We start from the raw sequence: 52506 nt of genomic DNA, 5'->3' as shown, positions 1-52506 counted from the left end.
GCATCTTCACACCACCTCTCACACCGACTCTCAGTCAACTTTCCCCTATGAGTGTGGTAGGAACTCACAGACACAGAAGCCTGTAATGATGGGGCCACCTGTCTCTGTATGCTGGACAACAAAACAGTTGGAGTTGCTCGTGCTTGTCAGGTGATGATCCTCTCTACTGGTGGTCTGTCGAGGGCGTCCTGAGCCGGGTCATCTTGTGTGCCCTCACACATCCAATAGTCCCAACACCTACTAACAGTCTGCTCAGAACAGCCCCAGTGGCGGCAATTCAGCGCTACGACCGTCCAGCTTCTCACATTCCAATAATGCGCCCCGCTCAAACTGGCTGACATCTCTTTGATTGCATTAAAAGAGCCATGTATAGTAGGCAACAAGCGGAAAAAGAAGTACATTACACACAAAGAGCCAATGAAAGACTTTTTAAAGGCCAAAGGTGGAACCACTATTAGGGCCTCCAGTGACAAGACCATTCATCTAATCACACCCCAACTCTTATCATTTGTATATCTGCCTGAGATGTTACTGCATGCCGAGTTTTGCAAGAAAGCAACCACTTCTTTTAGGGATGTGATTTTTTTTTAGACAAAAAGCGTATTAAAACAATATATTTGGGTGATACTCCACTAAGATAAGCAGAAGTAGTAAGACTTAGGTTTTGTTATAGAGGGAAAGGCAATAGAGGTGACGATTTAGGCTGGCTTCAGATGGGCGGATTCTTATTGCCGCGTCTTCTCGGAGGATTCGCAGCAAAATACATGCATTGAAAGGCACGTGAAATCAATATTGCGCTCACGGATGCGAATTGTGTATTCCACGAGTGAAGGAAATAAGCGCACCATGCTGCATTTTTCTGTGGATTCTGCACAGATGCCTGTCCAACCCGCAGCCAATATGCAATTACATTGCGTATGGGCTACGGGTACCCGCATCATCGCTAAGCAACACGTGGGAAATACAAACATTAAAAGAAAAAAACTATACTGCACATGACCAACGGCGAGACACTGCAGTCATCCGCTATACAGAAAAATCCAGGTACACAGGGTGACCGTCATCCGCTGTGGGCCTTCCATATGAAACCGATCTTAGGAACTTTTCACATGGGACGGAATTATATATGGATTTTGTCAATTAGTGGGAATTTTGTTGTGTTTTTATTAGTGGAATGCGTTTATTTGTAAAATTAGATTACTTGCATGTTAGAAATCCGCAACAACAATTCCACATGACATCCTACATTCAGAAGAAAGCTGAAATAAACGAATGAAAGGTTTCTCCCTATCCCTGGGCAGGTGTGCCCCCCAGACTTCTGATGTCCTATGTGTGTGTCAGATGGGTGATGCCTGACACTGCTCCCTATGTCAGAACGGTGGCTGATTCTCTATTCCCCTGGTTTGAAGACACTTGGACTACCTATGGTATTCCATCTGTATGCATGTGAGCTCTGGGTGGGGCTCCTGTTATATGCTGTATGCATAACCTGGTATGTTGGTGTGAACAGTGACGTGTGTGATATGTCTGTGAAGGTGGCCAGACATGTGCTTTATGTGCAGTCCTGTTCTGTGTACAGTGTGTGAACAGTGTCGTGTCCTGTGGGTTTAGTGCATCTCTCCAGGTCCCTATTTAGGGAAAACCAGGTCCTAGATTAAGACAGTGGGGCTGGCCTTATCAGGACGATTACCCTGCTTTTAGGCAAGGGTGCCCCACTTTCCCTGATTAGAATGAGAGGAGTCCTTCAATCATTGCCTAGAGAGGTGCAAGTGGTAAGTGCAAATGCTGTGAGTGTTTGCGGTTTTAAAAGGACACAATCCGGCGCCCGTTCGGAGACGTGGTGCTTTAGTGCGCTGAGCGAACGTAACATCTGGAGTCAGTCTGATTGGAGTGAAATCTATCTATATACTGGGGATCTCTCTACATTGAAAGGGGTAAAATCTGCTGTGACAATCCAGATCAGAAATTGACATCCTACGGATTTATAAGTCCCTGTCAATTTTCGTGTGGATTTTCCATCTACAAATCCGCATAAAAAATCTGCAGCTTCTCTGCCATGAGTGCAGCTGTCCTAGGGGAACAGGAGAAAAAATAAATAAGAAGAAGAAATACATCTTGTATCTTATACATGAATAACATGTGACATCTTTACCTTCTGTCTTGATATTCTTGTTTGTTGTTGAAAGGGGAAAACTCTACCCATTGACTTGTAGCACTTGTCTTCTACGCATGCAGGACCCTGATTACACGATCTGTCAGACTGTCTGCCATGTAGAGCCACAGTTTTGCATACTAACTGGATAAGCCATAAAAGTCTAATCAGCCGCGGCCGACGACCGGGACCCCAAAGACCGGACCAAATATTGAGAACTATCTGGATTCAGCATCTGGGATGTGAAATTCTAAATGCTGTGGAGAGCTATCAGTGCATCCTCCTAGTCCAGTGCATGATGGACATGACCTAGCCCACCAAACCCCATCGACTTGTGATGCAGTCCTGGTATCTGGAGTTTTACTGGTAAGAATGTATTCTACTACTTTCCCCACAAACTATGATGGAATCTGCAACAGAGGTGCTAACACAGATGTTAATAGAGCCCTATATGAACGTCAGAATAGTCCTAATGTTGGCATCTAGAGTAGTTCCTTGTGGAGATGCTGCAGAGAATTCCTTCCTGCCACAGATGCCCCCTGAGTTCCTGCTACAAGGATGCCACCATATAATGCCACAGATGCCACAGAGTTCCTGCTACAAGGATGCCACCATATAATGCCACAGATGCCCCCTGAGTTCCTGCTACAAGGATGCCACCATATAATGTCACAGATGCCCGCCGAAATTCCTGCTATAAAGATGTCACCATATAATGCCACACATACCCTCTGAGTTCCTGCTACAAATGTAGTTGCCCAGAGTTAATGGGACCCCTCCATAAGTCTAAATGCATTTGTCTTGTGCCTACGTGTTGTCAGTGTTTTATATGTTGCATGAATATGGTTCGTATTGCACCTCTGCAGCACTGAGTGGGTTAACTTCTGGGTTATGTCTGAAAAATGTACCATGTTGTATGTCATGTGATTGTGCTTCGTATATATGTTTGTGCAAGGTGTCTGGAAAGTGTTCTGCTTCTGACTTGCGCCACACACACAGACACCATTTGCTTTGTGTGGTCCAGAATGGAAAAGGGTGAAAGGTATCCACCAGCCTGCCCTGGGCCTGCTTTGCCCAGGAGATGCCAGTTTTACCCGTAAATGCTGTGAGAGAGAGAGAGGAGCCGCCATGCATCATAGAGTGAGTCCCAGTGGGAATGAATGGGATGGAGCCGCTCCTATGTGACTGATGCACATCAGTACTTTAGTTCCAGAAAACCCCTGTCTTTCAAATGTGAGTGCTGACCGGTAGAGAGCTGGAGCGAGTGAAGGAGATTGGCCGGCAACGAAACCCCGCAGATAACGTGGACTGTGGACTCATATGTGATCCTATGAATCCTCCCTATCACACCACTTTGTGTTTTTGTAGCATTTTTCCTGCTGGCGTGTATATTTCTGTTGAACCGTTATGTTCAAGTAAAGGAGCACTGTTGACTGTTCCCGGCTTTGCTTTAACCGTTTCTCTGTATGTGGACTACTTAGTTTTCTACCATCTGGATTCAGCACAGAGGACGGAACAGTGGCGTCACGAGTGACAAAGGAACCTTCAGGTAATCCACATCTTGGGTTGCCCCCATGAAACTCCCCTAGCAGTAACTTGGACGGGTCATGTGCTACCCCCATGGAGTAGATGGTAGAGCCCCATGACAAGGCCGCAATTTACCCTGCTATCTCCTTAGCTGTGGGCCCGCTCCTCGGACGCTGCACAAAGATGCCACCATATACACTAATAGCACAGGTGCCCCCAGAGTTCCTGCTACAAAGATGCCACCATTAAATGCCACAGGTGCCCCCAGAGTTCCTGTCATAAAGATGCCACAATATAATGCCACAGATACCCCCTGAGTTCCTGCTATAAAGATGCCACAATATAATGCCACAGATACCCCCTGAGTTCCTGCTACAAAGATGCTACCATATAATGCCATAGGTGCCCTCAGGGTTCCTGCTATAAAGATGCCACCATATAACGCCACAGATGCCCCCTGAGTTCCTCTTACAGAGATGCCACCATATAGTGCCAGTGTGCCACCTCCTACCTCCAGGGTTTCTCCGTGTTTGATAGGCAGCGCTTGTAACGGCACAACTGCCATAGTAGCTGACATTGGCTCAAACATTGGTTACTTTGAGGCCCATGTCACACAAGCGCATTTGCACGTGTATTCGCACACTCAATACACAGAAAACGGAACCCATTGACTTCAATGGATTCGTTCACATGAGCGTATTTTCTGTGCACATTTCAATCCCGCAAAACAAAAACAACCCAGCATGCACTATGTTCCTGAGCACTTGCACAGGAAAGGAAGACATCTTGAACTCAATAAACAAATTGCTTGTTTCAAAGGCTGAGAGCATCAGTGCGTGCGCAAAAATGTGGCGCAAATACGCATACGCTGATGAGACAAACACAATATCGGCAAAACGCCGCCGTTCTCTTGCGCAGGTTACTGCCTCTGACTGCCGTTTTTAACGCACCCCATCATTGTGATGGGTGATGAGGTGAGTTAATCGTGGTAAAATAGAGCAGACAGCACTCGAAAATCGCAGCGCCAGAAAGCACCGCGTTCGAGCGCATATCTGCGAGGCCCCATTGAAATCAATAAGAGTGTTTGACGGTAAAAAACGGATGCGTGAGAGTAGCATAAGGGTGCGTTCACATGTTGCGTAAACGCTGCAGAAGAACCGCAGCGGGACCTTTACTATTAAAGTGAAAGCGATTAAAGCTAATTCTGTTCACATGTAGAGAAAAAAAACGCTGCAGATCTGCTGCCGTAAGGCCGCGTTCAAGATGGCGGATTGGCTGTTTTTTTTTTTGTACGGAAAATCTCCAGCATTTATAGTATCAGCAAAGCGGATGAGATTTTGAAACCCGCACAAACCCAGGCGAAAATTGACATGCGTGCAGAATTTAAATCCGCAGCCTGTTAATTTTATCGCCGTTTACGCTGCCGAAACCACGTCTTCTCAATGAGGGGGTAAATTCCGAAACCAGAATTCGCGTTAAAAACCGCATTAAAATTCCCACCAAATGTTGCGGGTTTTGATGCAGACTTTCAGCTGCAGGACGTCGGCCCCGGGTTAACACGGCCCAACGGTACCGTAACGCTAACCTGTGGTTTTGCTGTGGAGATTCTGCAGTTTAAGGCCTCTCTCACACAGGCGCTTTTTACCACGATTAACGCGGCGTTTTAAATGTCTCGTTAATCGCGGTATAACGCGCCATTGAAATCAATGGCGTCTTGCAGACATGCGCTGAACGGAGCTTTCCAGCGCCATTTTAGAGCAGAGCCTGTTCTATATTTGTGGGAGCTGCGGCCAAAAGCCAAAGTAAAATAGCGGCAAAGCACTGTTTGAAATCACAGCGCTTTGGCGCGTTCATGTGAGAGCGGCCTAATAGCAGCATTTGCGCAACATTTGAACACACCCTAAAGGGGTTTTCTGGGACTAAAGTACTGATGTTCATCGGTCACATAAGAGCGGCTCCGTCCCTTTCATGCCCATTGGGACTCACAATAAACTAGTTTGAAGCACAGCTATAGCAGTTGCCTATAGCAACCAATCAGAACGCTCCTTTCATCTCACAACCAGTCTTAGAAAAATTCAACCTGCGATCTGATTGGCTGCGAGAACATGCGCTTCGCTTTATTACTACTATTTCACGTCTCCCAGTGTGCTCGGCTCAGTGCTCCCTCTAGTGGCCACAGCGAGAACTACAACAACAATGAAATCACTCCCTGTTGTGTCGAATCTGCCGACGAGTAAGTAGTGGTGGCGAATGTGCAGCTGTGTGCCGGGGGCTGAGTGCTTGACCTTCACTGTAGACTCTGCCCAGTTGTGCAGCCGTTGGCCATGGCTGCAGTGGTGGCAGCCTGGCCTCTGCAGCCCCCAGTGCTCCCTGCTCAGTAGTCAGGCTGCAGCCTTCCCTGTCCTCCCGGGGGATGTGCTGCCCCTCCATAGACATGTATATGAAGCCAACAGTAGGAGCAGTGAGGGGTGCAGACACAGGTGAATCAGGGGTGCAGCCCCCCCCCTCCCCCAATGGGGGAACTTATAACTCACTCATAACTCCTTCTTCCTTGGATTCAGTGATATCCGATTATGGAAAAGCTGGGTGCCCAGCGATGAGCGCCATTCCAGGGGGTGCCCCAATTCCTGCCTCCAAGGGGTTACAGCTGGCTGCTCTGTGGTTCTGGACTCTGGGAAAGCTGGGTGATGACATGTTTTGTGCTCTTGTTCGTTACAGACAGCAATAAACTGCACCCCCATGACGCCATTTGCTCCGTAGAAGTCAATGGGGGTTGCATCAATGTCCCGGGCGCGAATAAACATGCCCTGCGGGAAAAAGAAGTACAGGAATATACACTGATACACGCGCAAAAAACCCTACATTGCGCCGAGGCGCGTGCAATTGCGCAGATTCTTAGATGAAGCCGGCCTTGGCGTATGTCCACATGGGACTGAATGTACAATGGAATCTCTGCAGCGGATCCGCGGTGCAAAATCTGTTTTCTTTTGGTGTGCAGCAAACTCCCCTCATTTGAAGAGGTGGAATCCTCTGCAGCTTATTGACACGCTGCGAATTTAAATTCCGCAAAGCCATTCCCGCACGGATTTTGTACAGATTTTCTCCACATGAGAACGAGATTTTGACAATCTCATTCGCGTTGTAGCTATTGTAAGGGCTGATTCACCCAACTGTATGCGTAAAACGCCGCATGAGTCACGTGGTCTTTTACTGGACTCATGAGCTGGTGGAGAGCATGGCAGCGTGTGCACTGCGCATGACAAGCGTATTTCACGCACGCGGTCATGCGCAGTGTGACATTTTTTTTCATTTTTATCTCCCCTCTCTGTCTCATAGTGCGGATGTGTATGTACCGCCGCCCGTATGCGATATATTGCGCATAATAACGTTGCAAAAGAATACGGTGGCCATACAAATGTATGGGGCTCGCGCTGCATACGAAGGCAATAAATAGAAATAGAGCATGCGCCATTTACTCCTCTCGTGTATTGATACGCAGTCTCCACAGTCCATTGTCTTTCATTGACCCTATTCATCACGCGTCCGTGCAACGCACGTTCGATACCTGGTGATATGCGGTGAAAACGCTCCTTAGCGCATGAGACCTTCAGAGTAGTAAGAGTCCCTTTAATGCGACAGAACTGAAGTATCTGTCCCTGGAATAAACCTTCCAAATCCGCTGAACCCAGCGAGTAAAGGTACCCCTGAATGTGGTAAATTGGCGTGTGCCTCATTGGCGTTTTCGTGCCTTCCTTTGGATCAACAAGGGGGGCTAAACAGACCGAACTGGATGGACATTTAAATGTCTGTTTCAGCCTTGCATACTACGTTACCCTTATGTGGGACGACTGTCGCTTCTATACGTTCACACAGGCGTGATAGTTGTTCAATGAAAGGAGCCGGAGTGCGCCAAAGACCTCTTCCGGCCGCCCACCTCTATTCACAGTGAACAGGCAGTCTTTCATAGTTGAACAACTGCCTGTTTATACTGAGCGAGAAGTCGCTTGTGAGTCGCTTAGTTCCAGTGAGCTAAACCAAAGTGCCTACTGAGCGATCTCCCGCTGTGTCGGTGGCTGCGTGTATTTGATGACTGTTGTCGAAAATCGCAGTTTCAAGTGATTATTGGAACGATAATTAGGTCCCTTAAGGGTCACCGTGGATAATAATGTGCACGTCTCAGCGATGCTATAGCAAAACCATGGAGGGAAAAAAATAGAATTTACCGTCATGTCAGGTAAAGACCTGCAATCACCCAGCTTTCCCAGATCTGTGAACGCCTTATTGGGTTGCTGTCCATTACCCGCCTCCAGGATTTGGGGTGCTAACCCCTCCAAACATTTTCATAGCAGACATTTTAGTTGTCCTTGAGCTTGCCCACGATCAGATATCTCAGATAAGCTGAGATCTCCAAAATGGTGAAGAATCTAAACATAAATGCTAATAGAAAGTTGTAGAACTTCCCATGATACAACGATTAAGACCCGCCTGTCTCTAACTGTGATTGTTTCTCCAGATACACAGAATTACTGGAAAAGGTTAAAATGGGAGGAGGTGAGAATGCGATTCTACGACACACACAGAGGAACAGAAAGCTGCTGGTGCGGGAAAGACTGAAGAGGCTTCTGGATGATGAGACCTTCTTAGAACTGTCTCCATTTGCAGGACTTGGTCTGCCGTATGGTGATGTCCCAGCAGCCGGGTGCCTTTCTGGTGAGAACCTAATAGATGAAACAAGTACACTCTCTTACCAAAAGTAAGTAGATACCTGAGCAAGAATCACAAGTAGTATTTATTTTCATATGTTAATACTTAGTGGGGCTCCTTTGGCCCTAATGACATTGGATACTCTCCGTGGCATATTTTCTACTAACGTTAGCTGGTATTTCCCTCCATTCATCCTGCAAACATCTGACGAGTTCTCTCAAAGAAGATGCTGTCCATATTTCCTGACCCGATGTTTCGGATGTTTAGTAGGTTCGGGTCAGACTCTGCGGGCCAGTCGAATCGTGGAACATCCATATCCTCAAATCAACGTAAAGCAGAGTTGAAATTGTGACAAGGCGCGTTGTCTTGTTGGAAGTATGGCCGACCATTCCCAGAGTATTACCACATTGTCAGCAGCACATTGTCTACAATGTCAGGGTCACCTCCATGTTTGTGGTTCTTGTCACTACAACCAATGGACCGAGACCATGCAATGCAAAACATCCCCAGACTATAATGGAACCTCTAGCAGACTTAAAGCAACCCTCCAAGACTGAAGAAACAAAGATGGCCGCACTGCCTCTCTGACTACCTGATGCACACTGTCCATTAGTACGCATTGGTAGTCTAACACCCTACATACCGCTCCGGCTGACCTGCACTGCTCACATGGACAGCACTGGTCAATCAAAGCAGTTGTAGTGTCTTACACACTGTGCATTAGTATACATCATTAGTCTATCAGGTAGACAGAAAAGTGGTTCACCCATCTTTGTTTGTCCAAGCCCCGAGGATCGCTGTAGCTGTTGGCACAACACACTCGGGCAAAAAGCCTTCATCAGGCTCCTCCACACCCAGGTATGTCCATCTGATGTGAAGATGGAGTAGCGTGATTTGTTACCCCATAGGACGCTCTTCCATTGCCTGGCTGTCCAATGACGATGTTACTTGCACCATTATAGGCGAGCTGATGCATGTTATTAGAGAGAACTCGCCAGACATTTGCAGGATGAATGGAAGGAAATACCAGCTGAAGTGTATCGGATGTTAGTAGCAGTATGCTATGGAAAGTATCTCATGTCATTAGAACAAAAGCAACAACAACAAGAATTAACCTATAGATTTAGATACTGCTTGTGATTTCTGCTCCGGTGTGCAGTTACTTCTGGTAGGAGAGTCTATGGCTATGAATAATGTGCAATGACTTCTCCCAGTACACAGAAATTCTCCCATCGTTCTCTTCTTTTTAGTTTATAAAAAGTCTTCTTTGTTTCCTGTGTAACTCTGTTTCTAGGAAAGTTAAAGAAGGACCAATATGGCTGCTGTTACGGCTCCTGCACGGGTTCTCGCCAGCTATCAACATCAATCACTCTTGCATTTCTAGAGTATTCCAATTTGATGGTCATGTGATGGATTTTTTTCCCTTAATTTGGTGAAACTGTATAATGTGGTGCATGTAAGAAGTGCTGCGCCCAGTGAACATCCCCCAGTTTGCCATGTATGTTCATTCTCCTGTGCTGATTGGCCAAGAGGGATCACATGTTTATCTTTCAGACATTTATGATGCTTTCAAACTTAATTGCACATCTTCCTTCTGTCACTCAGCTGGAAGGCATTGATTAGCATATAGCCTGGGCCTTTGGATATCTCTTTGTGAATTGGGTTGTCCCACAAAATTAATCAGCTGTTACCCCCAAACTAGCTGATTGGTGGGGGTCCAACTGTTGGTACCCTTACCAGTCATGAATGACTACAACAGTGGTTGCATGTGTGCACTTCCACTCTATTCATTTCAGTAGGACTGCTGGAAATAGTCAAGCTCAAGTGCTTGCCTATATCTGGCAGTCTCATGAAAATTAATGGAGCGGTGGTGCATGTGCGTGACAGCACCTTTTAATCTCACTCTATTGATTGACTCGGGTCCGCTGCTCAGGACCCCAGTTGTTCGGGCGCCTGCTGATAGCATTGTGATACAAAGGGTCGGAGCAGAAGCTGCTGCTCCAATCCCTGTGTAGTGGCTGCAGCTTGTAACTGCAGGCTTAGCTCTCATTAAACTCAATGGCAGCTTCTGCTCTGACCCCTATGTATTGCAGCGCTGACAACTGGTGCCCAATCAGCTGGTGTCCTGAGCGACAGCCCCTAACCGATCAACTAGTGATGACCTAATTTCAAGATAGGTTATCAAAAGTATTTTCCTGGAAAGCCCCCTTAAACAAGGCATCTAATAGAATCTGTTTCTACTATAACAGATTGGGCCTGCTATCGCAATGTGCTGTACATTTACAACACTGATGTTCTTGCCAGCGGGTGTGAGCTTTATATATCAGCTGACACATTGTTGCAATTGTATAGTCCAAGATAACTTTGATCTGTGCCTTTTACCCCCTCAGATGCTGCTGTCAGTAGCAGTACCAGTATCTAACTGGTTAACCGGATGGTTGGGGCTCCATATATAATCTCATCAGCGCCCCTTGTGATCACCGGCAGCTGATGGATTTCCATGACAAATAAGCAAGGTTTATAAAATGCCCTCAGGTCTGCCTTTCATGTATGCGGTTCAGTGATTCTGATGGGCACCATGTAATGTTTTATTACCCCTTCAACACTGAATGATGTCACTCTGGCTGTTACCCTATGATACCAACTGACTGCAGTGGTCCAGGTAGTGCACCCCCCCCCCCCCATGATCCACATATGGGACTGGGACATGTTATCTATATATATAAAATTGAATGTATGTCTGTCTGCGTGCGTGTCTGTCTGTCTGCGTGTCTGTCTGTTTGTCCTTTATGCGCTACTACACCATTCATCCGATCGCCATGAAACTTTGGGAAGTTGTTGAGTACACTCCTGGGAAGATTATAGGCATAGTACAACTATCCTACGATAAATGGCGCGCGCGCGCGCGTCGTCGAAAGTTACGACCCCCCCCACGTAGATCGAATAAGTAAGCCACCTGCTATTGTGATGTCATCACTGATGTCATCAACATCGGACGCCCTTGAACATGCCCCAACATGTTCTATAAAGCTGCATTGTGTTGTCATTAAGGCTCTATTATGACACGTACAGCTTGGAACCACTAGAGCACGCCAGCCAATTACCATTGGAGTTGGAAGTGGGTAAACAAGTACTAGGATATCTTCCTAAGAAGCCACAGCAGCCGGATAAATTGTATGTTCCACCCAACGGCTATTTTATTCAGCCCGCAAGGGGGAAGCAGCGGCCTACAAAATCTCATTCAGGTAGGTAGGTTCAGTTCTTGGAGGTTGGGGAATGCTTATGGGCAAGGCCTTATGTCTCATCCCAACTCGATTATTCAATTCTAAGCGCAAAAGAATTAGCGTCCAAATTTTATGTACGGAATTTAATTCTCTCACTTCCCAATGTCATAGAAACTTGAAATTTGGCATGAGCATTGATTATGTCATAAATGGGAAAAGCTAATGGGTCCCAACTTGATTATTCAATTCAAAGCGCCAAAGAATTAGCGTTCAAATTTTACGTACGGAATCTAATTCTCTCATTTCCTGATGTCATAGATAGATAGATAGATAGATAGACTGTATGCAATAACCCTGATAGATAGATAGATAGATAGACAGACTGTATGCAATGACACGTACAGCTTGGAACCATAAATACTAGAGCACGCCAGCCATTTACAGTCAGTCTCCATTGGAGTTGGAAGCGCACAAGTTATTCAGCCCGCAAGGGGGAAGCAGCGGCCTACAAAATCTAATTCTCTCATTTCCTGATGTCATAGATAAATAGATAGACTGTATGCAATAACCCTGATAGATAGATAGATAGACTGTATGCAATAACCCTGATAGATAGATAGATAGACCTTGAAACCATAAATACTAGAGCACGCCAGCCATTTACAGTCAGTCTCCATTGGAGTTGGAAGCGCACAAGTTATTCAGCCCGCAAGGGGGAAGCAGCGGCCTACAAAATCTAATTCTCTCATTTCCTGATGTCATAGATAAATAGATAGACTGTATGCAATAACCCTGATAGATAGATAGATAGACTGTATGCAATAACCCTGATAGATAGATAGATAGATAGACCTTGAAACCATAAATACTAGAGCACGCCAGCCATTTACAGTCAGTCTCCATTGGAGTTGGAAGTGGGCAAACATGTACTAGGCTATCTTCCCAAGAAGCCACAGCAGCCGGATAAATTGGATGTTCCACCCAACGGCTATTTTATTCAGCCTGCAAGGGGGAAGCAGCGGCCTAAAAAACCTCAGTGGTCGCTGCTGCCGTCATCTAGATATATAAAAACGAAGTATGTATGTATGTCTGTCTTCGCAGCAACGCGCGACGGGTACGCTAGTTTGTAATAAAAATTAGATCTCTGTTGCAGAGAATTATCCAAATTTGCACGTTAGGTAAGTTGTGTCTTTATTATGTTCTCTGTGTCTTTAAGGTATTGGGAAGATTTGTGGGATTTGGTGCATGTTTATAGCAAATGACACCACCGTAAAAGGGGGAACCGCTTATCCCATATCGGTAAAGAAGCAGCTGCGAGCTCAGGAGATTGCCATACAGAACCACCTGCCCACGGTGTACTTGGTGGATAGCGGAGGCGCCTTTCTTCCTCTTCAGGTATCACGTCCCGCCTCATCATTTCCCTGTAGTTATAGAAGAACATCCAGGTGAGCGAGGCTGATATAGAGTATAATACGCCAATCCATCTTTTCCACTAGTCTGGCACTGCCTCCTAATCCATAGCAGATCATCAGCGGAGGTCATACGGATCTGTAGTCTTAAAAGCATATTATAGTTTTATGTAAGTAAGTTTTAACCCCTTGAGTGGCACGCCCGGAAAATTTCCGGGACGAGCTCCACTGCTCATAGCAACATAGCCCGGAAATCTTCCGGGCTATGTATCACTATGGGAGCTGCAGAGCACAATGCCACAAGCTGTGACAGTGTGCTCTGCCTGCACAGACCCACAGAGAACAAAGCAAGGGCTTTGAAAAACCAGCAGAAGATATTGCCGATATGTCGGCAATCTCCTGCTTTGTTTACAGGTCAGAAGCAAGCCGATGGTTTCTGTGGCAGGGAGAGCTTGGTGTTTGGCTGTCAGAGGACAGCTAGGTACTAGCTCTTACAGCAGAGATCAGAAAAAACCTCCGATCTCTGCTGTTAACCCTTTACATGCTGCAGTCTGTGACTGCAGCATGTAAAGGGCTGTCACCATCGGACCCCCGGAATGTGATCAGGGGTCCTGATGGGTCCCTGTGGAAGTCCCCTAAAGGGACAAAAAAAAAATAAAAAAGTTAAAAAATTATAAAAAAAATGATAAAAACACTTGTCTCCCTTTACTTTGTAAATAAATCAAAAATACAATCACACGTGGTATCCATGCGTCGTAATGACCCAGAGAAGGAAGTTAATCCATTATTTAACCCCTTAATGACATGGCCCCTTTTTTTCTTTTTTCCCCATTTCTTTTTTTCCTCCCCCCTGTTTAAAAAATCACAACTTGTCCCGCAAAAAACAAGCCCTCATATGGCTGTGTGAATGGAAAAATGAAAAAGTTATGGCTCTTGAGACGCAACTGCAAAATTAGTTGAAATTCAATGATTAGACCATTTTAAAAAACCTGCCCTGGTGGGCACGACAGGGTGGTAGGAAACCCGCCACTCAAGGGGTTAAAGGGGTTGTTATGGGAACACTCTGATCCCTCTAACTTCACTGCCTGTTCCAAATTGGTCATTGTAACTGAGACTGACGCAATGCTTGTGTCAAAACCAGTACACTTCTGATTTATTAAGAGCATCATGGCACATATATACTCCCAATGACGTAGCAATAGAGATACATGTCCTTAAAGTTATAAGAACTCATGATAGGCTTATTTCCCCCAGTCGTCTCCACGACAGCACCAATTGAGATTGCCTCCTCCTGATAGGACAGGAACAAACTGAGAGGTTAAAAGCTCCCCCCCTTCCCCACTTTCCTCAGTGTCTTCCTGTCCTGCCAGGAGGCAGGATCTCTGAGAGGAGCTGGTGGAGAAGCCAGCCAGGATTACTTACAGGCGGATCGGAAGGCAGTGGCTCACCCTGTCCTCCCTTCCCAGCCAGACGACTCCCGGGACGCCACATGGGGTGGTAACCCCCGGGCCAGGTTCCTCCCGCGGCGGCCCATGGGGGGTACAAAGCGGGAGCCTCAGTCCCCCTCGTCCTCCCTGCAGAAGTTACAGCGCGGCGCTCCAGGAAGCCCTCCGACGGCGGGGCGCCGCGTCACGTGTCCAGCGCGATGACGTCATCGCATCTGCATCAGGAGCGGAGGGGGCGGGGCTTAGCGCAGGAGCGCAAAAATTAAAAAAAAAAAAAAAAATAGGAACCTGAGAGAAGCCAGAACAAACCAGCACTACAGGTCGCAGGGTGTCTGCAGCACTGGTATAGTAATGAGTGCTCCAGCCCCAGAGACAGCTGAAACCTCAGCCTCAGCGGCCGTAAGTAGCCAGTGCGGCAAAAAATACAATGCAATTATCCAGTGTATTGTGTATGGAAAATTGCATATTTACCCGCAAAAAATACAATGCAGATATCCAGTGTATTGTGTATGGAAAATTGCATATGTACCCGCAAAAATACAATGCAATATCCAGTGTATTGTGTATGGAAAATTGCATATGTACCCGCAAAAATACAATGCAAATATCCAGTGTATTGTGTATGGAAAATTGCATATTTACCCACAAGAAAATGCTTTATTTGTCAGGGGGATATAAAAAGACATCACCCCCAGAACAAAACTCAGAAAATGCGCGGATTGCGGGATAAAACTGCCAGCTACGTACCAGAGGCCTCTATGCAAGGCATGCGTAGCTAGGCTAGTTAAAGGGGTGGTCTCGCGAAACCAAGTGGGGTTATACACTTCTGTATGGCCATATTAATGCACTTTGTAATGTACATCGTGCATTAAATATGAGCCATACAGAAGTTATTCCACTTACCTGCTCCGTTGCTAGCGTCCTCGTCTCCATGGTTCCGTCTAAATTAGCTGGCAGCTTGCTTTTTTAGACGCGCTTGCGCAGTCCGGTCTTCTCCATTCAGCACGAGCCGCTTCAGTGTGCTCCCCGCTACAGCTCTTCTGCGCATGCGCAGACGAGCTGTCACTGCTCGGGAGCGCGCTGCAGCGGCCATTCTGTACCTTCCTCTGTTAGAGGAAGGTGCAGAAACTGGAGCTGCCCAGCGGAGAAGCCCAGCCCAGCCCAGCAGCCCCGAGAAGCCTCCCAGGTAAGTGATTTGTGGGGGGGGGGGGGCTGCCGCTGCGCCGGGGGGGGCTGTCGCTGCACCGGGGGGGGCTGTCGCTGCGCCGGGGGGGGCTGCCGCTGCGCCGGGGGGGCTGTCGTTGCGCCGGGGGGGGGGGGGCTGCCGCTGTGATGGGGGAACTAGCGCTAGGCCGGGGGGGCTGTCGCTGCGATGGGGGGGCTGTCGCTAGGCCGGGGGGGGCTGTCGCTGCGATGGGGGGGCTGTCGCTAGGCCGGGGGGGGCTGTCGCTGCGATGGGGGGGCTGTCGCTAGGCCGGGGGGGGCTGCCGCTAGGCCGGGGGGGGCTGCCGCTAGGCCGGGGGAACTAGCGCTGGGCTCCGGAACCTAGCGCTGGGCTCCGGGGCCTTCACCTGGGCTGAGGGTCTAGCGCTGGGGAGCCGGGGGCTAGCGCCTTACCTGCTGCCTGGCGGTGGGCGTCTGGTCGGCGGCTGCGGGGCGTCTGGTCGGCGGCTGCGATGCGTCCGGTTGCCATGGAGACACAGCTGGCGGCGTCTCGGGAGCGCGCACGTCGGGCTGCAGCGAGCGACGGGGAAAGAGCCGGCGGCTATCTTGAGGAAACTTTTATAAGTTGCTAAAACGCTGGAACGGTAAGTACGAACCAGCTAGAAATGTCATTTACAGGGGGGCTTAGTAATGTGTACTTAATGGGGGGGACTGGGCAAAAAAAAAATTTAACTGCTTCCTCGAGACATCTCCTTTAAAGAGGAATCAGGAGGACGTTAGGAAGCTGGTGAAAGAAGAGGTAGATCAGCCCTAACGTCACAGCTGGCGCCGCCAGCGAAACGCCAGAAAAGGGCGTATGTTCCTGACGAGCCTTCCGACTCAGAGAGTTCCATCGGTCGGAGCAAGAGGAACAGGCGGCCGAGGAGTCCTCAGATTAGGAGGACTACAAAAAATACTTATTCCATCAGGACGACTTAATGGAATTGATTAAGTCAGTCAGGGCTACACTAAAAATGGAAGAGCCCAGAGAACCACGTACCCTACAAGATGAGATATTTGGGGGACTAGGGGAGAGGCGCAAGCATACCTTCCCTGCCCACAAGAATATCACCAAAATAATCCAAAAAGAGTGGAGGACGCTGCACAGTTAAAAGATCCCATGGATCGCAAAGCTGAGGGCCTCCTAAAGAAATCATGGGAGGCAGCGGCAAACAGACTTAGGCCAGGGATCGCAGCCACTTGTGTGGCGCGAACTCTGGGGGTACGGCTAGAACAGCTACAGCTACACCTAACCAATAAGATGCCGAGGGAACAGATCCTAAATTCCCTTCCGATCCTGCGTATGGCAACAAATTTCCTAGCGGACGCCGCGGCCGAAACTGTCAAACTCTCGGCGACAGCTACAGCCCGGTCTAACTCAGCCAGAAGAGTGTTATGGCTGAAATCGTGGTCAAAAATAAGCTATGCACCCCAAAAACCCCGGAAGAAAAGCCACAGAGAGGGAAGACCTTCTTCCGGGCCCCAAGGCAACAGCCAGAGACCTACCGAGGCAGGGACAAGACAGGCCGCTGGAGTTACCCCAAGGGGGGCAGAGGAAGGAATATCCTCTTTTACCCCCACCAGGGGGAGCCAAATCAGAGACCCTGACGCCATCCCCGTAGGGGCAAGGCTGGAGGGCTTTGTGGATCAAGGGGCCACGATTTCCGAAGGATAGAACTGGTGTCCCTCCCCAGAAGAAAATTCATTATCACGGGAGGCTCCAAACAGTTACACCTACTAAGGCAACCCGTTGGGGACCTGCAACAACTAAATGCAATATCCCCCGTACCGCAAAACAAGGAGACCCAGGGCCATTATTCCAGGCTCTTCCTAGCAGGGAAACCCTGTGGGAAACAGCGGATGATAGTGAACCTGAAACCTCTGAACACCTGCATCAGATACAGAAAATTCAAGATGGGGTCCATCTCCTCAACGATAAGGTTGATTCCCAAAGGAGCCTACAGGGCATCCATCGATTTAAAGGATGCTTATTTCCACGTACCGATCCACGAGGGGTCCCGGAAATACCTAAGGCTCGCAGTGGATATGGGCAAAGGAATAGAGCACCATCAATGCAGACGCCTGCCCTTCGGGATCTCCTCAGCACCCAGAATCTTCACCAAAATTATGGTGGAGGTAGCCGCCTACCTGAGGAAGAAGTCGGTCCAAATAATAGCAGAGTCCAGAGCCTGAGGATAGTGCTAGAACTTCCCCAATCCTTGGGACGGATCATAAACTGAGAAAAACCCAGCCTAGATCCCGACAAACAGAAAACGTTTCTGGGTATAACGCTCGACTCAGAATCGCAATGCTCCTGCCTAACCGAGGAGAGAATGCAAAAAATCCGACTGCTAGTCAAAACCTTTTTACGGAGACCATTATGCACAATTCGGGAAGCCAGGTCTCTCCTGGGAAGCTTGATTCCAGACATTCCAGGAGTGGCATGGGCCCAGGCTCACACCAGAGCCCTGCAAGCCTCAGTCCTATCCACGTGGGACAAAAAGCGGTCCTCTCTAGGGACAAGAATGTACATTCCAAGCGCGGCGAAAACATGCCTGCGTTGGTGGGCATCCCCAGAGAACCCGCGGAGAGGGGTTCATTGGCTACAAAACCCAGCCACTCGCATCACAACGGATGCAAGCGCCTGGGGATGGGGAGCGCACGTGGGGAACCAGTTCTTTCAGTGCCCATGACCTCAAAGAACAAAAGAACAGTCCTCAAATCACAGGGCGATCACGGCAACCCACTTGAAGGGGACGCTAAACCAAAAGCGGCCTTTCTCAGCAGGAGGCAAATAGACCCAGGAGAACGGTCTCTCTACCTGAAAGCATTCAGAATCCTGATCAATCAGTGGGGGACCCCACAATTGGACCTGTTCGCAACCAGGGAAAAATGCCAAAGTAAGCAATTTCTTCTCCCTCCGGCCAGGAGATCGTCCGACAGCAGTAGACGCCCTAGGCCAAGACTGGGGAGAAGGGCTGGTGTACGCCTTCCCCCCTATACCGTTAATCCCCAGAGTCTTACAATATTTCAGAACCCAGGTATGCACACTAATCCTGGTGACCCCCTTCTGGGCCAAAAGAAGCTGGTTCGGTCTTGTAGCAACTGAGCGTCCAGGACCCAGTCATCTTCCCTACCTGGACAGGTCTTCTATCGCAGGGCCCACTGAGCCATCTGAGCCTAGACAGGCTCCACTTAACAGCATGGCTCTTGAGGTATCCTCACCAAAAGAGAAGGGATTCTCAGAGAGAGGAGTAGAAACATTAATGTCCAGCAGAAAAAAGACTACCCACCTTATCTACCAGAAAGTTGGAGAAGGGTCTCCTCATGGAGACAGGGAAGGGATCGCGGGGATTCTATCCCGGACATCCCTCTAATCTTGGAGTTCTTGCAGAGGGGCCTAGAGACGGGCCTCTCTCCAAGCACCCTGAAGTTCCAGGTCACAGCCCTTAGCGCCAGATGTGACACAAAGTTCTCAGACAACAGATGGGTCAACAGGTTCCTAGCAGCAGCAACTAGATTACGGCCTGGGCCCATAAATCTTTTTCCAGACTGGAACCTTAACTGGGCCCTAGGGGCCATGACAACGGTACCATTCGAGCCGATCGAAGCACTACCCATAAAAATGCTTACTATTAAGACCATTTTCTTAGTAGCCATCACCTCCGCAAGACGGGCTAGCGAGCTGTAGGCCTTGTCCATTCGCCACCCGTTCCTGAAAATCTCGGCCACCGAATTAGTACTTAAAACGGACCCGGCGTTTATGCCAAAAGTAGGATCACATTTTCATAGGTCCCAGGACATAATAATCCCCTCAAATTTTAGTAAACCTAAAAACGAGGAAGAAAAAAACACTCAACTGCCTGGACGTTAGGAGAGCAGTCCTAGGCTACATAGAGGCGATAAGCCACTGGAAGCGGGACGACAACCTGTTCATCCAGTTCAGTGGCCCAAATAAAGGGAGCAAAACCGCAAAAAGCTCCATAGCCAGGTGGATCCACCTGGCCATCAGAGTCCTATAAGGCCCTCGGGAAGGAAATCCCCTTAGCTCTTAAAGCCCATTCTACAAGGGCAGTAGCATCCTCATGGGCCAAACATAGCTCAGCTTCGGTCGAGCAGATATGCAAAGCCGCAGCCTGGAAGAAACCCCACATGTTTGTTAAACACTATAGGGTAAAAGTGCAGCAGGACGAGGACAGGGCCTTCGGCCGCAAAGTCCTCTCGGCAGCAATCCCACCCTAGGGAAACTTTAGTTGGTACGTCTCAATTGGTGCTGTCGTGGAGACGACTGGGGGAAAAAATGGATTATACCTACCTGATAATCAGGTTTCCAGTAGTCTCCATGACAGCACCCGTACCTTCCCTCCCTAAATTGATAGAAAAGAAACTATATAATATAAAGAATTATATAATTTTATTTAAAAAAAAATTTAAGTTGAGCTCCTACCCCAGCAATTCGTTAGAATCCACTGAGGAAAGTGGGGAAGGGGGGAGCTTTTAACCTCTCAGTTTGTTCCTGTCCTATCAGGAGGAGGCAATCTCAATTGGTGCTGTCGTGGAGACTACTGGAAACCTGATTATCAGGTAGGTATAATCCATTTTTTTCTAATGATTAACATATGTTAACGCCTTAAGGTGTGTATAACTAATAAAATATATACTTGCTGTCTTCCGTCCTCAGGCTCAGCTGTTCCCCGACAAGAAGCACGGTGGGAAGACCTTCTATAATGAAGCTATAATGTCCGCTCTAAAGATCCCTCAGGTACGAGCAGCACATCATGTACAGATCCTCATAATGTCCCTAACATTAGGGGAGATCAGGGACCACCAATCCCTTTCAAATTCTATATAATCACTAAATCGCGTGCATCTAAATCTCTATATAACTGGTCTTTCTTTATACCATTCTCCTATGATGTGGGATGTGCTGCAGGTGGCTGTGGTGTGTGGCTCCTGTACAGCAGGGGGCGCTTACATCCCAACAATGACAGAAGAGGCAATTATCGTAGACCGGATTGGGACTATATTCTTAGCTGGACCCCCACTACTTAAAGCTGCTACTGGAGAAGATGTCACTGCAGAAGACCTGGGGGGAGCAAGGATGCATTCCAGGTAAAAACGCTTTATACTTTGTGCGACTCCCTTCATACTGAATGTTGCTATCTTTCTGATGCATGGCTCACTAATATAAATGGCGACTGTGAGTGTGGCTGCTCTATAACCCTATAAACAGAAGAGGGTGATGTTGGAATACCGATGGCCATTAGTTCCCATGTCTTAAGTATTGCGTCTCCCATCTCTGCCCAGAGTCAGCGGTTGTGTTGATCATTTTGCGCCCACCGAGCCTGAAGCGTACAGCCGCGTCCGTATGATTTATTTCCACCTTAAATTTTGACCCAGAACCGGAGGGCGCAGCACAGTTTGAGGATCCTCTATACAACACTGAAGACTTAGTGGGACTGGCGCCTCGAGATTACAGGCACACTCTGGATGTTAAACTGGTGAGTAATAAGATGGATAACCCTGGGGTCATGGGCCCTAAAAAGATGATTTTTTTTGTGTTTACCGCAAAAGCAGGGGGGGTAGTATTATAGTAGTTATATTCTTGTACATAGGGGGCAGTATTATAGTAGTTATATTCTTGTACATAGGAGGCAGTATTATAGTAGTTATATTCTTGTACATAGGAGGCAGTATTATAGTGGTTCTATTCTTGTACGTAGGGGGCAGTATTATAGTGGTTCTATTCTTGTACGTAGGGGGCAGTGTTATAGTGGTTCTATTCTTGTACATAGGGGGCAGTATTATAGTAGTTATATTCTTGTACATAGGGGGCAGTATTATAGTAGTTATATTCTTGTACATAGGGGGCAGTATTATAGTAGTTATATTCATGTACATAGGAGGCAGTATTTCAGTAGTTATATTCTTGTACATAGGAGCAGTATTATAGTAGTTATATTCTTGTACATAGGCGGCAGTATTATAGTAGTTCTATTCTTGTACGTAGGGGGCAGTATTATAGTAGTTATATTCTTGTACATAGGAGGCAGTATTATAGTAGTTCTATTCTTGTACGTAGGGGGCAGTATTATAGTAGTTATATTCTTGTACATAAGGGGCAGTATTATAGTAGTTATATTCTTGTACATAGGGGGCAGTATTATAGTGGTCCTATTCTTGTACATAGGGGGCAGTATTATAGTGGTTCTATTCTTGTACATAGGGGGCAGTATTATAGTGGTTCTATTCTTGTATATAGGAGCAGTATTATAGTAGTTATATTCTTGTACATAGGGGGCAGTATTATAGTGGTTCTATTCTTGTACATAGTGGGCAGTATTATAGTAGTTATATTCTTGTACATAGGGGGCAGTATTATAGTGGTTCTATTCTTGTACATAGGGGGCAGTATTATAGTAGTTATATTCTTGTACATAGGGGGCAGTATTATAGTGGTTCTATTCTTGTACATAGGGGGCAGTATTATAGTGGTTCTATTCTTGTATATAGGAGCAGTATTATAGTAGTTATATTCTTGTACGTAGGGGGCAGTGTTATAGTGGTTCTATTCTTGTACGTAGGGGCAGTATTATAGTAGTTCTATTCTTGTACGTAGGGGGCAGTATTATAGTAGTTCTATTCTTGTACATAGGGGGCAGTATTATAGTGGTTCTATTCTTGTACGTAGGGGGCAGTATTATAGTGGTTCTATTCTTGTACGTAGGGGGCAGTGTTATAGTGGTTCTATTCTTGTACGTAGGGGCTGGATGCAATATTTCTTTTGTTAATACCTTATTGTTTTCAGGTTTGCAATATATGGGTTCTGCACAGTTTGTTTTCACTTTCAGTAACTTGGTAGGAATTGTGGCTAGTAATGGAGACCTGACCCATGATGCCTCTCTGAAAGGAAGCCATTTTGTACAGCTCTGCAACCAGCGCAATATTCCTCTACTGTTTCTCCAGAACACAACTTCTCAGAGTCTCTTACCTCCAAGTGTGTCAAAGGTGAGGTCTTAGTTGGACATGTGGTAAAAACCCACTCTTTATATTCCTCAGAACATTTTCCTATTAAATCTATAACTCTTTTGTTTTACAGGCAGAACAGCTTACAAACAGATTAAAAGCTCAGGCCTCCATGATTGCTGCTGTAGCTTGTGCCACGGTTCCCAAAATTACGGTTGTGATTGGGGGTTCCTTTGGTGGAGAGAGATTTGCCATGGTATGAAAAACTACAGGGCATTATTTCTATCTTTACATTTAAATGAACTCTGTCACCACCGGATGGGAACATAAACTGTTATGGTGCTGTTTGGTGAGGTGACAGGGAGCCGAGGGATGTATTATTTTATTGAATGGTCAGCTGCACCCCTCAAAGCTGTCTTTTGAGCGATAACCGTTGTGTCCAAATGCACGGACATCGCGCAGTTTTCGTGTACGAGTCGTTCATCGCTCAGTTCTAGTTTTCGTGATTTGAGCGATGAACTGTTGTCAGCGGTGCAGGCTGTTATCACAGTCGGCAGCGCCGATAAGATTCTTTCCTGGCGATTCTGTCCCGCTGGTAGTTCACAGCTTATGCGGAACAGCTGTATTCTTCGCCAAACGTTAGTGGAGGTGTCCCGCTCCGCCTGTATGGCTCTTAAGTAGCTACTTAGCTACTATAGACTATGCAAAGATGATCGCTCAAAACTCTCACTCAAACTATCGTTTGAGCGATCATCTGTCAGTGTAAATGGGGTCTAAGCCTTTCCCTCAAACTAAATTGCGTTCCCTTATTAGCAGCTGCCCAAAACATGATTTTTCTCATTTCTTTCTAGGTTTAGTGTTTCTTTTAAAAGGGTTTCCAAGATTAGGAAAAAGAGTCTCCTTTTTTGATCCTAGAAACGGTGCCAGTCTTGTCTATGAGCGATCTGGTATTACTGCTCAGACTCTTTCAGTGACTGAGTCTGAGCTGCAGTACAGGCCAAAGCCCATAGTCAGTAGTAGTGCTGTTTCTGCTAAAAAGCCGACCGATTATTTATTTTTTATCCTTGACATCCCTTTTAAAATGTCTTCACCAAGTAACTTGCCATCATTTGCTGTGCCTGCTCAAGTTAGAGTTTTTCTTCGACTTTTACTATTGATGTTCTATCCTCACCGTAGGTCATCAATAGTTGATCGTCAGGGTCCGCTACTCAGGAGCTCCTCTCATCAGTTGATTGAATGAGTGCTGGGCCGCCTTCTCAGGCCTGTGATGTTCCATTCATTAGTTACATGGCCTGTGAGTGATTGGAACTGAGCTGCAATACTAGGCACAGCCATCTTACGATGTATGGCGCAATGCCTGGTATGGACTGCAGTGACAGTGGAGCACACCTAAATGCCGCTGTCACTTCAGTTAGCTGATCAGTGGTGATTCCTAGTGGTTTACCCATACTGATCAACTATTAATGACCTATCCTGAGGATTTGTCATCAATAGTTTTGTCCCAGCAAAGCCCTTTAAACAATCCCAGAACTGCTCGCTGTATGCAGTTTGATAAAACTTTTTGATTTTTCAACTTTTTTTACAGTGCGGGAGATCATATGAGCCAATTTTTTTGTTCCTGTGGCCAAATGCAAGAATTGGTCTTCTGGATGCCACCAGGTTGTCATGGAGTGATCAGAAAGATGAAGGTTGGACGGACGAGAAAGAATTCAGCACGCAGCTAAACAGGTATTTAAGCTTTGGGTCTTACTGTATCGTTGCATGTGGCAGCCAGTCACACTTCAGCTCTTATTCCAAAATTGGATGTTGCAAATGAAAGCACAAATCTGGCAGGTATATTAATACTTCAGTAAGAATTCTGTAATCCTGGCACCAGTTACAGAGGAAAACATCCCCTGCAGTGATATTAGTCACTGGGAAAGCAGGCTAGGGTCTAGTATGACCCTGCAGCTCTGCCATAGCAGGGAATCCCGACGGTAACATGACTGCCCCCCCCCCCCCCCCGTATATGTGCCGTGTATTTACTGTGCCTGTTCCCAAATGGGACTGAATCTCACTGTATATGGGGAAATTCATTTTAGCGACATCACAGAGACCAGATCCTTTCCAGATTTTCAAATATTTTAGATTAGCATGAAATCACAATATTTAGGAATTTTCTAATCGTTCTTTTGTAACTGGTCCTGTAAATCCCATATGATTTTGATGCCGATTTGAAATTGACTCAGTTCTTTTGGCAATTCCGTTGCAAAATACACATTTTGACAGTGGATTATTCTGCAGTGTCTTGCACAATATTCCGGTGTGTATCAAAACACCCTTAGGTTTCAACCTCTGCTGGAGGCCTTCTTCAGGCACAATGCTCTATATTTGGTGGAAACGCCCCCTTATGGAAGGACGTATGTTTATTTTGCTATGTGTTATGGCTCCTGAGTTGGCCTTGCTATCTACGTTTCCCAGCCCTGTGTCTAAAATTAAGAAAAACCTTCTACTCTATCCTTGCCGCGTGGCAGATTATCGCAAGTTATGGAAATCATCTACTCCCCTTCTTGGTTGATATGGTTGGAGGCCCTCATTTCCATAATGCATATGGTAGAATTTAGGACAGAAAATAACAAGTATCCCATTTTTTGTGCCACTTGGTTACTGTGTTCTCTATTTAGATCTGAGAGTCTAATGATCGCTCAGATCACAGAGTTTTGCCAGTGGACCAACTGGCATGGTTCCTCCTGGCATATGATGACTGTGGCAGCCAGTCGCAGCAAACAAAGCACGGTTGTGCCCTCCCCCTCTCTGAAGTCGAGCAGCTCATCTCATAAATAGGAAAGTTGTAAAGTAACGCGGACATAACGCGGACATATGGTAAATGTTAATCGTACCAGACAAAATACCACTGATATAAACTAAATTATGCCACCAAAATCTACTTCAGAATCACTTATAAGTAATGGTATTTCAAAGTTATTACCACATAAAGTGAAACATGTCAGGTTTTAAAAATTGGCCCTGGTCACGTAGGCCAACAGGGTCCCTCCGTGTCAGTTCAACCAACGCTCCCGGTCAGCCATCTCAGATTTCAATGAAACTTTGCACAAAGATAGACCGTGACCCTAAACTAAGATAGCCAGAATATTAGGCTTCAAAGTGCTTTGGTTCACAAGATACAGGTCTTAATCTAGGGGGTTGTCATGTGATTACAGCCTACAGGTCTTAATCTAGGGGGTTGTCATGTGATTACAGCCTACAGGTCTTAATCTAGGCGGTTGGCATGTGATTAAAGGGGCGATTTCAATCCATTCCCAAGCCAGTTCCAATGACTCTAGAGCAATGAAACTTCACACACTAGGAGAACTTTTGGTGCTGAATCCAGCTAAGCTCCTCAGACTGCCACTCTTATCATCATTCTGCCACCATTGCATGTTAAAGTAGCTGAAAAATTCTATCGCGCAAAATAATTCATATTTTAAGCAGTAATAACTCATAATCAATGCAATCCAACTACGCTATGGATTTATCAATGTGTACTCCATAGAAATGTTTCTCATTATTCACATTATGGACCCAAAAGGATGCATAGCTCTTAAGATACAATGAGTCAAAAATGGCAAAAAAACACTTTTTTGCAAATTTTTCCCTTTTTCAAAGGCGAAAATCGGAATGTACTCCATTTTTATTTTTTTTCATTTTTGTTCTATTTGGAAGAGAATTTTTTGCTCTACAAGGTTCGCATGTTTTTCTCCTCTCCTGGCTGTTAGAGCAGGGGCGCGTCGGTCAGTATTCAGCAAAGCCACTACATTCAAAAGATGTATGTGCAGGTTTAAAGCCCATTAGTGAGGTCTGTGAAAAGGTGTATTGTGGTCTCTAATGGGTTAAACATCATCATATGGTGCGATCTCCACCACTGCACTGTCTCACCCCACGGGATACAACATGACTGGTCTGACTTTGTGTTGCCTGAATTAAAGGCTGGTATCACAGAAGGGGAAATAAAAAATAATTAATTATTGTTTGTCCTCTACAAACCTTGTTTTCAGGCCTTCCCACGGAAATGTATATTGTGGAATGGGATAATATTACTAATAGTGTTCGTGGGTAATGAAGCGTATTGTTTCTCCTTAGGGAGAGCACCTAGAAAGTGGGTGAGAAGATTTGCAAGGCCATCCATGCTCCTCTGGGAAATATGCAAATAAGAAGATGGAACAATGCCTCTACAGCGCCATCTATTGGAAGGCATCATTCCTACAAGTCAATGTCAGACCTTTTAACAAGCTTTGTAACAGTGACTGGGAATTATGAGCCAAAGCCAGAATCTATCACACTTGTCAGGTGTATACCATAGTTTGATTAAGCAGGACAAACTGGAGGTCCCTTCGAACTCTACCATTCTATGACATGGGGCAAAATTGCCTGAGGACGTGGTGAAGGCAAAATATGACAGAACATTGTAAGGAGGCGGCAGAGGAATGCAGATCTGAAGGGTGAAATTAGAAAATTTCTCAGATGTACCACAATGCTGTAAATTGAGTTATCGCGATGTGCCAGTCATGTTAAGGAATGCTACATATGTACAGGATCAATGCAAAGTAATCCTATCATAAGATATGGGACTTCTAGTTGAAAGTAACTGCACCTTTATGTTGTTCCCTAGAGAGTCCAAGCCTGAAAGATTTTCTTTTCCACACTTTCCACATGGAATGCAGGTTACTGTTTGACCCTCCAATTCGCTATCTCATCCAGACTCTCTTCCCTGTTCTTTGTTCCAACACAACCATCATGATGTTGGGATGCCTGGTGCTGGAGATGCCATGTGTTCCAGATAGACTGCACCTGCACTGCACATGGGGATTCTGTGCATGCGCATGATGTTATTGAGGACAATGGACTGACATAAGTATGTGCCGATTCTCCAACTGCAACACAGGTTCACGCTGTCTAGTGAACCTGTGTTGCAGTTTTAGAATTGGTAAGATAGTGTACAGAGGGTTCAATAGTAGCACAGGGGTGTCACTGAAAACAAAATAAAGCCCACACAGGGTCTTCTAGATAAAAAAAAAACTGCACCATAGAAGACAGCAGGTGTGCTGCTTGTTTTAAAAGTGATGTCATAAAGTTTGCAAAAAACAAATTCTACCAGGTGAATAGAACAGCCAACGTAGTGGCCCAGAGTTAGTGGGGCCCCTCCATAATGTTATATGTCTGTCTCGTGCCATTGTCTTGTCAGTATTTTATGCATGGTATGGATTTGAGCCAAGTGTATTGCATCTCTGCTGGATTGAATGGGTTAATGTCTGGGTTATGTCTGGAAAATGTTTCACTTTGTGTGTAATGTGACAATTTTTATATATGTGTTTGCAAGGATGCTATGCAAGGCAGTCTAAGGCAGTTGGAAATGAGCAGAAGTTAGTGCAAGGAGTTCTGCAAGTCAGTGAGTAAACCCCATGGAAACTAATCGGTCTGTGTGTGGAGAGAATGGAGAAAGCTGAACGATTCCCTTCTGCTTGGCCTGGGGCCAATGCTACCACTAAGTATTAAGTGAGAGAGAGAAATACCGTTGCTTGGCAAGAGAAATGGCACAAGAAGCATGAGTGTTTACCGATATAAAGTAGGAGAGAGGGTTGCCAGGAGTGGCATCACACAAAGAATTTGGACTGTGGATTGTCCGGAATACCCCGAGAATCCTCCCTGTCGCACCACCCTATCTTGTTGTATCTGTGCCAGACTACTGATGTTAGTTGGAGTTTAACAAGTTACAGTAAACAGCAAGTCGATGGAGATGCTACCCTCCTGGCCTTGGAGAGACTCTGAATCCTCCCGTTTCTTGTTCATAGGAGGCAATATCACAGTAGCTGTAAAACTGCAGAAGCACAATGATCCCTTTAATGAACACCAGTGACTCTCTAAGATTTTTAAAAGATTTATTTAAAATGTTTGCAGATTACAAAATATGATGGTAAAAAATTTGATGGTACAAAATATGATGATAATGCATGATCTGCACACATTTTGTATGTTTTTTGGAGTGTGGGAGGAAACCGGAGTACCCGGAGGAAACCCACGCAAGCACGGAGAGAAAGTACAAACTCCATGTAGATGTTGTCTTTGGTCCAGTTTGGATCCAGAACCACCATGCTGCCCATAATGTTGATGGTAAATAATGCATGATCCTCAGGAAGAGGTATAATATATGGTTTCCCAGAGGCACAAGAAGAGATGATGTTTCCACCTCTTCTGGGCATGGCCTTCTGGCTGCTAGTGATGCCCTGGGAACCACTTTAGTCCAGTTTGGATCCAAGACCACCGTGCTGCCCATAATGTTGATGGTAAATAATACATGATCCTCGGGAAGAGGTATAATATATGGTTTCCCAGAGGCATAAGAAGAGATGATGTTTCCTCCTCTTCTGGGCCTGGTCTTCTGGCTGCTAGTGATGCCCTGGGAACCACTTTGAGGTCTTCTATGACTGATGTTGTAGTCTTGCTCTAAGACTATTATGATGGTATTTTCTGCCAATGGTTGTTTTTGGCATTGATATTTGAATAAATATTCGCTGACTTGTTCTGAGGAGAGAAATGAACAATCCCATTAGATATCGGTCATCTGGGTTGTATTACAAGATAAGGAGAAGATACATCCAGTGGACATTACCTTTCTATCAGCAACAATGGACACTCCAATAACAGGGAGTGCTGTCTTCGCAAGGTGTGCTGCGGGACGGATGACCATTAGATGTAGATATCATTTATCTACAGATGGTTGGAATCAGAGCTTTTAGTCATCTTTCAAGCTCTGATGAAAGGTGGTTTGATATTTGGTTGTGGGAGAAGACAGATCATTGAGGAAACTGTGTTTGATGGGACATTCCTGTTTCCTGGTCACAAGACCTAATAGAGAATCAAAATTAGTGATGGAGATATTCTAAAGACATACAAACACCCAACGGGTCATCTGAGACTAAACGATATAACATGGATTATATAGGAATACACTACCTTGCTGTCTTCTCCTGAATAGCTCTATATTTGATCTTTATATTTAGTTCCTCCTATTGCCCGCTAAAGAGATGTTGCGGGCAAAGTCTCCACCAGCCAAGGGGATTCTGTAGTGAGAAAGATATTGATGTAAGACATATGATAATATTAGAGGTAACCATCCAGTGGTATAACCAGCTGCCTTAAAGTCTGAGCTTTGGTTATAACACCCCAGTCATAATGGTGGGTTATGAAAGGATCCCACCAATATCATGCAACAAAACCATACTTACTCATCTGTGCCAGGCCTGAGCCCAACTTCAAAAATGCCATATACGGGTCGATGGTCCGATGTTTTAATAATGGGGCAAGAATCATATTTAAGGACTTGCACACCTACATCATTTGGGGTTTTATAGAGCACCCTATCCGTATATGATGGAATTCTCTGCTTTTCCGAAGTGTCATAATTGTCCGTTCCAATATCAAATTTATAGGTTGGGAGGAATTCAATTGCATGTTCTCTAAACCCTCTAAATATGGAGCCGTTGTTTTTGGCCTCATTTAGGGAGTCATGCTGTATTAGACTGGACATATCTCTTCCATTGATGTTGTGCAGAAGAGATTCAACAGTTCTTCTTTCTTCTTTGAGTTGGAAATTTAAATCCCCAAACCAAAAGACACGGTCGAAACGGGTGGTGACGTCAACTGTGGAAATATATAAACAAGACACATAATTAGTCTACATGAAAGCATCAGACTGACAGCGATAAGTCAGGTAGGCAGATAAAAGTCACTCACAGGCATTAAAGTCGGTTCTGGTCTCTATTTTTCGGGGCAGTTGAAGGCGTTCAGTTATGATTTTATAGTCCTGAAGTCTTTTGTGGACTGCTCCAACTGCAAGCAAAAATATGCATATTAGTAAATGTGGCTTCTTGGAATTCTCTGCACCAAAAACACTCATAGCACAGATCTGTTTGCATCATCCAATGTAGTTAAAGCAGTATTCTCATTTTGGCAAGTAAACCCCTATCCACAGACAAGGGGATAACTTTTAAATCTGTGAGGGTGTGATTATTGGAACCCCTACCCTACCCATCTAAAAAATTTGTCACCAGCAGGTTTCAAATTTTTGACAGGAGGAGACCATATAGTCACACCACCACAACAGTTACACTTCAATGGGACCATTTGAGATAGCTGAGTTTAAGCACTTTGTGATCTCCGGTAGTCTTAATGAAGTGAATAGGACCACCGCAGATTGCCGAGCGCTTGAACGCAGCTATCTCTGGCAGTTGGTGTTGAAGATGGGAATACTCCTATAAGTTCATCATCAAACAGTAGTGCTTTACATAGTAATGTATCAGTACCAAATACTTACATCTAAGATGTGTTGTGATGAAAAGGAATGATGTGCCAAAGATGTTAAATGCTACACCCAAGGCTCCTTTGGTCTTTATGTAGTGGAATTTTCTAGTTGTTACATGGGCATGTTCGACTTCTGTATAAAGCAATTAAACATAAGAAGATGGGTCAGTGGAGGGTTCAAGACTCTACAAGGGGTATATGAGATGTTCCAACTAACTCAGCTAAAGTTAACAGGATACTTTGACACATAATCATGTAAATGAAAGAAATAGGAAAATACCTGAACAAAACCCGATCAATTCCCTTCGTATAAACATGGTAATATACAGGACCCCATGCCCAGATGAATGGTGCATGATGTAATTGGGTCCGAGGGTCTGCTGGATTTTTTGCTCCCATTCATGTCTGCAAGAAAACACAAAATCAAATACAGATATTAATAAAGATGACATCAGTTTAAGAGCCTCAAATCATCGGTCAGACGCTCTACAGTATAACCCTTGAGGTACATTGAGATAATGCAGAAGTGACCCTACAGCAAAGATTGTGGGGCGCTGGGAAAGATATTGAGTTGGTCGTCCCGCAGTCTAACAGCAGACTTGGGCCATATTCACACAGCTGAGTGCGAGGTGTGCCCAAGATTGTTGGATGCAGATTACATTGGGCTACACGTATACACTCCATCCGTGTGCTGTCTAATGTGCGGGATATTGGACAGTCACATGTACTATTCTCATTCAAGAATCGGACAAGAATAGGACAAGCAGCAATTTTTGAAACTCAGACTTTCGGTCCAAGTAAAAAATTGCTTGTTTGAATTCAAATGAATGTGTTTTTCCCATACAAGTTCTGACCCCCACCACTCTTGGGGACGAGGGTCTCGTGTGTCCCCTGTTTCGTCACTGTGAGGCTGCATGCGTGGTCGGCGCTCCATTCATTTCAATAGGGCTGATGAAATAGCTGACCGGGTGCTGCTTGGCTATCTTCATAGTTTTATTGAAAGCGAATGGAGTGCTAACCTGTGGATAGGGGATAACTTATGTGAAGACTTACCTGTTGGGATATCCCTCTTGTATTCCTAGAACATAAATGTCATTTCCATAATCGTCATCGGAAGGCAGCAGCAGATCTTCTAAGTTTTCTGGAAACTTCTGCTCAATATAAACACATTTTAATTAATAATGGTTACAACTAAGTGCCAACCAAATTATCATCTTCTAGATAACATACAAATAGTTGTAGCGGCTCAGTTTGGAGTTTAATATTACTTCATAGAAAGTGAGAATTGATTGTCTGCAGTCGGTACAATACTGAGGTAGACTATGGCCGGGGTTGCAGACTTTGCATCAGGGGCAGTGATGTAGGTTGATAGTTTGCAGTGGGTGTAGGAACTGTTTTGAGCCTAGGATTTTGGCTTGGGGTGGGATAAGACCTGCAATCCATAGAGACTTGGTTACTGGTCCAATTTACCAAACTACAGCTCGCTACGGTTATGGGGCTCAGTAATAAGTATTGTGTATCTTCTCACCCTGCCTTCCATATTCCAGGTGGCAATGTAAACCTTCAGTTTGCGAGTCGGGAGATGTTTCTCGCAATCGATGACTGTATACTTCTGGAGAGCGATGTTTGGGTCATCCAGAGAGTAGATTTCTCCGCTCATATTTTTGTTGTTATAAATCTGAGGGAGTTGATATTTTTTCGATTTCTTCCAAAACGGCATGATGACTGATTGCCGGGTGCTGTACTGCACTAGTGTCCTTTATAGAAGACTAGGGGATAGTCACGGTAAAATGGGACTGATCACCTCTAGTTCCTACGCAAGACAAATCGCTAACCGTTAAAGCAACAAAGTAATAATAAATACAATGTCGAAACCAACAGAAAGACCTAGAATGAAGATCAAAACAACAGATGAAGAAAACCTAAAGGAAAACTTTACATGTGATGAGACTACTGGGACATTACAATGCTTCTAGCTATAACTATTGGTGAGAGTCCGACTTACCGGTCACATCCAACTGATGAGTGACAGGTCTGAACCCAACACAACATTATATACTAAGACCGATGACATCACAATAGACAATGCAGATCATAGTGACATCACAATAGACAATGCACGCCAGAGTGACATCACTGTAGTTACAGGTTGGTTAACCAGAACCTTTACAGCTTATAGATTTCTATATAACATTTAGTGGCCTGAAATATTTTGTATATTAGTTGAAAACTAAATTCTGAATTTCACTATATAATGTAACTTTTGATGAATCTGTACAGTCCTGTATCAAACATGCATTAAACTTGCTGGCAATGTTTCTTAAGTTATCTAGGCATAATGATAAGTTTTGGTGAACCTGGACTAATATAAGGAATTACAGGCCTGTATTAAATTGATATTAAAGTTATTGGAATGCCCTTTTACAAGTGTGGAGCATAATGCTAAGTTCTCGGGGTTACAGGTAATGCAGATTTAGTGCTGCTACCCTACAAATCTATCACAGAATGCAGACTGCCGTGCTTTACATCCTGTGTTCTTCCTATGGAGAAGTCGCACAGGCTGCTATATTGATAATTAGGGAGTGACTGCACTTTTTAAAAACATTTAACATCTTAGAGTGGCAAGTGAAAGGTTTTGATCAGAGGGGGTCCCACTGCTGAGACCCCTGTTGATAGCTGAAATGAAAGGGCTGCAGTGCACACCCCAGCACTGTGCCCATCCAGGTGTCTATACTGCCTATTGGCTCTTCTCTGGAGTTGATGACGGACACACAGACTTCTATAGACATCTATGCACTCATCTTCATCTCTTGAGCATTGCCGACAAACAATAATGACTGCCGAAGGGGCAAAGACCTCATGCGAACTCTGCAGCCCCTTCATTTCAGTGATTAGCGGGGTTGTCAGCAGCGAGAGCCACAGAATCAAAACTTTTGACATATCACTCTGACATGTCAAAAGTTACTCTTTATATACTACTGATATATTAATACTAATAACATATTAATACTTGACTAATAGTAATTGTAACACCTAATGAGGCCAGGGAATAATTCAAGGTATCTAACATAACAGGTTAAATAGACTGGGGATGGGGATCAATAATGATGGAGTACTTACCGGTCACATCCAACTGATGAGTGACAGGTCTGAGTCCAACACCACATTATATACCCCAAGACCGATGACATCACAATGCAGGCCTTAGTGACATCACAATAGTCAATACATTCCGCAGTGACATCACAATAGACAATGCAGACCTTAGTGACATCACAATAGTCAATACATTCAGCAGTGACATCACAATAGTCAATACATTCTGCAGTGACATCACAATAGTTACAGGTTGGTTCTTGAACCAGAACCTTCACAGCTGATAGATTTCAATATAGAATTTTTTAATAGTCTGAAATGTTTTTTCAATTAATTAAAAATTTTAATGCAGACTTTCCTTATACAGTATAATGTAAAGTAATTATTTTTTTTGCATCTAATATAAACAATTACAGTACTTGCATTGAAATATATTGGCATTGCTTCTTTACAAGTAGGGGGCACAATCACTGGTGTAACTATAGAGGTTGCAGGGGATGCAGTTGCACCCGGGCCCACGAGCCTCAGGGGGCCCATAAGGTCTCTTTTCTCCATATACGGAGTCTAGTACTATGAATAAAGCATTTTAGTTGGGGGCCCTGTTACTGGTTTTGCATTGGGGCCCAGAAGCTTCAAGTTACACCTCTGGGCACAATGATAAGTTGTTGGAGTTAAAGTCATGCAAATTCTATGTTGCTACCCTGTACATCTAACACAGGAATATGGGCTGCCATGTCTTACATCCTCTATGTTCTTCCTACGGAGAAGCCGCATGGACTGCTGTATTGATAGTTAAGACATTTGGACTCTGCTGGACGTCTGTGAGCAGCCGATGGGTTTCCTTGCTCTATTCATCCATCCAAATCAAATTTATCCTTAATTTGCTGTTCAAGACTTTTGCAAAGCTGGACGACAACCCCTGTTGGAACTTTAATGACTGTTGTATTGTCCTGAAGGGCAAACCTGCTTAGTAATGGGGTGACCCATCCGCTGATCCCATATATCATTGCATCAGTGCATCATTGTATACTTTGCATTTTTTCCCCATATCTACCACAGACCATCATCATACTGAATTAACACTCTGTTAGAGACCCCCATATAGTATCACGGTGGTCCTGTTTTTACCTTTAGAACTGCAACAATTCATCATGGCATCCATCCAGAAGTATCACAAAATGCAGAGGGTACCAAGAAAACCTTCCCAAAACCATTACTCCACCTCCACCATCCTTAATTATTGAAGGGTCCATCAATTCATGCTTCTTGTGTCAAATTCTGACCTCTCATCAGCCCAGTGCAACAGAAATTTGGATTTATCTGACCAAGATATGTTTTTCTGTTGATCAGTGATCCATTTTTTAGGCTCTTTTGCCCGCTGGAGTCTCAACTTCCTTATGCTTAATGTCCACGGGAAGGTCGAATTCCGCATGCAGGAGCCCGCAGCAGAATACGACCCTGCCTGTGGCCGAGGTCCCTGCATACTTGTCCAAGTCTTGCATTTTCTTTACTGCCGATGTGTGTGGAAGCGACGGCCGAGGCACATGTGCAGTACTTTTTATTTTTAAACTCCTGCTCTCCCACGGAATCTGCGGTCCATCCACAATTCCATTGACTTCAACGGAAGCCATCCGTGCAGGAACCACACTGAGATGGATCATGCTGCGATTTGATTATCGCATCCAAGGATCCGCAAATCAAATCAGAATATTTCCCTATGGGTGGCTTGATTTGTGACCCTTCATGGATCCTGCAAATCAAACCCACCCGTGGACATTGGGCCTAAATCTCTAAGACACAATGGAGCTGGAACTGGTCATCTACTGTTATAGCCAATATATACTAAGGATTGTCAAGTTGTACGTTTGGATACGTTGGTTGAGCCCCAGTGTTGTATTTAGTTGCTCTTGACTGTGCAGCGCCTGTGCATCTGAGTGATTCCTGACATCCTTCTCTGACCCCTTTCAGTGGTGATTTGCTTCCATCCACAGGATCCCCTTTCACTAGATATTTTTCTCGATCACGCCATTCTCTGTATACTCGCCTCACTGCTATACGAGTAAACCCCACGTGGTTGGCAGTGAAATCCTGACCTGGCTATTCCCGCACCGATGACCAGGCCTTGCTGGAAGTCGCTCAAATCGCTGGATTTTCCCATCTAATGTGGATGTATTTATTATGTGATAGCTTTGCGATGCAAGAGTGAGTGAAAACACATGATAATGAAACCAATGATTTTCAATGGTTTCATTCTCATTTGCAATGTTTTCACTGTAATCTCACATTGCAAAATGGAATGGGCGATATCGCCCATTGTTTTCAATGGGGCCAGCGGCAGCAGCGCTAGCCCCTTTGAGAACAATAGGAAGAGCATTGCGCTCCCCTAACACAGCTGTGACAGTTGTGGCAGGGGATTCCCTCACCCCAGCGGGGCCACGAGGATGAAGGAATCCTCTGCCACAGCTGGGGCAAAAGTCCGTGATGCTTTCCCATTTCTTTCAATGGTGCTGGCACTGCTGCGGTCCCATTGAAAGCAGTGTGTTTGTAGCGATGATTTTCGGGGAAGGGCTTGAAATATAAGCCTTTCCCTGAAATTCATAGCAAGCCGTAAAAAAAAAAAAAAAAAGATTAACTCACCTAGGAAAGCTGTCAGTCTCTTCTCTTCAACCCCAGCAGTCTTTCAATGATGGCTGGGCACTGCCTCCTATTGGCCACCGCAACCAGGCCCAGAAGCCTTAGAAGGCCCCACTTGAATGAATGGAGCGGCACTGCGCATGCGTGACTGCCGCTCCATTCAATCTCCTCTTCACTGTAGGTGGTGCAGTAAGCTCACAGTGAGAAGCAGAGGGGGACACAGGACCCCCATTCTCAGGATCGGTGGAGGTCTCAGCACTTAAACGCCCACCAATGAGACTTTATCACTTATTCTATGGCTATGGGATAAGAGTCTATCTTGCAATAACTCCTTTAAGTATCAAATTTAAAAAAAACCTAAACATCACAGCAGAGTGCCAATTAAAGAGGATATGTCATGGGAGGAAAAGCAGCTGTGCTAGCTGCATAGCTCTTCAACCGTGGCCTCACGTGTATTTTTTTCCATAATCCCCTCTTTTCACTCTAAAGGGCTCTTCTTAGGTCTGGCTCTTGGTATGCTGAATCTGTCAAGTGGGCCGTCCTAAACACTCACTGTTAACAGGTGATGTTGGACTTGATTGACCGTCGATGTCACCCATTGACAGTGAGCAGTGACAACTACCCACTTGACAGACTGACAGATCTGGGAGCCAGACCTAAGCAGTACCCATGTGGGCAGACGCAGATTAGCATGGAAAATCAATGGGAATAGAGTCAGCAGGGCTGCAGCTGCAGAGCCATATAGCCAGCACCGCTGGTTTAATCCAGTGACAGATCTTCTTTAAATATCTTAGCTTTTTTTAAAATGTAGCTCTTCCTTCTCCTCCAGCCTCTGTCTCTAGATTTCTGTACAGGGTATCATGGAGAGCACCTAGAAGGTGTTTGAGGAGACTTATAAGGCCATGTAAGCTCCTCTGAGAAATATGCAAATAGGGAAGAGGGAATAATACCTCTGTAGCGCCACCTAATAGTAAAAACCCCAAAACAGCTGTCTGTGTATGGATTCTGGCTTGGTTATCAATTTGTAGTCATTGTTATAAGGTTTGCATAAAGGGTCTGACATTGACTTGCAGGCTTGCATAAAGGGTCTGACATTGACTTGCAGGAATGCTGCCTTCCAGTAGGTGGCGCTGTAAAGGTATTGTTCCAACTTTCTTATTTGGATCACTGTACTAGCACTTCCAGAATGCTGTTGCACCCTTTTGTGTCTACTTGCTTCGGCATTACAGCCGCAGTATAATACACCTTCATACATTTGTTTGAGGTTGTTTCAGAGGTGTTGTTTATACTTGTTTTCTGAATTGTACATTTACGGGTGCAGCTGTAGTGTACAGAAGTTTATGTGTTAAACTTTCTGGATGTTTCTGAGTGATCTTTGTTGTCCTGTGCTTATGTGTATTGTCAACGTGTTCCATGTGAGTCAATATGATGTGTATTGCCTAGCTGCAGCACTGAATGGATTACTGTCTGGGTTATGTCTGGAAAAGTATCTCTTTGTATGTCATGTGACCTTATTTTATGTATGTGGTTGCAAGGTGCATGAGTGAGAGATTAGTTGTTGTTTGAGTCTGTCTTGACTGGTCCTATCCACCTGTCTGTCCTGAGAGCAGCTGGTCTGCACACAGACACCTGCAGAGCTTCTACCACTAACGTTTTTTTTAATGCTGCGATATCGTTTCGTTTTTTTCAATGGGGCTTTCTAATGTTAAAATCAAATCATACAAAAATCACAAAAGCACCAACTTGTGATTTTTATGTGTGCAATTTTTAAATTAGTAAGCCCCATTGTTAGGCAAATTCAACGGTTTCCTTCATATGCTGTTGAGCTCCGAATTAAAGGGGTACTGACCGGTCAGGAGGATGCAGACACACACAGAGACGATGCTATGTGCAAAAGCATTCTAAATTTATTGCGCTATGTGCTGAATTTTATAGTATTCTGTAAAGTGAGTGGCTTTATGCCAAATAGTTTCACAGTAGCAGGATAAACACCTGGATGTCGATAATACTTGTCACAGAAAGGGTTTAGAGTGTCCCTTCTAAAACTTAGCTTTTATTAATGAAAATGTATATAAAAAGGATTTTTTGTGAATCCTAAAACAGACACAGATACAGACAACCAAAATTAGTATAACGTGACCGGCGTTATCTCCCGAAAAAATGTAAGCCAAAGTCAGGTATCTGGGGAGACGTTTTTAGGTAAAAAAGAAAACTCCCTTAGCGGATAAGTGAATCCTGTTACCCAGTACCTAAAAGGTAGTTATTGGCTGGGGATAAGTTTTTGGTAAGACACATCTTAAGATAAGATAACAAGGCAGGGAACTTGGTGGTTGGCCGTTTTTGGCCCAATTAATATTTCCAGCTGCATACTCAAGGTAACATCTTGCATATATCTAGGCGAAAGTTGAAAACCATACAAATATATATGTGTTTAACTAAGTATTATAACGTGCAAGCAAAAGAGAGACATCATGGAGTCTTTTTAGGCCTATACCCTTCACAAATCCCCCATTTGAAAAAGTTCATCATGAGAAGAGTCCATATTCGTGGTATTCTAGGGTTCTGCTCCACTTAGTTATTCCTTTTTTCATTTCTTCGGGCTGGATTCCTACCGTCCTGGCTCTTTACAAGTGACTGTTTCAACGATATCGCAGCGAGAGAGACTCCAAATACTTTGCTTGTCTCTGTATTCTACAGAACATCCAAAAATTACAGATATTCAGAAAAATGAATAAAAGAAAATAAGCACAAAGTAAAATAACAGATTACATTACTACTGCTTCTGTATATAGTGCAGCTAAGAGTTTAATCAAGACTCTTTCTGGCGTGCCGAAAACATCCCATACATAGAGACATTAACAAAGGTATACATTGGCACCAACAATATACAAATGACATGTAATATTCCCACAAAAAAAGACAGCCTGTAGGTAACTTGACATGCCTAAAGTGACTAGGACTTTTTACAGTGTTGTTACATGTCCTTAAGATAAAAAGACAGGAAACTTTGTGGTTGGACGTTTTTGGCCCAATTAATATGTCCAGCTGCATTCTCAAGGTGACATCTAGCATATATCTAGGTGAAAGTTGAAAAGCATACGAATATATATATATATATATATATATATATATATATATATATATATATATATATATATATATATGTAACTAAGTATTAGTTACACATGCAAGCAAAAGAGAGACATCATGGAGTCTTTTTAGGAATACAGACTTCACACCATTGAAAAAATGCTGCGATATCGCAGCGTAAAAAAAACAAAAACGTTAGTGGGTAGAGGCCATCAGTATGTATGTAGAGAATATGGAAGAGGCTGAAAGGATAGCGGGCGTATGTTGTGGACCCCCTTGTTCTTCCCTATATGGAGGATTAAGAAAGTAAGAAGCCGCAAGAAGTGTGAGTTCCCACTGTGCAGCGCTGTGTGCGTTCTTCTAATCCGTGAGTGTGTACCGGTAGAGAGTCGGTGAGTGTTTGTGAGAAGGCATCCAGGAACAGAGATCCACAGAAAACTTAGCATGCGTAAGTCACTCTGTCTTCCCGTGTTTCCCTTCTGTTACCCCACGTGTTCTTCTGCACTAAGTGTATTGCCAGTGGATGTCAATTGTGCTGGACTGTATAGGATTTTATTCACGTTGTGCTCAAGTAAACGGCTCTACCAACCGTTCCTGGTTTTGCCTTTAACCTTCAACCCTGCGTGTGGGCTCTTTATTTCTTTATCAATAATTCACCATGGAGGAAGGAACGGTGGCGTCAGAGGAGTAACTTGGAGCTCCCGGGCCCCGATGCAAAACTTGTAACGGGGCCCCCAACTATAATGCTTTACTCCCAGTACTGGGTTCCCTATATGGAGAAGAGAGGCCTTATGGGCCCCTTAAGGCTCCTGGGCCCGGGTGCAACCGCATCCCCTGCATCCTCTATAGGTACGCCCCTGGGTGGCGTCACACCTGACAAACGGACTAAGGTAAACTACTCATAGGTTAACCTATTTAATAGCCTGCTCTCCGCTCCTAGGACATGTCCCTACCGTGTTTCCCCGAAAGTAAGACAGTGTCTTACTTTCTTTTTATCCCCAAAAGCCAGACTATGTCTTACTTTCGGGGTATGTCTTATAATAAAAAAAAGTCATTACTCACCTCCCCCGGCGTTCTGTCGCGCTCCGGCAGGATGTCGCTCGTTCCTCGTCCCCGGCGCAGCATTGCTTTCTGAATGCGGGGGTTGAAATCCCCACCTCCAGAAAGCTAATACACACGCCGTCAGCCAGTTACAGCCATTCAATGACAGCATTGAATGGCTGTGATTGGCTGAAGGCGCACGTGGCTTCAGCCAATCACACTATTCAATGACATCATTGAATGGGTGTGATTGGCTGAAGCCACGTGCGCCTTCAGCCAATCACAGCCATTCAATGATGTCATTGAATAGTGTGATTGGCTGAAGCCACGTGCGCCTTCAGCCAATCACAGCCATTCTGTACCTGGCTGACGGCGTGTGTATTAGCTTTCTGGAAGCGGGGATTTCAAGCCCCCGCATTCAGAAAGCAATGCTGCGCCGGGGACGAGGAGCGAGCGACATCCTGCCGGAGCGCGACAGAACGCCGGGGGAGGTGAGTAATGATTTTTTTTTTCTACGGTATGTCTTACTTTCGGGGTACGGCTTACATTGGCCGACCCCCCTGACACCCCCGATACGTCTTACAATCGGGGGTGTCTTACTATCGGGGAAACACGGTAGTTACTCCCCGAGTGGGAGACAGTAGAGACACTGTGACAAGGCCTACATCTATACCCCGCTGGGGCCTACTCCTTGGACGCTGCACAGCCGCCTACCTTTTGTACTTCCTACCCATTTTATTAAAGCCTGATTTTAATTACAGCGGAGTTATAGTTGAATCCTACCAGCTCTGTGTTCAGGAATGTATATTAAGTGGATAGGACACTTTTTTCATCTTGCATGACCCAAAGAGTATGGCTTGCTGAGAAGGGAGAGTTGCTTAGGAAAACAAAGATGTGGCTTAGGTCTTGTTCACAGAAGCGCTGCCTGCGCGCAGTATAGCCGCGTGCAAAGATCATGGCTATGCTGCATTAAAGATCGCGTGAACACGTTAATACCAGCTGCTTGAGTTAGCATATTCACATGATCGGAGGTGCGTGTTCTCCAGCTCCTATAGAAGTTTATGGAAAGACTTTAGTCACATGTCCTATCTTTGTTAGGGAATTAATCCATAGCAGGGAGAGACAGAGCAGGGCCATTGGTCTTCTACACATGAAACATTGTCCATTAACGCGATTTTTAGTGCAGTGTAGGTGCGCTTTCTTTGCACTTGTTATTTGTATAGCACCAACTTATTCCACAGCACTTTCAGGCAATTTGTTTATTACCCCAAGCTGGGTAGTCATTTTACTGACCTTGAAAGTATGGAAGGCTGAGTCAACCTTGAACCGGCTACCTGAACCAGGCAGGTATTGAATCTGCAACCTTCAGGTTGCCCTTCACAGATATAGATATAAAACTAAATTACTTTTATTAGAAAATTATTAAAAACGTGGTCTAACATGTAACACTCACACACATAGGACTGACACAAGAAGTATAGGAAGTCGACCCTGGTAGGTTGGTCGTACCAAGTGGCTCGTCACTTGTGGTGTTCAAGAAGAACTGCTGTAATTAGGTATGCTCACTTGGGGTGTGGTGATTGCACCAGTACCAGAGTTTAGAAGTACCGCTAGTGCAGGTAGGTGGTAAGAAATTAACAAGATCTTAACCCAAACTCAATGAAGAGGAATGGGTGTCATATTTGGGATAACTATGCGGTACAATAGATCAAGGAAGAGTGCTTGATCAGGATACAATTAAATCGTAGAAGGCACTCAAATATATTCAAGAAAAAGGGTTCTCAAACAAGGTACTCAAAAAACGTGCTCGATGCGTTTCCCTGTCCTTGTGGGGGACAGTTCCTCAGGAGCGAAGGCGATGATCACCCTCAACTCGTGTTTTAGAGTCATAGTGTTATAGTTATTGTAGTTATACTCTAAGACGACAGTCACCAGGGTTAGATGGCTCTGGAAACCTAATCAAGTCCCTACTGGTTTAGCGGTGGGGCCCAATAGTGGGAAGCACCACCCCGCTTTCTCTTCTCTATAGTTTGGATTGCCTGCTTGGGTATTAGAATTCAAGCTGGACACATCCCAGGCCACCTAAGGGTACTGCACACTTACAGGTTACTCCTATAGTAAACGAGTAAACTGATAGGTGCTTGGTAGTAGCCCCCCGAAAATAATTTAAAGATGAATCTCGTAGGGCAAAGAGGCGTATGCCTCTAGGTCAGTAATCCCCTAGGTCCAATCAATATAAAGATCGCACTCCATGTTAATTAGTGTTGCAACTATGACTGCCACCAGGGGGAAAATGCCCCATACAATACAAACACCAGAGTGCGAAGAGAAGGTTCATGGAGAAGCCCCCTTCAATGTCTATCCATAGATGGATTGGACCAAATAATGCAGAGATAGAGAGAGAAAGAAGTAGTGCCTGCAGCTCTGATGGTGAGCGGCCGGCAATGAAGCTCTGGAGCTATTGACAGGGGTTATAAAGGGTATCTGGCTCCTCCCTGGAGGGAGGGGTTTGACTATTTAGCCAATCGGAGGGAATGAAACATGTCATCCATTGTGGGGGGTCCCAGGTATTACCTATGTCGGTATCTGTCACCCTAAGAACTTAAAGAATCAAAGAGGCATAGGGGGTTATGGGTGGCTATTCCCATGTAGCTGGGAGTCCATCCGATCGCGGTTAGCGGCTACCGATCAGGCCCGGCACATCGGGGCCGCTTTCTTCCGCGTTCCACGCTGAAGCGCTTATCACGCAGCGCGATGACATCCCCGCGCAGCGTCTCTCCTGATTGGGCAGAGCGCTGAGGTCTGTAAAGCGTGTGTTGTCAGGTTGTGAGCAAGAGCTTAGGACTGCATTCTGCTGCCTTAACACTCTGCACCCCACGAGGCCCCTAATTGTGAATGAGGCCTTAGGTGCGTGAATTTAATATGTCTAACATTCTTTCATGTGAATGCTTTTATAGGAAACCATTTGTTCCTAAGGGCTTCTACCCACTAGCATTTTTTTTAATGCTGCGATATCGCATCGCACAAAAATCGCAAGCTTGTGCTTTTGCAATTTTTGTGCGATGCGATTTTAACATTGAAAAAAACACAGCGATATCGCAGCGTTAAGAAAAACGCTAATGGTTAGAAGCCCTAAAGAAACGCTCTCTGTGCCCGCCCATACTGAGCACAGATAGTGCTTGTCTGCATGAGGCCTTAATGTGCAACACTTTACAAGTATGTGTGTATATATATGCATGCCTCTTCGGATCTATTTCATTATGCCTGAAGAAGAACCCTGAGAGGTTTTGAAAGCTCCCAATAACATCATGTATCTTTGTTAGTCATTAAAAGATATCATATTGACCGGTGGTCGATCCCGTTCCATACAATATAGACAGCTGATGGTCTCCCGCAACAGCCTTGATCATTGCTCTTACTAATAATTGCTGTTAACCCTTTGAATGCTGCTTTAAATGCTGCTGTCAATTTGGGGATGAGATCACGGGGTGCAGTTTAGTTACCATGGCAGCTGGAGGCCTTCTGAAGGCTCCCAGAGCTGCACTTGCAAATAGATTGATAGTTTGTCGTATAATGTAATTCTATGGTGTTAAATTATACCGCAGTAGAAATCATATAATCCTAGAATGGTAGAATTGGAAGGGACCTCCAGGGTCATCGGGTCCAACCCCCTGCTCAGTGCAGGATCACTAAATCATCCCAGACAGATATTTGTCCATTCTCAGAAGACATCCATTGAAGAAGAACTCACCACTTTCCGTGGCAATCCGTTCCACTCATTGATCCCCTCGGGCTTCTTTCACACAAGCACATATCGGCCGGCCGTTTTCACGATATACGCTACGTTAGGGGTGGCGAAAAACCTGGTGAAATCAAACGTTTATGTGCCTGTTCATATAGGTAGAGGCGGGGCAGATCAGTGCTTAGCTCCGCCCCTGCCCCGCCTACTCCTATTGCACAGACAGAGCGGGGAGGAAGACAGGTAAGCCTGCACGGGGAAGGGGAGGAGAATTGAGCCACGCTGCTAAACTCCCTCCCACCTATGGCCGTTGCCATGGGCTCCCATAGGAGCCCATGCAGTGGCCGACGTATTTTGGCCCAAACATAGTTCCAGAACTATGTTTTGGGCCCGACATAAAAATGCCCGGTGCTATATTGGCCGGGCGTTTTTACGTCTCGCAAATACGCTCGTGTGAAAGAAGCCTCACTGTCAAACATTTTTTTCTAATATCTAATCTGTGTCTCCTCCCTTTCAGTTTCATACCATTGCTTCTAGTCTTTCCTTGTACAGATGAGAATAGGACTGATCCCTCTGCACTGTGACAGCCCTTCAGATATTTGTAGACAGCTATTAAGTCTCCTCTCAGCCTTTTATTTTGCAAGCTAAACATTCCCTGATCCTTTAACCGTTCCTCATAGGACACAATTTGCAGACCGCTCACCATCTTGGTAACTCTTCTCTGAACTGGCTCCAGTTCTTTTATGTCTTTTTCAACCCCTTAAGGACCAAGCTGTTTTGTACCTTAAGTACCAGACACCTTTTAGGGATTTTACCCATGTGGTGGTTTTACTGCCTTATTTTGTCTCCTTTAGCTACCACAATTATTTTTACTGCGTTTACTTCTTTTTCACTGCTTTAAGCCCAGGACCAGGTGCTGTATATTTACAGTGCCTGGTGCTTAATGGGTTAAAGTGGGGTGCCCAGAACTGGACACAGTATTCCAGATGAGGTCAGATTAAGGAAGAGTAGAGGGGAATAATTACCTCCCGTGATCTAGACTTAATGCTTCTCTTAATAAATTGAGTTTGCCTTTTTGGCCGCTGCATCACATTGCTGACTCATGTTCAGTCTATGATCTATTAGTATACCCAAATTTTTTTCACATGCGCTGCTGCTTAGCCCAATTCCTCCCATTCTGTATGTGCTTTTTTTATTTTTCTTGCCCAGATGTAGGACTCTGCAATTCTGTTTGTTAAATACCATTCTGTTAGTCGCTGCCCACTGTTCAAGCTTTTCTAGATCTTTTTGAATCCTCTCTCTCTTCGCTAGTGATTCCTATCCCTCCAAGCTTCTTGTCATTGGCAAATTCAACCAGTTTCCCCTCAATTCCCTCCTTCAGATCATTTATAAAAGTGTTGAAAACTGGGCCCAACACTTGTGGTAACCCACTTTACACATTCTTCCTGTGTGTTTGCAGAATGCAAGTGTGGGGTGTTAATTCAGGTTTATGCCTTTAAATAGAGAATGATAAGTGTATTTCACAGAATACTTATGTGTTTATAATTTGCGTCTTCTTCTGCTAAAGGTTTAAGCTTATACGTGTAAGGGCTGGCGCTTTAAAAATAGACTACAGAGACTCCATTTTGCCTCTTTGCTTGTCTGCTTTAATACATATATATATCAGTATTAATTTAAACTTTCACCTAGAAATATGTTAGATCTCAGTCTGAATAATCCACCTGGAAATATTAATTGGAATATAACAAGGTTTCTGTCCTGTTCTTATCTTTAAACAACTCTAGTTGAAATTTACTAACAAGCTCATAGGAATGTACCTCCCGATTAACACCCACCTGAGGAGGACATACTGATAAGAGGCTGAGATATTTTAAATATATGTGCTTATTAATTTTAATTGTATCTGGCATAAAGCCACTCGCTTCGTAGAAATGTATAAAGATTGAATACATTGTACATTAAACAGGCATTTCTTTGGTTAGCACATACGGTGTGGTGTCCATTGATCTCCTCCGAGTATACTCGCATGTTCAACTGATTGGGAAGCAGACAGCATCAGCTGACGGGTCCCCTTGTGACCCCCCTAACAATACTTGGCGCTCCAACGAGGGACAGAAGTTAACTCCTTACCTGCAGCTGATACCTGACAATCCTGCCTGCTGACCAGCCGGACTAGAGGCCACGGGACCCCAGATCTACAAAACACCGGTGTAAGGTAAGCCCTTGACTTACCACTCCAGATCTGGGTTCCCCGGACTTCAAGTCACGTGTCGACAGACGGTTAGTTGCTGCATGTTTATAGGACACTTCTGCCTGTTATTTACGGTGTTCTTAGTAACCGTGCTAGACGGAAGAACCCTTGTGTATATTGCCATGCTGTCTGCTGTGTGCTGTAGAAAGTATTGCTTTTTGCCGGACTCATAATGTTAGCTGTAATTTGTAATAAGATTACTAAAAGCCGCCCAGCAAGGCAAGCCGTGGTCCTTCCTCTATCCCCGTAAGTATAGTAGTAATATATTCATAATATAGATTGCGAATATCCTGCCCGTTGCGGACGTGGCAGAAGGGACTGAAAAGTCCAAAAGTATTTCTGACAGTTGCAGACTCGCAGAAGATAATAAATATCCTGCCCGTTGCGGACGTGGCAGAAGGGACTGAAAAGTCAAAAGTATTTCTGACAGTTGCGGACTTGCAGAAGAAGAAATATCCTGCCAATACTTGGCAGGAGTGCCCTCAAATATCCTGCCCCGTTGCGGACGTAGGCAGAAGGGACTTAAAAGTCCATAGTATCCTGCCAGTTGCAGACTCGGCAGTAGGGACAATAGTGGTAAATCGAGAAGTAAGTCCATAGCTAGAATGGGGTCTCAGACTTTCCTGACACCCATTGAGATAATAAGATTGGGGGAAGGGAAGGACATCTGTAGGCAAGCCTATAAAATATATAAACAGATAGGTAAAACGGCGGGAACCTTTAACTATGAGTTCTGGCAATAGTACGGGAGAAAGCAAGTTAGCCGTGGGGAGAGAATCTAGCAAGTTGTTGAGAAAAGCAGGTTAGAATTTTGGGAATCTTAGACCAACAAGTTTCGAAAAGATTCAGAGATAAGCAAAGGCTGGATAAAGTATGTTAGATAAATGGATTGAGGCACGTGTAGATACGGCAGTTATCAGAGAAAGGGAATCCTTTATAGTTTGTGTTCCTTTGGGACATAAAGCAAGTTCATGCAGAATCTGTGGATAATTATGTGTCAAATAACCAATATTGTTTGTCTTATTGTCATGTAATCTAATCTTTGTTATACGTCTTAGTCTTCTTTGTCCTTTTTTTATGTGTTTAACTATTCCTCTGCCGTCTGGGTTTGATAGTCTGTGCAGAGAAATATACCTTTCTTGTTGCTAATGATTGGTGTTGTTTGAAGTCTGAATGTTCTGGCTGCTTTCCAAAAATCTGTTTCATAAGAGAGGTAAAATTCAAAGTCATAGAAGAAAGACAGACGTTGAATATATTATGTGAATTATGTGGTTTTAAAAATAGAATATATATATAGGGATTTTAAGATATATTTTTGCTTTTTATGTAAATGTCAGTTCCGTGATCGGTTGGACGTGTGCATGATTGCAAAATGTGTGTTCCTTTTTTCTTTTTTGGACAAACAGTTAAAGTTTGACTGATTCCAGGGGGAGGTGGGAGTGATTGAATGCATTTGTTTGCAAGATGAGGACAGTTGCATCATACGCGTTACGTCCTGTGTGAACTCTTACTAACATTTGAATGAGACTTGACCGCATGAACGGATGAGAATTAATGACCCGTGTTCAGACTGTAATGAATGTAAAATGTGTGATGTAGGCGCTGTGTGCTGATAATTTGGAAGCCTGCAAACAAGCCACAATTATACTGTTTCTGAGAGAATGTTCTATAGAAGAAACGCGCAAACAGCCATACCTGTACTTACACCTGCTGCCAAACTCCGCACCTTTCTGGGCCTTGTTTTCATACTGCCGGCCATGGGTCCACTCTGTTTCCGCTCTTATGCAACTACTCTATGACTGTCTTTCAATCATTCTTTACTCTCTCTCACCCCTGAAGCTCATTTCTCACCCTTTTACACTTTATCCTTTATTCTTTTCTGTACTGAATTTTCTGGCCAGGGGACGACAGTATTGACACAAAGGCACGGAGGACACCCACGGCCACCTGGATACTACTCCATGAAGCTGTATCCAGTGGCTCGAGGAGCTCCCTCATGTGTTTGTGCGGTGGCAGCAGTACAGGCAATGGTTAACAAATCTTCGGAGTTGGTATTGAACCAACCCCCCCTAGTGGTCCTCACCCCCCCATGACATCCGGAGCATATACACGCAAGTGCAACCCAAGCATTTATTTCTGGCCCGTCAAATCCAGCTACAATGTGCTCTTGTCATTCTTCTCACTGTTGCTACTACCTTGAACTCGGTTACTCTTCCAATTAAGTACCCTAGTTCAAAGGGGGGGGGAAGATATAGGTGATCTAGGTATTGCAGGTCAGCTATTTTTAAATTTTTTAAAAAATTTCTTTTTCCTTCTTGCAACAAGGTTATGATCTATTTGAAATAGAATACCAGCCTGATTGTCTAGCGGTAATCGGTGCAAGGGGTTTCAGAAGTGCCAATTCAGCTGGCAGAAACTGAACCGCTTGAGGTAATGTTTAAAGGGTCACGATGCCTCACGCGCTTCCTTGTGCTGGAAGGTCCTGAAAGCATATTGGGAACTGACGTGATGCGACCCTTGGGATGTTGTATCAAACTTCACCCGTCCGGTGAGGCTCGTATACACCCCGGGTCTGAAAGTCACCCGACCTTCTGTCGGATGGCAGCAGACCAAGCGACACCTCTCCCTGTCCTCACTCTTACGCACGCAGAGGAACAAGCTCTTAGCCCCCTTGGTCCGTCAGTACCCCCTGGCACATGTCCAGGAAGATGCAATTGCAGACACTGTCTCTTCTTTATGTTAACTGAAAGCCCTTGTTAACAATGCATATTTTTAGTTTTTTTGTTATAGATGGTACCAGGGGTGATTGACGACTCCACACTGGAGATGCAGTGGTCACACAAGAGGATGTCCTAAAAGCAGAAGCTCTGCCTCCGCATGTTTCAGGACAAGAAGCGGAACTGAAGGCCCTCACTGAGGCGTGTAGAGTGGTAGAAGGTAAGACGGCAAACATTTACACTGACTCCCGGTATGCATTTGGCATAGCTCATGATTACGGCTCAACATGGAAGGCCAGACAGCTTGTTACCTCAGCAGGACAGCCAATTAAGAATGGTGCAGCGGTGCAGAGTCTCACGGAGGCCCTACTTACTTCTACCTGACAAAATGGAAAGCTCACACCAATTCCTACACCAGAGAAACAAGAGGCAACGCCATCACAGACCACACAGCAAAGGCAGCGGCCCTCAAGCCATGGAAGAAAAGAAGAAAAGAAGAATTTAACAATAACTTTGGACTTTGACTAAACCTTGGACTTTGATATGAACTTGGACTTTGATATGAACTTGGACTTTGATATGAACTTGGACTTTGATTTAAAAAAAAACCCTTGGACTTTGATATGCTAAAGACTTTACAGTTACAAGCCAGCAAGAAAGAAAAAGACAAATGGACTAAATATGGGAGCAGCAGAAATGGGACGGCGTATGGCGAACAGTCAACAGCACTTGCCTACAGAGGTCTCTGTCCCCCATGATGGCCCAGCTGATGCACGGAAAGACACACCTATCAAAGCAGCAATGATGTTGACGCTTGAACGAGGACGGGTGGCTCCTGGGTTTTCTGTAGCTGCTGCATCATCATTTGTCCAATTTTGCATGATCTTTGCCGTAAGCAACAGGGCAGATGTAAATTTGCCACATAACACTTGCCTAGACCACTCTACCCATTTCAGGGATTGCAAATTGACTACACTCAGCTCCCACTTGTTGGGAAGTATGAATACGTGCTTGTTGTTGATGTATTTTCAGGTCGGAGACCTACCCTGTTACCAAAGTAAATAAGCAGGTAATCGCACAGGAGCTCATGAATGAGGTAACCTGCAGATATGGGCCACCGGAAGTGATTGACTCAAACAAAGGTACACACTTCACACCTGCAGAGTTTAGGCAAAGTTAAAAGACTAAATGGTACACTTAAGTTAAAAGAAGTGTTGTTTGGCTCTATGCCAAGATTGGGGCTGTATCATCCACAGGCCCTACAGCAGGGCTATGACATAGTAGCCGGATATGTAAAGCACCTGTGTGACCAACTAATGGTAACCCAGAATCTAGTCTTTTTCTCCCATTCCAGGCCTAGACAACTTAGAGGGATCACACTCTCTGCAACCTGGAGACTGGGTGGTCGTAAAGAGGCTTGTCCGGAAATCTCTAGAGCCCAGACTCGAGGGGCCCTATCGAGTCCTGCTGATCACACCTACTTCAGTAAAGTTGAAGGAACTGTTGCTTGTCTTGAGACTAATGAGACTTTTCACGCCCTACTTTGCCCCCCCATGAGAAGGAAAACAAAGGACATTTTGTTTATTGATGGACTTTTTGGACTCCTCACTCCATTCTTCGCCCTTGTGAGAGGGTACAAGAGGACAATGCCCAGAACCACCTTGTTAGACACCACCAAATACTGCTTGCATGGACAACTGAAAACTCAGAAACCAGGGATAGCTGGTGGGGTAACACATTTAGTTCTTTGAACCCTGCCAATTGGTTCTCTGGTTTAGGAGGGTGGTTCACGGGAATATTACAAAGTATGCTTTAAGTAGTGATGATTTTGTTCGTCATATATATATATATATATATATATATATATATATTGCTTTAAAGTTAATCATGTCTTGTACTACACGTTGTAGTAAAAAGGCTTTTGCTAAACTTCAACCCAGATGGACTTTGGGACCACCACATGACTCTAGGGAATCGGTTGTAGTATCTAGCATGATGGTGGACCCTATGTCCAAATGGGGGGATGTGGGGGGGTTGATTCAGGTTTATGCCTTTAAATAGAGAATGATAAGTGTATTTCACAGAATACTTATGTGTTTATAATTTGCGTCTTCTTCTGCTAAAGGTTTAAGCTTATACGTGTAAGGGCTGACGCTTTAAAAATAGACTACAGAGACTCCATTTTGCCTCTTTGCTTGTCTGCTTTAATACATATATATATCTGTATTAATTTCAACTTTCACCTAGAAATATGTTAGATCTCTGTCTGAATAATCCACCTGGAAGTATTAATTGGAATATAACAAGGTTTCTGTCCTGTTCTTATCTTTAAACAACTCTAGTTGAAATTTACTAACAAGCTCATAGGAATGTACCTCCCGATTAACACCCACCTGAGGAGGACATACTGATAAGAGGCTGAGATATTTTAAATCAATATATGTGCTTATTAATTTTAATTGTATCTGGCATAAAGCCACTCGCTTCATAGAAATGTATAAAGATTGAATACATTGTACATTAAACAGGCATTTCTTTGGTTAGCACATACGGTGTGGTGTCCATTGATCTCCTCCGAGTATACTCGCATGTTCAACTGATTGGGAAGCAGACAGCATCAGCTGACGGGTCCCCTTGTGACCCCCCTAACACAAGAGAAGTCAGTTAGTCTGGGAACTCTGAGACACTACAGAGAGGCTGCCAGGTCGGTCTTTGTGTGAAGCATGGAGGAAGCCGAGCGATTGCCTGATGCCCAGCCTGGGCCTGTTCAACCCAGGAATACTCCGTACTACTGCTGAGTACTGAGAGAATAGAACTGCTTATTAGCAAGAAGAAAGCAAACGCGAGTGTTTTGCCGGTGGAGAAAGTGATTGCCGGGAGTGAAAGAACCTGCAGATAACTTGGCCTGTGGATTGTTCCAATACCCCGTGAGTTCCACCGAGATATAATTCTTGTATGCTGTGATTTCTGT

The 52506-nt window shown here is 44.9% G+C and overlaps 1 pseudogene; it reads left to right on the top strand.

Moving 5' to 3' along the window:
- The first annotated feature begins 5929 nt into the window (after positions 1 to 5929).
- Positions 5930 to 33575, top strand: LOC136620316 (methylcrotonoyl-CoA carboxylase beta chain, mitochondrial-like; annotated as a pseudogene).
- The last annotated feature ends 18931 nt before the right edge of the window (positions 33576 to 52506 follow it).

Source organism: Eleutherodactylus coqui, chromosome 3, assembly GCF_035609145.1.
Source record: "Eleutherodactylus coqui strain aEleCoq1 chromosome 3, aEleCoq1.hap1, whole genome shotgun sequence".
In the NCBI taxonomy this organism is placed as follows: domain Eukaryota; kingdom Metazoa; phylum Chordata; class Amphibia; order Anura; family Eleutherodactylidae; genus Eleutherodactylus; species Eleutherodactylus coqui.
Note: the sequence above shows the minus strand (reverse complement) of the source record. Positions and strands in the feature narration are given on the sequence as shown.